Raw genomic sequence first — 72,089 nt, 5'->3', positions numbered from 1 at the left:
CTGAGACAAATTTAAACATGACAGGACACAGTTTGAGCCTCGAACAAATTAATAAAAATGTTTTGCATTAGAACAACTTTTAAGTCAACCAGCATCACTGAACTAACTGTGTTTGACTTTGGACGTTTGACCTGTAACTGTACTGCAACTGTTAGTATGTACTGTATACTTTTATTTTTGTAGTAGTATGTCTTCTTTGTGTGGTAGATCTCAAATTAGTCAAATGAGACTCACACAAACAATCTTTTTCTTTTTGAGAAAAAAAGAATCTGCTTTTTACACATAATACAGAGTAGACCATTGACTTTTACTGTATATCGTTTTACTGATAAAACAGAGAACATTCAGAGGAAATCTGTACAAATGCCATTGCGGCTTCTCCCTGAAACAATATTCTGTGCAGCACTGTACTTATGAGTGCAACCTAGCAACCACATTTGTAGTTTATGCCTTCGCATCATGAGTAGCACCTACTGTGAAGCAGACAAAACTGAACATGATGCAATTCTGCCCTAACTCAATCTGTGCCATAGTATGTGGAGCAGTCGTAAAAGTAAGCCATTTAAGATTGTCAATTTCTTTCTGATCTGCTTCCCTATTGTTTTTGAGTACAGGGATCTAAGCATCATTTCTTCCTAATGGGCAGAATTATGCTTGCTTTTCCACTGCACAGCACTTATTTGCCTCTACTCCCTGTTGTTTGAGTACCAAAAATAGTAGAGCAGGTAACTGTGAAACCCATGTTGCATTGAACACATCAGTCAAAGCGATGTGTTTGAGCTGAACGGATAACAGTAATGGAGGAAAATGGCAGTCCCATATACTGTACTTCTGGAAATCCAGGTGTTTGCCCTGGTATGGAGACCTGAGATGCAACTGAGGGCAGCAAGAAAATAAGAAAGAAAGAAAGAAATTGGCATAGTCGAGACTGTGGAGTATAATACTGTCGCACCTAGAGCAGGGATGGGCAATTTAAATGATGGCGGGGACCACAATTTTTCACCAGTGCTTCCAGCAGACCACAGACCGCGTACTTCCTAACCAGATGGATGACAAAAATGACATTTTAAATATGGAAAAAGTATGTGCACGTCTGGTTTTTGTTTTTGTTATTTTTATACATCCATCCATTTTCTGAGCCGCTTCTCCTCACTAGGGTCGCGAGCCTATCCCAGCTATCATCGGGCAGGAGGCGGGGTACACCCTGAACTGGTTGCCAGCCAATCGCAGGGCACATACAAATAACCATTCGCACTCACATTCACACCTACGGGCAATTTAGTTGCCAATTAACCTACCAAGCATGTTTTTGGGATGTGGGAGGAAACCGGAGTGCCCGGAGAAAACCCACGCAGGCACTGAGAGAACGTGCAAACTCCACACAGGCGGGGCCGGGGATTGAACCCCGGTCAACATATCGAGATTTTTTTTTCCCCCTGCGGAAAGGGCTCACATGCTTAAAATAACCATTGAAAGATTGCACAAAAGAACTTATTTTGTGCATTTTTTTCCCACCATAATCACCTCACTTAAAGATTGTAATATTATTTATACTATGTCGCCGCATGTTATTCAAAATTCCCAAATTTAAAAGGTAAACTCACTCACCTGTATGTTATACTGAATATGTCTTAATCAACTGTTGGGTTACATTTATGTTGCGCGTTGTTAAAATTAGATGACTTGACTTAACGTGCGATAAAGTAACATCCTGGTCAGTATCGTCGACTGCTAAGCTAAAGTAAGCATTATCTGGCATCTCACCAGAATATGTTAGCATGTAGAATATTATGCGATAAAGTCTCCCTCTTTTCCAGGTTGTAAAAGTCTCCTTTTACTGAAGAGACTCATCAGCGCTATAAAATCATTAATGGATGACCGCTTGCTATATTCTTCTTCTCTAATGAAGAACCGGTGGAAGCACTACAAAGCGATGTCTGCCATCTCGCGGTGAAGGGTATCATTACAACTTAAAACTGTGTATTGTAGAGAAAGCATTTTTATTACCGTATGTTTAAAAAATAAATCGAGGGTTCACTCCGTGTTTGGGTGCGGGCCGCTAGTTCCCCGTCACTGATCTAGAAGAGACAGCAACAGAGTAAGTTAACATTAGCATGTGTGGTCATTTTTTAAATATATGTATTTATTTATTTTTACCAAATACCACCACTGGGTGTTCAAATTAATAATTGGGCCCATACACTACTGACTCAGTCACAAGTCTTTGCTTATAGCCAGTCACTGTGACTTCACTGCCCATGCAAAAGCCACATGAATTGGTCAGCTTGACATACAAATTAAACCAAAATTAATAAATGCTTATGACGCCTAAATTATAGAGATAAGTATATTTTCCAAACAATTAATGACCGTGGGGCTGTCTGTACAGGCTGAGGCTGATACCTCCCTGTCTCCCTGTGCCGACCCAACCAAAACACATAGTTGCGGAAAACCTTTTTTAATTAACGTGCTCCTGTCACATGGTAGGCACCGACCTCGTGCGTGCAAGCCTCACATACACATTGAACGGGCGAGTCGACTGCACAATGAGTTGTGTGAAGTGAATTTTGGCTTGCGGCCAGACCACTACTACAATCTCATCAGATCTCGGAAAGGGCTGTAACCGTTTGGGGATCACAAAGAGGCGGCTGGCGGGCAGCAATTGACAGGAGAGCGTGTCGACAGTTAAACAGAAACACAAGGCCAGCGCAATGAAGAATACATGCAGATTGAGAAAATTAAATCGGGGATTATTTTTTAATTCAGGTCACTAAATGTAGGTCCCAGATTTGGCGATCTGGCGAAAAGAGGGCGTTTGGTCACCCTTTTAGATTCAAACATTTCACAATACCAACTCAAAAAAGCTTTTGCATGAGCAAATTATTCCCATGACCAGAAAATGAACTAATGGTTAAACTAAACTCAAGCCATTCGGTATATTGTACAAGAGCAAATCCAAAGTCATCTATCCGAAGTCTGTTGGAAAGATGAGAAAAAGCGTACTCTCTCATCTTTCTCCCCCGAGATGCTCTTTGTTTTAGCACGTTCAAACACACACAGACCATACTCACTCTCTGTCACACACATTCACACACTGAAGATTCTATTAAGATTAACCTGTATGAAATTGTACAAATTGAAAAACTGAGACAAATAAAGTACACTAAGCTAGAGGTTCACCTTTTATCAGTTTGTAGAAAGAAAGTCCTTGATTCTCTATCTTTAACACACACCTGCAAACACACAACAACTAATACACACATTCATGCAAACATTGCAAACAACGCTTAAACACCTTAAGCCTCATTGCTGCTTGGATTATGTTTACATTACAGAGTCAGTAGTTCACTTTTGTGTTCAACTGCCAGGACGGGACTAATTATGGCCCACACATTAGAGCAGTAATGCCCTCTATAATACAGTGGAACTAACAAGTCAAAAGCCCCACAGGTCGTTCAACCAAGACTTCCTGGAAAATCTGTCAAAACTACAAAAACTGGTGTTCAAACCATTATCATGTGTAGCATTTAAGCATAAATCTCATACCTCAACTAAATGGATTGATTCAGCAATTGAGTTTTGCTTTCTGCATTGCCTGCCGACAGACATCTATCCATTTTCTTTTCCACTAGTTCTTATTAGGGTCACTGCTGAGCCAGAGCCTATGCTGACTTTTCCCAAGATGCAGGATACAGCCTGGATTGGTTGCTTGCCACTCGTCAGGCACATACTGTATATTTAAAAAACAAAACAAAATAAAAAACATTTACTCACTTTCACATCTGTGGTCAAGGTCACATGCATGTTTTTGGATTGTGGGAGGAAGCTGGAGAACCCAGAGCGAACCTAAGCCAGCATGGGCAGAACATACAAACACAATAGAGGACCGCCGAGACTATGCTCTGCTGCCCTGTCAACAATTAATTCAAGCAAAACATAAAAACTGCGATGTGACACTTGATTTTCTGTTGATACTTTCAGCATTTTGGCAGTGGTGGGCCGGTCATGGAAAGCAGGGCCTTCTCAGCTGGCCTAAACACAACCTAAATTGTAAAAAGTGTTCCATGAAATGGTATTAATTTATCCCCAGAAGTCTATTCTCTTCATTTTGAAGTGTTTGCCTTCAGAATCAGTAGTGCTAGTCAAAACTATTGTAGCAATGGGCCTGTATCTTTAACCAATCAGATTAAAAAATTGGTCCCCGCAAAGCTAGAGCACTGGCCATCAATGACACCTGGGTTTTCCTACCCTGTCATTGGTTGGTCAAAGCAAAACTTGTTAGAGCCAACTTCAAATAACAAAACACGTGTATAGCGATCTGCACACAATGTAGTTGATAATCATGCACGTTACGAAATGTTTTGTTTTTGTTATGTTATTCAATAAATATTTATTCTAAACTGCTTCAGATGATGTGCACTGCACATTTGTATACTGATATACTTGAAATTTGTATAGTATTGATGGTTTCTATAATTGGATTGTGATAGTGGTGGAATTAAGAAGTTGATTAAGTTGGGTCAGTCCCTCCTGAAGGTCCAGGTACCAAATGCACAACCCGCCACTGCTCATGTCCATCCATCCATCCATTTTCTACCGCTTATCCGAGGTCGGGTCGCGGGGGCAGTAGGTTTAGCAGGGACGGCCAGACTTCCCGCTCCTCAGACACTTCATCCAGCTCTTCCGCGGGGATCTCGAGGTGTTCCCGGGGCAGCCGAGAGACGTAGTCTCTTCAGCGTGTCCTGGGTCATCCCCGGGGTCTCCTCCCTGTGGGACGTGCCCGGAACACCTCACCAGGGAGGCGTCCAGGAGGCATCCGAATCAGATGCCCCAGCCACCTCATCTGGCTCCTCTCAATGTGGAGGAGCAGCAGCTCTACTCTGAGCTCCTCACCTTATCCTAAGGGAGAGCCCGGACACCCTGCGGAGTAAACTCATTTCGGCCGCTCATTTCATGAGTACTGCTCATTTCATGAGTACTGCTCATTTCATTTACAATTTATAAATGATGAATTTATGATGGCAACAGTTTCAACCAGGAAGGAGGGAAGTAATTTACATTATATCCTATGCGAAAAATAACAAATTATCAACTTGCATTACGAAATTAACTCTGCTTAGGTTTAGAGATTTCACTGTATAGAAGATATATAATTTATAACATAAACCCTTAAGGGTGTATGTACCATATCTTATTTAGTGTTTGTTTACTTCACTCTGTCCTCTGCAGAGAAGCCACTCCTGGTAGTACAATTGAAACCCCTGATTCTTGAATAGGAATTTGCTCCCAGTTGAACGTAGAAAATCGTTCCACACAAGGTTTTTTCTCTTTGAGTCAGAAATATACTGATACAATTTTTGTTTTTCTCGAATGTGTATGCTACAGTGAACTCACAATCTCACCAATATCTTTTTAAACCATGGTAACTCTGACATCTGTCATGTTTCTTGCATCCCAGGATAATTGTCAGCCAGTAATGGAACATAACAACAGGAGTGATGTGATAAAGAAAGATGGCTGCCAAGTTGATACATTTACCATTTGCTATTCACAGCACAATGCCGTATTGTCCTAGATATGACAGAACATTTTTAACTTGTAGATGGGCCATCAACAAAACCACACGTCATCAACATCTCAACCACACATCACTTCAATAATGCATTCATTTTCTTGAGAGCAATTATATGTTTTTGGAAACTTTCCTTTACATATTTTACACACTTGAATCTGTTCGAAAAGTTTCTTAATAAAAATCTAAATAATATAAATGAAACATTATTGAATAGCACAATTGTCTCGTAAAGACGTTTCCCATTACAATTTCCCAAAAGTATTTCCTAGTTAGCAATGGTAAACACACATAATCACGAGATTGGACAAACGCCTCATCGGAAGGCCATATAGGCACGGCACAGGCGCTTCCCTTAGAGACTAAGATCCCCAGAGTTTTTAAAAACAATGGCGCACCGGAGTTAGGGTTAGGACTCACATTCGTCTATGAGGGCTCTCAGTTCAGGTGCTGGTAGTGACTGTCTGATGCATTGCATTTCTACGGTTTTAGGAATGTAATGTTATGGACCATGTGTACCAGTGATTTGCAAACTAGTATCCAGTTACTTTCCTGCTCTGTTCACAATAGCGGGAGAATGGACAAACACAAAAACAAGAGCACTTCAACTGCCAGAAAAAAACAAGTAAATATAATGTGAGGGATATCTTTCAGTTCCATAAAACAGTGTTGGGTGGCTCAAATGAGCAATGCGATGTGCCACTTTGCACCGGATCAAGTCACTATAAGAGGGAAATGCGTTCTTTGCACGTAACGTCGTGAGGTCCAAATAAATGTAACAACTCTGTATAGGCTCGCAGAGTAATGAGGTGAGTCTGAGCCTTAAAAAGAATCTGTCCTAAAGCAAAACAAATAATACCAACAATATTGTGTTCAAATGTACACATGGACATACAAATTCTGACTGATGAGTATTTGTCGTGATAAGTTCACTGTCGATATGCTGATTAATGTGTGATTTTCTTGAAGTAATAAGCATTTCATCCTTTTTCTGGGAGAATTCTGATACACAGTGCCATTAAATGTGAACAAAAACAGCATACAATGTTTTTCATTGTTTTATTATCATGAATTGTTAAATGGCATATTGTATAAAGTTCATAAATAAATCAATCAAACATTTCTTTCTCTACTGGGGTTTTATTTAAAAAAATAAAACTTCAGACATTGTGCTCTGCGTGTGTCGTTTCTCTAACATACAAATGATCTGGCACAAAGTGGCACACAGCAATGCTCATTTGAGCCACCCAACGTTATCCGGAACTTAACAGTACCCCTCACAATACATTTATTATTTTGAATAGCAGTTGAAACGCTCGTGTGTTTGTGTTCAATTCATTCAATTGTGTTCATCAATTGTCCCCCCCCCCCCCCCCCCCCCCCCCGATTGTGGTAGGCTTTAGGTGCTGAATCCACACAAAAATAGTTTCAACTAGAAATCCCTGAGTTGCTGAGTCCAGAAAGACTTAACCACAACATAACTGGGAATTTACCTGACTGTAAATTGGCCATTGAGGTAAATGTGAGTATGGAGGGTTGTTTGTCTGTATGGCACCTGTTATCGACTGTCAAATAGTCCAGGGTGTACCCCGTCTCTCGCTCAGTTAGCTGTGCCTCTTCCCCCCCCCCAAAAAAACAATGAGTATTACAACTACTGTCTGTAAAATTGTATCCCTTCTTATCATTGCCAGTGTCTAAATATGCATATCCCATTGGCCTCACTGATGGAGAATGTGATGCACATCCCTGATAGATGGATGGCTACACACTGCAGTTTAATGCAATCAGAGCCTAAAGCAGGGGTGTCAAACTCTTTTTTGTCTCGGGTTGCATTGTATTAATGATTTCCCTCAGAGGGCCGTTAGAACAGTGAAACCATATAAATGTTTAATCACCAAAACATATTATTACCATTACACAACAAATTGAGTGATAGCTAGTTTTGAAATCAGAAGACAAGGATAATAGTTTGTTCAAGTATTGTTTAAGTTACTGTAGAAGAAGGGTTTGGTAACAGAAACATGCAATATCTTAACATTATTGTTTATTATTATGACAATTTGGAATTTGGGTACAGTTTAGCAAAAATCACGGAAGTTGACTAAGCGTGAGTTGCTTTCGCGGGCCACATAAAATGATGTGACGGGCCGCATCTGGCACCCAGGCCTTGAGTTTGACACATATGGCTTGCAGTATTTCCCAGAAACCATTGGTGGTTTCTTTGCACACACGGAAGACCTTACCCTGGTTATGGCCCCACTTTCTTGGGACTATACTCTTAAGGTCCTGATTTTACTAAGATTTAAAATAGCGGTTGCTAGATGGTTTGGTAGATGTGTGCCCAGTTAATAGATCAGCTTCCACATCTGTCTGTGTGAGCATTCAAGTTTGCTCCCGTTTTTGCAAACTTTTAGTAAACCTATTTGTTTGGTTCTTGTCAATCAAATTCTCAACCATCCGTTCCTTATTTAGTCACACTACACCCAATGCTATCTCAAGATTCTAGTCAAAAATGTGCACAGCCCCACAAAATGTGGTAATACCAAAATGCTTCATAATGGCTACAAAAGAGCTTAGGGCTGGGGCTTTTCTCACAAAAATGTTTTTTTTTTAAAAATACAGACCACAGTTGGTTCGTTAGGTGGGATCCATCAATGACACGCTGATGTTAGTCTCAAACAAACTGAACTGAACTGACATCCAAAGGAGCTCTGACACAGAAAGATTATTGTGGTACTGTCAGCTTTTTGCCCACAGGTATAACAAACAACTTATTAGGTACATACTGCTTTGTATCATTGCAGCTCATGTTATGCTGACATCTTTTTGAGCTCATTAAAGCATCTAAAATTTCCTGTTCGATAGGCGAACGGCACACCTATAGCAGGTTTCATTATTTTAATACATTCAAGCATATTCCAATTGGTTGGCTGTCGTTTTGTTGTACAGCATTCATTTTACCTCTTTTGTGTGTGCTATAGCCTCAAAAGGCGACTATACTTTGAATTAGTTGCCAGTCAACTGCAGTGCACATATAAAGACAGACAACCTTTTCATATTGTCATTGAATATGAAGTGAAGACAAACTGCCTGCACAAGTCATCTGAGTGAACAACTACACTGTGATAATTTAGAAGGTAGAAGGTACATTTGGGTGTCACGGTGGACGACTGGTTAGAGCGTCAGCCTCACAGTTCTGAGGACCCGGGTTCAATCCCCGGTCCCGCCTGTGTGGAGTTTGCATGTTCTCCCCGTGCCTGTGTGGGTTTTCTCCGGACACGCCGGTTTCCTCCCACACCCCAAAAACATGCATGAATTGGAGACTCTAAATTGCCCGTAGGCATGACTGTGAGTGCGAATGGTTGTTTGTTCCTATGTGCCCTGCGATTGGCTGGCAACCAGTTCAGGGTGTACCCCGCCTCCTGCCCGATGACAGCTGGGATAGGCTCCAGCACGCCCGCGACCCTAGTGAGGAGAAGCGGCTCAGAAAATGGATGGATGGATGGAAGGTACATTTGGATGTGTGCACAATTGCACGCCACCTTTATATTCACCCTTGAAGATGTTGTAGTGCTTCTACTAAGTCGGCATGGCGGTGCCGATGCATTCCTTTGCTTTACAGGGGTATCAAATTGCCACATTGCACTTGTGTTGCCCTCATGGGGCCGGTCATAATGATGCAGCCGCGTAAATGTCCTTTAAAATGAAAGATCAACAGCTTCATTTTTTTCTTTTGAGTGAAGTGCGACATCAATTGTTTGTCTTCTTTTTTGAAAACAAAAAATGTAGACAAATCAAACAGTAACAGCTTGAACAGTCTAAATTGTGCTATAAAAACACGAATAATAGCATTTGTTATTGCTTTGGCTTCATATGAAGAGCCCGGGAGAAGCAGTTTTAAATTGTTTGTATTTTGTCTTTGTATTTTTTAAATTTTTATACATATGTGGAGCCATGACATCTGCTAGCCAGAAGCTGAGCTGCACTATGTTTGTTTATGGACTAAGTGTGTGGCTAGAGTGAGAGGCAATTACACTTCAATGTCACTTAGTATTGCATGTTTCATGTGGGAATTATTATTATTATTATTTTTTTATGACTAGCTTTTGGCAAAACTGTGGCAATCTTTCACGTGCCACACAAAATGACACGAAGGGCCAGATTTGGCCCACAGGCCTTGAGTTTGACACCAGTGCTTTAAAACGTACAAATAGGATTGTAGCCTTTGCCTCTTTGTACAAACATTTAATAAATTTCAGTTTCAAACAGATTGTCACAGACCTTTAACAGCAAGCCAATGAAAAAATAGAACGTGTTGACTTACAGCATCTTCTACAAACGCATTAATACTATGTGTGCAATTTCATGACAATGTGAGAATAGAGTGAGATTTGATTTTACAAATCTGTCATGACAGGTTTCGAACTGATACACTGGTGGCCTGTAAAAACATATGACGGAACAAATCAGTGTCTTCTGAGGACATAGGAGCAGCAGTTAAGCTTGGTTTACAGTGGCCTGGGAGAGAAATTATAACCATAATTACAGTGGTGAACAGAATTTCTAGGAACAGCCAAGGCTTTTGTGGGGTCAGGTTTGGTGACCTCAGTATTACTTTTCTGCTTTTTGCAGACGATGTCGTTGTGTTGGCTGCATCAAGCCGTGATCTCCAACTTTCACCGGAGCGGTTCGCAGCCAAGTGCGCAGCAGTTGGGATGCGAATAAGCACTTCCAAATCTCCAAAAGGAGTTCAAGTATCTTGGGGTCTTGTTCACAAGTGACGGAAAATTCAGTGGGAGATCGACAGCTGCAGCGTCTGCAGTTTAGACTCTGTATCAATCTGTTGTGGTGAAGAAGGAGTTGAGCCGGAAGACGATTTACCGGTCGAGCTACGTTCCTACCCTCACCTATGGTCACAAGAATTGGGTCACAGTGCTCCTTCGCATTGAGAGGAGCCAGATGAGGTGACTCGGGCATCTGTTTAGTATGCCTCCTGGACGCCTCCCTGGGCATACTTGAGGGCCTGTGTCCCCCGGCTGACCTGGGAACACCTCAGGATCGGATCGGAAGAGCTGGATGAAGTGCCTGGGGAGGAGGAAGTCTAGGCTTCCATGCTAAAGCTGCTGCCCCCGTGACCCGACTCCAGATAAGTGGAAGGAAATAGATTGACGAATGGATGAATAACAGTGGTTACCACAGAAGCGGTTTTAAAATAAGGGTTCATTTTAATTAAAGAAATAACTAAAACGCATCAAATGAAGGCTCTTGTCAGTGAAAAATATGGTTTTACATACAGGCCTAAGCACCTCACATCCTAACTAGTTGTCAATTTACCAGAGGTAGTGTTTTGATTGAGTATAGATATTAATTTGACTATGGACATTGGGGCTTTTTTGTGTTGGAAAAGTGGAATCTGTTTCCAGACAAAGCGTGTGCACATTTCTTATTGCAGCTCAAATTTTGGTACATTTAAAAGCCTGACTGAAGACAGTGTTTATTGTCAACTTACCCCAAGCTATGTCATTAAACTCTCAGGAATTATCACATTGCATGTCAAGGCTGAGGGTGGCAGTAGCTTATCTGTAACGAGTTTGGAACCTGAGGGTTACAGTTCAAGTCCCACTGCAGAAAATAAAAAATGGGCAGTAGTTGTTGGAGAGAAGCGTGTACGCTTCATGACTTCTGTTGAGGTGCCCTTTAGCAAGGCATTCACCTCCAAGCCCAGCTCAAGAACAGCAGTTCAATTCTGACATCTATTCTTGCATACCTACATGTGCGATCTACTTCTGTAGGTTGTGCAACAAAAAGATAGAGACTGCAGGGTGTACTGTATGTTAACTTTCGCCAGAATCAAAAACAAATATCCATTCATCCATCAATCCATTTTCTGTTCATCTATCGTTCTATCCATCCATCGCTCATCCTCATTAGGGTGACGGGTGAACTAGAGCCTATTCTGGTTGACTTAAGCCAAGAGGCGTGATACACCCTGGACAAGCAGACAAAAAAAACATTCAACTCACAATCATACATATAGATAATTTAGAGATTTCAATGAACATAACATGCATGTTTTTAAAATGTGGGAGGAAGCTTGAGTAGCCAGAGAAAACAAGCACGGGGAGAACTCCATACAGGAACGCTGTAGCTCGGATTCAAACTCCTAACTATCGATTATCCTATAGATATTTTGTCGAGTACTCAAGTAAGCGCCGCCCCCCTAAAAGAAAAGGAAAAACAAAAGTCTTTTTTTTTCAACGACTAACATGCATTTTATTCTCATTTATGAGGGCTGGACTTCTATCCTTAAACTGCATATGTTGGTACTGAGTGTATTGTATAAACTCTACAGAATTTGAGACAGCATAATCAGCTTTTGCTAAATGGTTATCATTCGCAATTAGCATTAGCACGCTAGCATTTACTGTTTTACAGTTTTGGGAAAGTTCATTTTCTACACGAACTAGTTCAAAGTTTAAGTCCACCGTTCCAAAAATTAACGAGTTCATAGCTCTTTTTTTTCCCATCAATATGTTGCTGATGGGCTATTACCCACAAAATACTGTCATTTCATTTTCTCATTGTTGCCACCCATTCATCCATCCATCCATCCATCCATTTTCTGAGCCGCTTCTCCTCACTAGGGTCGCGGGCGTGCTGGAGCCTATCCCAGCTGTCATCGGGCAGGAGGCGGGGTACACCCTGAACTGGTTGCCAGCCAATCGCAGGGCACATAGGAACAAACAACCATTCGCACTCACAGTCATGCCTACGGGCAATTTAGAGTCTCCAATTCATGCATGTTTTTGCGATGTGGGAGGAAACCGGAGTACCCGGAGAAAACCCACGCAGGCACGGGGAGAACATGCAAACTCCACACAGGCGGGGCCGGGGATTGAACCCGGGTCCTCAGAACTGTGAGGCTGACGCTCTAACCAGTCGGCCACCGTGCCGCGCCACCCATTCAGTCCACACTAATAGCCAGCTGCAGTATGACAGTGAAAGGACATTGATAACTTTGGATTCCTCACAGCTCTGGCTGACTATATTAACAAAATAATTGATTTACTGTATTCTTATATCACAAAACAAAAATTCCATATTATGACAGTGTGATCGCTCAGTGTTTTAACTAAAGAATTCTGATACAAATAATAATTTTCCTAGTAACCAATTTTTACAGTGATGTACTGCATTAAAAAATAAACCAAAGAACACATCCACTCCCATTTAGGCAGTGTACCTGAACGCACACAGGCTGCTGCGACGTGCCTGCCGAATGAAAACATAAATGGCGGTTGCCAAATACAGCGTTCATCTGCTGACATATGAAGCCTCATATACAGTGTATAGTGTGTCCAGACGGGTTGTCCTGGAAGTCCCTAGCAAAACCTGGCACTCTTGAATGAAAATGAACTCCCATTCGAAAACCGTCCTTTGACGCCAGAATGAGAGCGTTCTCAATAACGTTCATCAGGCAGAAATTAACTCGTTCAGCTACAACACTGCGATTTTAGGCAAAACAAAACAAAAAAACAACTACCATCATACAGCCCACTCATCCATCATGTTATATGTACATTACACATCTAATAGTGTCTTAAAAATCACTTGCAGACACTCCTCTTAAGTTTTTGGCAAAGTTTGCCTTTGGTCCAACACTGTGTCTGTCTGCAATAAAGTGGCGCAATCATAGTTCCGGGTGGAACTTTTTTTTCCTTTCTTTTTTGGTCCTGGCGGCGCTTCAAGCCAGAAATTCTGCATCGACCTATTTTTGAAGTTGACTCAGCCAAGATATTCGATTTACTTTTATTTATTTATTGTTTTCCTTTCCTTTCCCAGCCCTACCCCCAACCTCACAAATGTGAGGCGGATGTGCTAAGCCAGTGTTTTTCAACCTTTACTGAGCCAAGGCACCCATTTTACACTATCAAACAAAAATGTCACAAAAAGTATGAATGTTAAAATAATTATGATCTTGTCTCAATTTACTAGCAAATGGACTTAGTGTGAAATCTGGTCCTGTTTAATTGAACACAAAGCTGATAACCCGCAGGAAGCCATAACTTGTTCTGTTAGATAAGGCTGAATTTTACACTCTTCCATCTAATAGAATTGTTTTGCCCGTCACTATATATTGCTGTCATAAATAGACGAACAAAGATACAGTGGTAATTTATAAATAGTAATTTTCTACCAAATTAAGTGAAACTGGATAATTTCCCATGCCATGACTGGTGATATCTTACGGCATACCATGGCATATTAGGGTGCCACAGCACCCTGGTAAGGAATCACTGTGCTAACCACTTGCTCCCCACGCTGCCTGGTATTTAGACAATATAATAGGCTAAATTAAATATCTTTCAAAAGACTTTACTGAAAGTCAATGTAGAAACAAACTCTTCCAACAGACACTGTTTATATTTTGTTATAGATTGTGTCTAAATTTTCTGCATGGGTCCAGATACAATCAAACTTCAGCTCTGTGGAGATCCTGGCCAAATTCTCTGAGATTCTTGTAGAGTCCTGGCAAGCTAACTAACACGTACAACAGGCCAGCATCAACAGACAGCGGGGAATGAGCTAGCTCCTGCTAAGCTGTGGCATGCAAAGCGCCGCTGATGCCCGTGGTGCACTGGTGAAGTGTATGCCCCCGACACCAATTTGTCAATGGTGGGGGGGGCATTGATATACTGGCACCATTGGTGCCCCCGAAAGTAGATCGTATGCCCCCTAAAGCCTATCATCAATGGGGGAGGGGTTGGAGTGTGCGTTGGAGTCCCCCTCCAGCCAGTTGTTGTGCTCATTTTAAAATGTCCTCAGTTCCTCACAATGCGCGTGCCAAACACAAAATATTACTGATTTGGTGCTGTATTTTTGGGGAATGAACAATCAATTAAAAATATAAGTGGGAGATCAACATAACTGACGACAGATGACAATGGTGACATCAAAGTTCATTTAATGTTGATTTCCAAGCCCAGCAATATGCAGCTGTCCACGTATAGGGCACCACCGTTATAGATGGGTGCATATAAGTGGTGCACTGCATGAGCACTGTATATATTAAAAGTGTAAAAGTGTCAGTATCCTTTGTCGATTTGCCACTTTTTTTTTTTTTTTTTTTTGGACCACAGCAGTAGACGAGGCTCGAGAAGTGTGTTGTCGTTCACGAACAACTCATTCAAACGAACTAACAAATCCGCTGAGTAAACGTATGGCTTGCAACTACTTCATGAACTGATTGGTTCCTTTCTCAGCTTATTAGAGCTCAGCTACGAAACTGTGGCGCACAAGAATCTTCTCTGCAAACATCGCCACTTGTGAGGCGGCAACAGTGCCTGAGTCCCCAGGTAACACCGACAAGGTTGTCTTGCTGCACAACAGATACGACGTGCCATCAAAATACCTGTATGTCTTTAGATGAAACCAGACTGTAAAAAATATTCCGGAATGCTGCCCGAGAGACCTGTGCCAAATCCGATGATTTCGCGGTCCCGTGCTAACAGTAAGGGTGTACTGTACCATCCGCTGGGTGGTTGACAGCCAGTGGCGGTGCCAGCTTGAATAGCGTCCTGTGCGAGGCCCCTCGATGGCGCCACCCCGACCCTCCACCTTCATCATTTTCCTCCTCAGTGTGGGCTGGCACAACCACTGTCCTTCCTCTTTTGGCACAAATTAGAAATAAATAACATGAAAAAAATATATATATATAAACTAAAATAAAATCTATTTGTTAGTATAGTGGGAGCTTGATAAAATGGACCCCGATATAACATACTGTATATTGGCTAAAACGGACCGTCCAGACAGAACAATGTGTTTCCATTTATCACTTACACTGCCGTTGACAAAGTCTGTTAGCTTCAGAATTGGTCGCTGTTGTTTACTGGCGATGTGGCACCATGCAGGCAGAAAATGGGACTGATGTATTTCCTGGTCACAGATATACACTATGAGTCGACATGTCTCCCGTGCCTACGTAGCGGCCATGTTGAACGTGGGGCATTGACGTGACATAGTTATGATGGTTGTATCTATTGTCTATTGTGTCATAGAGCAAAGTGCAGAGCGAGAGAGAGAGAGAGAGAGAGAGAGAGAGAGAGAGAGAGAGAGAGAGAGCCGTGGTGGCAGTGTTAACTATGAGGAATGCGAAACACAAGTCACTGGAGTCTGGAACATGCTATTTTTGGTGCCGTAACCTTTTTTTGTCCAGCCGTTCGGCTTTGGCAACGAATTTGGAACCAGGAAGCCCACTAATTCCTCGCGGCTCGTGAAAGCGACTCGCCTATGATTAATACTGTATGTAAAAAATGCCACCATGACCAAGCACACTGGCATGGTAAGTTTGGATAAAATGTGAAACTTTCAAAAATGTTCAAGCTTTGTACTGTACAGTATTATGGGTGCATTTGGCCTAAAAAAAAAAAAGGTGCTTAAATGTAACGGACAATCGGATATATCGGAAAACTCCGTGCCCCTATTAGTCCGTTCTGTCGAGGTTCCACTGGATTGATATACAGTATGCAAGGTATGGAAAACTAAACAATGTGTCTAAATTTATGTCTTATTACTACATGTATGTTTGTAGAGGCTGCTTACAAGCTCAGACTAAGACTAAGAAAACAAAAACAAAGCACATGCAATATGTCATAAAAGTAAAACAAAATGTTTATAAGGTCATATATGAACAAGCACCAAGCAACAAACTCTGGTGCTCATTTGAGAACCAGACCCAAAGTTTTATGTGCACTTCTGGTTATACATGTTGACCCTTTTTTTTTTAAGTAGAGAGAATTCCAGTTCCATCTTTCATCAACTTTTGTTGCTATCAGGAGTTAAATCATCTGGCCAAGAAATTATAATAGACTCTTTTTGGGTGGGGCTGCTGAGCGAGGCTGTGTGTGCGTGTGCAAATGATTAACAGCCTATTCAGTCACGCCTCAAGTCTCTATAGTCTCCGATTGGCTATTCTTGTCGTGCCTTGCCCAGTTGTAAAATTAAGTTAGAAGCATTATGTGGTGCCAGAGAGGGATGATTTTTCAAAAGGTCATTTTAATAATATTCCACTGTCAGGTCATACAGACAGTTTTAACATATGCCAAAACAGTTTTATTTATTTATTTATTTTAAACTGGAAAATCTCCCTAATGTGAAGTCATTTCTGAGTATATGTTGGTGGGGAACAGTATTTAGTAACGAAATCAATCCTCACAAACACTCCATGTTCCACGCATCTGCTCTTATGCACTGCATTCAGCAATTCTCAGCAGCAATAATTACGCAACGTGAGCCAGGCTCAAGATTGCGGTGTACATCCACTCATTCCGTAATAATTAAAATCCTCCTGCATATGTCCCCCTTACAACGTAAGCACGATTGGGTTTGGGGAGCGGCTTGATGACTGAACGAACAACACATCTCATATCCCCCCCCATACGCGCCTGCAGCTGTTCAACAATGCGTTGAGAGCGTTCACGTTCACTGTCTCGCGTCCCCCCTCCCGCACGCGTCCCCCACGCGTGCGGGCGGGCACACGCATCTGGGTAGGCTGAGCGCGCGCCCCTGCAAATCCCTCACACTGTTGACGTGCGCTTGCATGGGGCACCTGCTTGGGGAAGGAGACTGCGCCTTTCCCCCCCAACTCCCCCTCCCCACTTTCGAAACCTACTGATTTTTTTGCGCGCGTTCTAAAATCCAAGTTTCAAAGCGGAAGATCAATTTGCAAGTTGCGCTTTGATGGCACGTTTTCTATTACGTTTGGCAAGTTACGCAGCGTCAGAGCGCACTGGAACAAACTTTAAACGCTTAACCAGAAGATTTTTACTCAATATTTATTTTTTATTTTTATTTTTAGTAGAAATCAATGAAGGTGAGTCACCGCTCGCCTGAGGGGTTCTGCCTGTTTTGAGGGTCTGGATTGGAAAAGCGACACAAGGGAGGTCGTGATCAGTGCTGAAGGATTGCACTATTGGATATCAAGACGGAGCGGGCGCGCGGATGAGCCAACATGGGTGAGTGAAGTGAGGGCAGGAATACGCGTAGCAAATGGAGTTAGGTGCTTGTCGCGCTCCTCTCGATAACAATGTGGGCTGTTAGTCAATTGTGAATGTGCTCCTGCTCTAACAAAGCCTCCGGCGGTTAAACAGCACTTTCAGCTGCACTCTCGACAAAACGCTTCATCTGAAAAGCAGCAACGGGGATGCTTTCGTTCACGAAACAAATGTATGCTCAACCAGGGGAGATTATATTGTCACATTTGAATGTTTTATAGAACCGAGTCGCGCGTAATATGGTCGAAGGGTAATTGCGCAGTGCACTAATGTGGAATAAATGCGACACGTCACTCAGCACTTAATTGAGAAGCATCACAAAATGGCCTTAAAAAAGGATGAGGTTCGTAAAAATGGCAACGCAGGGATCAATCCGCACTTTCCCACAGCATTGCAAGCGGTGGCAGATTTGAGTCATTCCTCTAACTTCTGCCGCCCCCCATCCCCAAACAGCACCTCCAATCTCATCCCACACGCCTCCTCCATTTTAGTACTCAGAAGGTACAGCTCGCAGGAGCCACAAACCCACACTTCCCTTGCCTTCTGCAGCTTCAATCAATCTTCATTTTACTGTGTGAGGTTGGGTGGTGAAAACACACCGCTGTTGTGTCTTTGAAGGAATTTTGGATTCAAAAATCATTTTTGCAAGCCAGTGGTGTTGGATATACAGTGAGGGACTCATTTCCATGTCTGCTTGCACACACAGTGGTGGTGAGATCCATTTGTTTGTTTATGAAACGTTCCATGCATCCATATCTTTTAACCCCCCCCCCCAATATACATTGCCCTTTCGCGGGTAAGGATAAAATATGATCCATTACAAGAGCTGTATCAATAATTTTGCATTTACAAAGATAATGCTCAGTTTGTAGAGATAGTTCATGAGCAGTTTCTTATGCTTGTTGTTAGCAGTGATCAAGAACAAAGCTGCATAATGCCAAGGTGTGCTTCTGTTGTCATTAAATTTATATTAAAGCTGGAAAAACATATTTTCTCCACAGGAGAAACAAACTATGAGAAACAAACAGAATGCTACACTTGCAAAGCACAACCACAACAATATTTTAAAAAAGATAACTGTTTGACAGTGTCAGTCAAAACTGAGCATTATGATTTTTGTGGAGACAGAATATTTGGTAGATCTCATTATATTGTAACATATGTTGTGAGTCCTCATGACCCAGGCAGAGGGCCTTCCACACTGCCCACACACACATAAATAAACACTGGCAGATTTTTAATAAGCAGCTTAGTGCAACTAATTTGCACCCACAATTAAGCTTTTCATTATTTAACTATAGTTATTCAACAAAATCATGCATTTGTCAGAAAAGTCAACTGTAACTGAAGTTCACGCAGCAAGATCTCCTATCACAACCCATCACCTAGTTTTCCAAACAAATTGTGCCTCTTGGGAGCAAGAAGTTGAAATTGTGTTACTTTAACCATTCATGCGTGTATAAAATCCGACCAGATCGTTTGTACGCCCAGTGACATCTTCCAAAAATAAGCTTTAGTATGCCTGCCTTAAGCTTGTGCTGGTCTGCATCACTCTTTTTCCTTTTCAGTATAAACTGAGGGATGCTGCTCTAAACGAGGTTAGAGCAACATAACGAGTGAGTGTGACAATGTAATAGGGCATGCACTTTGGCTGTCCTGGAGATGAGTAAATTACCACACACAGGAATACTTTGGGCAGCATTGTGCGTAGTGGTGAGAACATCTGCCTCACAGTCAAGAGGCTCTGGGTTCAAATCTCAACTCTTCTTTACAAATATCTCTTGAATTTGGCTGTCACTAGACTGTACAGGTGTATCAAATGTTCTGCCGAGTAAATGTCTCTTGATAACAATCAACAGCTGTAGTTCGTAGTGAATTTCCATGTTATTTTACGTGTGCTGTCTTGCCTCAGGTAGCAACACAACTGTTCAAATTTACAATCGAGCAGCATTTCTGTTTTGGAAAACATAATGAAAGGGACAATAAAAGAGTCAATTGATTCCTAATACACATTCTTCTCATTCAGATTGTAATTGGTCCTCAGAGGAGGAGTCATTATTTTGGAAAGGTACAAATTTGGGCGGCACGGTGGCCGACTGGTTAGAGCGTCTGCCTCACAGTTCTGAGGACCGGGGTTCAATCCCCAGCCCCGCCTGTGTGGAGTTTGCAAGTTCACCCCGTGCCTGCGTGGGTTTTCTCCGGGAACTCCGGTTTCCTCCCACATCCCAAAAACATGCATGGTAGGTTAATTGAAGTCTCTAAATTGCCCCTAGGTGTGAATGTGAGTGCGAATGGTTGTTTGTTTATGTGTGCTCTGCGATTGGCTGGCGAGCAGTTCAGGGTATACCCCGCCTCCTGCCCGATGATAGGCTCCCGCGACCCTTGTGAGTATAAGCGGCTCAGGAAATGGATGGAGGGTACAAATTTATGTGGACAGAAAAAGTACAAACGTTTTAAGGAACATGAATGGTTTATAGATAGTAAGTATGTACAAACAACACTTTGAGGGAAAAAAACATATCTCAAATATATTAAATACTGTAAAAATACTAATTTTAAAAATCCCGTTGTTCCATTTTGTACTTTTGTCATTTTAAATTGACCGTGAAAGCATAAAATAACAAAGCTGTGTATTTAGAACAAGGTCCATAAATAAACAGCATAGAAACACAGATTCTTTATTATCACCGTAACAAAGCGTATATAGACGGTATTGGATGAATAACATTTGGTTTGTGTTAGCACCTTTTAACAAAGCAATAGAAAGGATTACCAGTTTTTAACCTTACAAGTTATTCCCTCCAAATAATAGCTTACTTATCACAATACGTACTTCAACAAGTGAAACTTTTGTTGTGTTCACACGTGCAGTTGGTAAATCTAGTTTGGACCAAAACACTTTTGCAATTGTGATGCCTATGCCAATCTATTGCTGCTACATATTTAAGTTTGATATGCTTTATGCTGCTTTTAATACTGGTCTTAAAGCTGAGGTAAACTTGGCAAGCGGACTGACTCCACCTCTTCAAGCAGTCTCAATCCACTTGCTTGGTGCGCTGCAGCGTTTGGATCCAAGTGTTCACACTTGACCAAAGGACAGCTCGATTAAAGTAATCGCACTACAGTGTATGTGTAATCACGTACTGTTTTTCCACAGTCATACAAGACCCTCAATTTCATCTCAATTACTTCAAGGCACGATTACCAACAATTAATTCCACACAATCAATAGATTTAACAATCGATTAATCAACTAATTGATTATTGGACTCATTCCAAATACCCAGAACTATGAGATGACAAGTTACAGAACGTAAAACCATACAAACAAACACAAAAACTGGTGGCAATGAAAACATAACCTTCTTTGCACAGGTAATTAAACCACCCAGGGAGAGAATGACACAGATCAACTCCACACACGCAAGAGAGAATAGAGATGAAGCAGCATGTCTCACAGGGGTAAAATTCATATCCGTGACCTCTTGAAATGATTGTGGGAGCCAGGAGGAAACAAGCACCAGCTGTGGAATACCAATGGTTCACTAGCAAGAGGATACGGGCAGAGACCGAAAATACAGACAGCTACAGTTTGGACCGTGGTGGTTCCATGACAAATTACAAGTATAGCAACTAACTATTAATATGGTCTGGGCAACAAGAACCAGCTTCAGATTAATACACGTTAGACCAAGGAATTGTTAGTGGACTTCCTCCAAACCAAGACTCCCTGGCAATCTGTCGGTAACGAGGGTCATACCTTGGACTAGAGCTGGACAATAAACTTTAATGGTCAGCCAAAACTGCCGTAATTTATAGCAAGGGACAGTGTCCGCTTTACTTCATGAGGCTTCTGGCTGCCTTCGACCCCTGAAGGAAAGGTGTTCGTTCTGTCAGTCAGTTCTAGCTGTCTGTCTGTCTATCTTCTGTCTTGACAGTATATCATAGAAACAAGAATACAGTCATTATGGGCCTCATTAAAGAGTTCACACAATATGAAAGCAGAAGACGTTGGTAGTATAGTATATATAATAGTAACATTATAAAATGGTGAAATGATTTTGATTAGTGATTCCTGGCACAAAGTGAACCATTGTGAATAAAGCCTTGCATTAATCATGGCTGCATTAGCCAGGAAGAGCAAAATCAGATTGCTGCCAGAATTACTTAGCTGAAAAATGTAGTTCTGGTTATTTTTGTAAAATTAAATGATGAAATTATTAAAAACAGTTATGTTAAGTTATAATAAATGTGTTTTTTGTCCTAAGTGTGCCTGGTTGATTGTCCAGTCATATTGCTCTGTCATCGCTATACTGCTCACAGCTAATAGGCGTATGGCACCTGATGATCACACACACACACACACACACACACACACACACACACCCACACACACACACAGATGTTTGTGTACTGTATGTGAATGGACAAAAGGGAACAAACTAATGTGATGTCGTCATACCAGTAAAGGGAAAAAAAAACATCTTTCATACAATATTGATGTCAGTTACTAAACTAAACTGGCTGACCCAGGACTTCCTAAACCACAGTAGTAAGCAAAAAAAGTTAAAAAGTAAGTACAGTAACTCTTATTAAATACCTTCAATTAACTTATGGATAAACATTGACATGAGCCTTGGTGTTGCAAAAGCATAATATAAGCTTGTGGGAAAAGTTTAAATGAATAAGTGATCCAAATGAAAGTTAATCAGTGGTTCCACACCTTTGTTTACACTGATTACCTACCATTGTTTGTCAAAAGTAGTTTTTTTTTTTTTTTTTTTAAACCTCACTCATAAATACCAGATATCATAAGATTCAATGTCTGGAGAGGATTTTATGAAGGGGAAAAATGTCGACATTTGTCAATTTATATTTGAGTGTAGGTATTGTAGATCTCTGCTGAAGATTGCTATGATGTTGTGATGTATTAACAAAACCTCCTCATTCATGTCTTTCTCTTGTATTCTTGTGCCATTTCTGAGGGAACTGCTATTTCTAGTTGCAGTTGTGATATCTGCATGAATCAGCATATCCAACAAAGTCTCATTTTAATTTGGTTCAGTCCAAGGGAAGGCTGCAGGCAGTATACAGAGAAGAAATATAACCAAAAGTCAGAGATTTCAGTGTGACAGGAAGAGAAACAATCACAGAGCACTAATGAGTCTGGGTGCGTGACAAGATACAGTGTGTATGTTACAAAGATACAGATGTCTCTACTCGCAACTAGATTTGGATCGTGTTATGCAGCAGAATCCTGTACAGTCTAGTTTTTATTTTGATTGCCTAAATTTGAATACATATTTCCAAGTGAATACATTATAGCCAAGAACTATATTCCATGACACTTCAATTACAAACAAGATATTAAATGTGCTTAGTAATGTCAGAAACAGTTGCTTTTTCCAAGTCTAGATCAGGAAATTGCTATAACTTCCAAGTGCAATACACATGCTAAGAGACAAGAGCCACAGACAGGCCTGCTCACTTTCTCAGCCATCAGCTAATAAACTCCATCGCATATTATTTGCTGAGCTGAGGCACTCACCTCATCTTAAAATTGCTGTATATGCCTTTTGAATTCATCCTCAGTGTGTGTTTCATACTTGCTGCGATAAATAGGAGGATAGTATTACTATGTATCACGTAACAAAAAAAAAAAAAAGCTAATGCAAAAATGCTTACACATATCAATCCTGCTAAACCAGACTAAGCAAAACTAAAACAACTAAACTGAGCATTAGAAATTCAGAAATTGTCTTGAGCTATTCACTCTTTATTGTTTTCTTATAAGTAAGCTATGGCGTAGTAGTAACAATTTGCTCTTTGGAGACATGGGAAAATATTTGATAAGTTTATATATTTAATTTAATAGAAAACGTAAAAACAAGCCAGCATCTGTTCATCTAGGCTCATGAATAGTCAAATTTTATGCATTTTACACTTGACATATTATTGTGGAACATACAGGATATATATATATACATTTATATATTTAATATATTTAAATTTCAACATAACCACTGCTTAACTTAAACATAAGCATATTCTACATTTGAATAGATTAACTAAAAAATAAATTAAAAAAAACATGAAAAATAATTTCAATAAATAATACATACAAATTATACTTTTAAAGTGCAACATAACAATTAAAGTTCAATACAGTTATTTTTTTTACTGTCAGTGTTGGTGGGAACAGCATTTTTTCTCCACGTGTGGCTTTACACTTTTGAACTTATTGATGCAACTGGAGTTTCGTTTCGTTTTTTACTGATTTTGAAGAATACAGTGTTCCCTCGTTAGTGGGGACCAGGACCCCCTGCGAAAGGTGAAAACCAACGAAGTAGGATTTGCCTCCCCCCCCCCTACGAATTTTCGTGGGTGTGTATGTGGGTACCAGAATGTTTAAAATATGTAAAGAGTATTTATACTTTACATTTGGTCGATGTCGTGCCGGGAACCAATCACGCGCCTTGTATGAGGGCCCGTACAGTACAGGCATGTACAAAGCCTCTGAGTCAACTCTTCTCTTTGTTTGGCATGCAGGGAAACCTTCTCTCACGCACATCAACATGAAACCGTGTCTCCGCAATATGGCTGCCGATATGGCTGTATTTTTTTTTTTTTTATAAATATTTTGGAAAAACCTGCGAAGCACTGAAGCCGCAAAACGTGAAGCGCGAAGTGGCGAGGGAACACACTATATATGCCGGAGAGTATTGTTACTGTATATGGTTATACAGCATTTGTGTACCATTATTCATTATTTTGAAAGAGATTAGTGTCACGAGTTCAATGCTAATTTTCGTTAGCTCGTCAATGGTGTTTTTTATTCATTGTGTGTTAGGTTTGAGCTAGCGATTTTTGTGACCAAAAATGAAGAAACGAAGGCTGTGATGTATTTGAACATTCAATCATTATTTTGTTGTGTGAGTTAAGTGTTCAGTGAACTTAAACTGGAGTGCCAATAAACGAGTTGAAGCAAGCAACATTCACTCTTACACCTTGCAACTATGTTAACACCTTAGCAAACTGTTGTGATCACGTGGGATCTGCATGCTGGAGCAAAGTATGGAATGGACTCCTTATTTAAGAGTAGTAAAATCGGAGATTTTAGATCCATAAAAAGTACAAACGTTTTAAGGAACATGAATGATTTATAGATAGTAAGTATGTACAAACAACACTTGGAGGGAAAAAACATAAAAAACAGATTTTAGATCCAGTCTGATCCGATCGAGCTAGCGAGCAAGTGGCTATCACACGCTTGCTGTCTAAGAACTGCGGCAAGTGATTGGCTGACATAAGATTTGGACTCTACCAACCAATCGCCAAAAAAAAAATATATATTGATGATTTCATCATATTTTCCTCCATGTAAAAAAAAAAACTAATTGTTTAAGCCTGCAGCTCTGAAGCTGCGGCTGATGGTTAGCTGATGTAGATAACACGCCGCTCCTCTAAAAGTCACTAATCATCGCCTTCATGGCGGTGAATATGCTACACTTCTGACAAGTATCGTTATCACGAAAGGAGGACGAGGAATAAATATCAGTAGAAGACGGCTAAGCCATACTAAACCGGTTCTAAGCTTTTGTTAAATGTAGGCGCGACGCAAACACCGGAATAAGAGGGAAGAAAACGTAAAACAATTTCAGTTTAAAGTTAGAATTTTTTCATCTTGCATTCATAGCATTTCTTGTAAGTATAAAATACCCTGTAGGGCATTAATTACAAAAGGCCTAAGGAGCTTGGTGTGCAACTTCATTCATCTTCCGTACCGCTTATCCTCACTAGTGTCGTGGGTGTGCTGGCGCCCATATCAGCTGATTCTGGGCGAGAGGTCACAAACAAACAAACATTCGCTATCACATTCACACCTACGAGCAATTTATAGTCTCCAATTAACCGACCACGCATGTTTTTGGGATGTGGGAGGAAACTGGAGTACCCGGAGAAAACCCACGCAGGCACAGGGAGAACATGCAAACGCCACACAGGCAAGGCAGGATTTGAACCCAGGTCCTGAGAACTGTGAGGCAGACATGCTAACCAGTCGGTCACCGTGCCGCCTTTGTGCAACTTCACTTGGATCATTTCAGGATGTGACCATAATAATACAGTAGGTTCATGGCTTTGCATTTATTAGCTTAGACCAGACTAACTAAACTAAAATGAAGACGAAAATGAAGACACCTCGATAGGAAACACATACAGTATTGCCTTAATATATTTTTTTCACAAACTTTGCCACTTGCAATCGTTTTTTTCCCACCTACAGTACTTGACTCAAAATGGAGCCACTTGCAGAAACGATGTAAGTACACTGGCCATAATGTACAACTACAGTGTGCGTGACTATAACATGACACAACATATTCAGGGTGCTTGTTCAGCAGTGTTAGAGGTGTCTCAGCTTGACAATGAACTCTTTTCTTCCATTAACATGCAACTACTGAATTTACCAATAGTATTGTAATGCCCTTGGAAGTGGTCAAGGAGGAAGGGAGTGTCCAATTCACTTTCAGTCGCTTTATTGACCTCACGGCAACACAAGAACATCACCAACGTACGCTCTGCTGTCAGCCACAACTCATGTCAACGGCGTCTTATCCCAGACTCTTTTCCTTACTTACTGTACATCACACGACTCACCACCGCCCGCCCTCTTAAAGGTGTACACACATACTGTAATTACAGATAAAGTATCAAACTCAGTCAAACTAGGAGGCCCAGCAGTGAATAAGTTAAGTAAGTGCATCCCCGAGGCAGAGAAAATTCCTTGGGCATTTTTTTATTCGAAGTACTCAAAACATTGGAGTATTTGTGGCAGCCTAACATACAGTATTTTGTAGCCAATGCATTCCGAGAGTGCTGAGTTTGATTTTGACTTTTGAGATCTGCACAATCAATGTTCTCAGAATTGCATTATATCTTATTTATTATTATTATTATTATTATATTAATGTAGCTTTTTTACAATCTGATAGTTCTTAAAAAATGTGTCAGTCTGTAAATAACAGACTATCACTGCATTATTGTATATTTAGCAATTTAGTGCCAAAGATAGCTTTTTGAATAAACCAAAACTGAAACAAGAAATAAGCTATCAATATTTCGGCAGTCAAAACGATTTAAAGAAAGAAAATATAGTACAAATATAAAGACAATATCAAATTGTTCAGAGTTTTTCTGGTGGCGTGTGTTTGTTTTGGCTCAGATGCAAATGTTCTTGACAAAATCAGAACGAACTTGACAAAACATCCAGAATGTTCCTGAGAGGCGATAATAGGGGTTGGCATCTCTGCAGGGAGAACATGCATACTTCACACGGGGAAGCCGAGATTAAATTTTGGAGCCTTTTGACTGTGAGGCAGATGTGCTATACACTCATTCACTATGCTGCCCTGAACCAGCCTCGTTGAACTCAAAATTTGGTCATGTTCAGAATAATTTTCAACTCAACGTTGAGTCTTGCTTGAAAGATTAGAAGCTGTATGGAATTGTGAAACATGCAATCAGTGTCCACATAGTACAGTAAATGACCATGATAAACACTGCAATCAATAGACAACCACCACTGCAGCACAACATTTACTGTGTGTGAGAACTTGACGTACAGTATGTTAAAGCCAGTTCATCAAGTGGGTTAATTGGAGCTCTACACACTATTGTGTATATTCACATTGATGTAGAATATTAATGGATGACGTTTTTTTTAAGGTAGCAATAGGGCTTGAAGAGTTAATAATTTAAATCTTTTCTTCTTTTCTGATAAAAGAATAAAAGAGCAGCTAAAGCACAGAACTTCATTTATCCACTTTTATACTTTAGGAGGTCAATGCACTCATGCGACCTCGAATATAACATCCCCCACTAAGGCTGTCAGCATAAGTTAGCTCACAAAATTGACTGTTCATCGCATCAGCTTGTAATGTAGATTGTCCAATTGCCATTACTCATTGCTATTTACCCACTCTCTTTTCCTCCATATACAGTATTGTGTTGTTGTTCTTGTGCATTTAAGGAAGATTTCTCCTTTCTACTTGGTTTACTATGAGAGGCTCCTGGTGTTTTAGCATAAATCAGCCACTTTAAACGACTACCTGCTTTTGCTCTAAGTTCGTAGTACATATGACTTCCAAATGTTAAATGATTGCCTCTGAAATAACAGGTTTTAGTTTTCTCAAATCATAGTTAATTTCAATATTGTTATGCCAATGTGTCCAGTGAATCACCGCTGCATAAGATGGTCCCCATGACTTATATTATGTCACATACTTTAAGCCCTGGAAGTGCTTTTCATTTTATGTGCCCTAAATCTAAGAGCGCACGGTCAGTTATGTCGTAAATCACAATACTAAAGTGCCCATCTCAGATTCTGCTTGCCTAAGCTCAGTCACACATCATACTCTTTCAAACTAGCAGCTTCTATCACTGGGCAAGAGATCGAATGAAGCGGAACTTTCTAATAATTCTGTTTTGATTCACCAAGAAAAATGTATCAACATATTTGACAAATCATCTTTAACTTTTCTGATACTGTATTGCCTTATTTTACATTGAGTTACTTGAGTGTGGCAACATACTACAATGCAGTGCAGCTTTACACCACCCTGTTATGATAATTTTTGAATCTCCACAAAACTCTGAGGTTACAGATTTATTGTTTTAATTACCTTTTTCACTGCAGTCATTTTAACAATGTAATAGTAACTAGTATAACAGAAGTAGTGACCTTTTTTAGGAGTCCCTTCCTTTTTGGTTTTGCTGCAACTTCACTTAATTAAACAAAATACTCCCATAAAGCATTCTTTACTGCATACAAGCTTGGTCAAATAAAAACACAAAGGGGAAATGGCTGTTAACATAATGGAAGGAGTTGATTGTACAACAGTATTGTGCCTGTTTCTAATCCCAAGATGTCTCTGCAATGAAACGCAAACTATACTATAATGTTCATAAACTGTTGCATAGTTGAACATTTAATAATAAATAGTGGATATAGTTCATTTTCTGGCTCTCTTTTCATTTGTTTGAAGTGCTTCAGAATTTGACCTGCACACTGCTGGCCAATTCACTCAGGCACTCTGGCTAATAGCCTTTGCATCGGTGCTTCGAGCATTGTGCATTCAAATGAAATATCAAGCCATCGCAACATGACAGCTGACACTTTGGGAACTGGCACAGCCTTCGATCCCGCAAGGCTGGAAGGTAGTCTCATTTTTAGGGGATTAAAAAAAAATTGCCATCAGAGCATAACCTCAGGTGACTTGAATATGAAAAGATGTGTTTACAGAATTTCTTGAGACACTGCTGCGTAGTGAATTTGCACACCAATTTCCACTGTAAATACTGTACATTCTAGTTAGATGTTGCACCAGCGGGAAAAGTGCTGCACATAGTCAAGTCTTTAAATCTATTGTGTGAAAATAACTAAACCAAGATGTACAGTGCTTCTCGCCCAAACCCAGCTGAGATAAGCTGCAGCTCACCCATCACCCTCATGAGTACAAAATGGACGGAGGGATATGTCTGACTATGCATCTCTACGAAATGCAAATGTTAATGATTAAAAAAAACAAAAAAACTATTTGTTGTGATCTCCTTTGCGTTCAGAAACAATTATCATGGATAAATAGCAATACTCAAGACTTGTGGGTGATACTGAATTGATTTATGTGTCTGTCCTCATTTGTGAATTAAAAAAATGCCGGTGGAATAAAAAAAATAGAATAAAAAATAGAACCGGAAAGTGTTGAAGTGCAGCGCCTATCTTACAATCAATGTGGCAAACATACCTCTACAGTATAGGACTGTTTGTTTGTTTGTTTGTTTGTTTGTTTGTTTTACACAATTCATATTGCAACATTGCTGGTGCAATGCTTAAGCTTTATTATCAATCAACAGTTCAAAACTTTGCATTAATTGTCATCACTTGGGTTATTATATTAGTAAACTAACAATAATCATCTCCATTTTTGTAGGTGTTGTGATTTATACCATCCATCCGTCCATTTTCTGCGCCGCTTATCCTCACAAGGTTCACGGGCGTGCTGTAGCCTATCCCAGCTATCTTCGGGCGAGAGAGAGTTCAAGGTGTACCCCGCACCTTGAACTAGTTGCCAGCCAACCACAGGGCACACAACCAAAGACAAACAACCAATCACACTCACATTCACACCTACGGGAAATTTAGAGTCTTAACCTACCGTGCATGTTTTGGGAATGGTAGGAGGGAAGAGGAGTACCCGGAGAAAACCCACACAGGCAGGGGGAGAACATGTAAACTCCACACAGGCGAGGCGGGATTTGAACCCGGGTCCACAGAACTGTGTGGCGGATGTGCTAACCAGTCGTACACCATGCTACTGATTTATACCTATTAGTCCAAATTAAATGAACAGAGCAGCAATTGGCCACACAGCATTTGCTGTTGTATAGATTATGTACTCTAAGCGATAACAATGCCATAAACTGTATTTCTACGTGATTATTTTGTCCCAAGTCTAAGAGAGATAACAATGCCATTATGTTGATGTGGTTATTTTGTACCACCCCTAGAGATTATATAGATTAAACTTTGTTGTTTGCATATTCATTCACGTTTCACTGTCATTTACTGCATGCTTAAATAAAGCAGCGGAAATTACAGACTTCACTTTCAGATATTAAAGGTTGTTTTTTTTTTTAAAGCGAGAACACTAACAGTTGTCAAGATTTTCAAGAGTTACTTTGTATAGAAAACCTCAGACGCCTCTGGCCACAATTGGTCAAGCTCAGTTTAGAAGAAAAAAAGTGAGAAAATCAGATATTCATGCAGCAGATTAGATTTAATCTCTTGGGTTGCTAGCCAAAACTATTTTGTCTTTTTCTGCTTTTTATTGCCTGTTTTTTTTTCCTGTTTCATGAGCATCCCCACAGAGATGAAGCTTTTGATGAAGTATTTTACATAATTTTGCCTTTAAAATATTGATGATGAGTAACTGCCAACAAGAGTCACCCAAAATATGAGGTCTTAAGGTTTTCTAACACTTGTGACAGAAAAGACAAAGAACAAGACTACAGCACAGAATAATCGCTTAATCAAGCTATACTATACTCAAATTCATTCTCCACTCTGTTAAGCCTCACATGGGCCCTGATATAGACTTGTTTCTTAATCTTTCATCTATGCAGGGATCTATACTGAATCAATGGACATTAATTAAATATGCTGTCAAGCTGCGACGCCAAGAGAAAATGGCTCAATGCCATAGTTCTCATGCACATCAAATAGCCTAAGGTTTCAGGACATCGAAAATGGTTCGTCCCCTCTTTGGGCTCACAAAGACCCTTCTATCTGCTCCAATTAAAATATCATTTTAAGAAAACTAATGAATGGGTGCGGTGCATTGAACACTTAGCCACTTCACATAGCAGCTAATGGATAAGGTGGAAGCTGTGGTGCATTTCTGGCTTGGAGGAGTCAAGAGATTTATTAATAGAACACATTTTCACATGGCACGTTGTCCCTACTCTCATTTACTCACCATCAATTTACCTCATTTACATTCTCTATCACTGTTCTTATTCGTAGTCTACACTTGTGTGTAAATTTTTTAAATGTGTGCTTCTCAAAAGAAAGGGGAAATAATAAGCATACTATACAAAGGGTAAGAACATTAAAACATTTTATCCATCCAGAGATTATGTAGTAATTCTACCATAAAGAACTGCTGCATAATGTGTGGTCCTCTAATTTGTAATGTGGAGGATAACATCTCTGTCATTGCCATCGTAAAACCTTGTATCATCTACTTTAATGGTCTTTAATAGTGGTACAGTATATCTTGTATTGGTGGGTGCGGCAATGCAAAATTTCTTGTTTTGTGAAAAGTTTTTGTCCCAACTTAGTTGCAAAAAAAAATTAACCATTATTATTAATAAATAAAGAACTTTCATGTATTTTCATGTGCCAGAAAATAACTTGAAACAATAAGTCACAAGACATCAATTATCAAATAATAAATGTGATTGTTTCTTCACAGTTGATGCTTTTGTCGTCAACTTTACTTGTTTACTTTATTCCAATCTGCGAGTAAGTAGTAATTGATAGTATGTTCTTATATTAGTTTAGTAATGACAAATTCAAATGCTTATCCAAATTTAGTACCATCTTTAATGAGTGGTCTGCTTCCTGATTCATTTTATGTGACTTTAATGAAATTGCAGTCAGTAAAATTTATTTTCTTCCCTTCTAGGTCATATGCTGAATGATGGACGAGTGACACACCTCCTCTTTCCACTCCTCCTCCTTTTGCGAGTTCCCTTGTTGTTCAGCTTTGGTGAGCGCATATGCCCAAATAGCTGTCGATGTGAAGGGAAAACTGTTAATTGTGATTCATCTGGCTTCTTGGATGTCCCAGAAAACATTTCAGTTGGGTGCCAGGGCCTCTCCCTGCGCTATAATGAACTGCACAGCCTGTTACCATATCAGTTCGCTCACCTGGGTCAGCTTCTCTGGATATACCTGGATCACAATCAGATTTCAGCAGTCGACAGTCGGGCATTCCAGGGAGTTCGTAGACTAAAAGAGCTAATAATGAGCTCAAACAAGATCACTTCTCTGCACAATTCAACATTCCATGGAATTCCCAATCTTCGCAGTTTAGACCTGTCATACAACAAGTTGGAAATCCTGCAGCCGGGACAATTTCATGGTTTGCGAAAGTTGCAAAACCTACACCTGCGGTCAAATGGTCTCTCTAACATCCCCATACGAGCATTCCTTGAGTGCCGAAGTTTGGAGTTTCTGGATTTGGGCTACAATCGAATCAAGGCTCTCACACGCACTACCTTTTTAGGGTTACAGAAACTGATGGAGTTGCATCTTGAACACAACCAGTTCACCCGGATAAACTTTTTTCTGTTTCCTCGTCTTGCTAATCTTAGATCACTATATCTGCAGTGGAACCGCATCAAGGTCGTCAATCAAGGACTTCCATGGACATGGTATACACTGCAGAAACTTGACCTGTCTGGAAATGAAATCCAGACCCTGGATCCAGCTGTGTTCCACTGTTTGCCCAACCTTCAAGTTCTCAACCTGGAATCCAACAAACTGTCCAATGTGTCACAGGAGGCAGTGTCCGCATGGATCTCACTGACTTCCATCAGCCTTGCTGGAAACATATGGGATTGTGCCACTGGCATATGTCCACTGGTGGCTTGGTTAAGAAATTTCCGTGGCACCAAAGACACCACTATGATTTGCAGCAGCCCAAAGTATCTCCAAGGAGAAAAGATTATGGAAGTTACAAGAAACCATGGCATTTGTGAGGAAACCGATTACGTTCTGACTGAGACGCCCTCACCAATGTCAGAGCTTTTTTCTGAAGCCACCAATGAGCCAACATTTGCCCCCACAAGTGGGTCTCCACTCGCGCCGCGCCACTTTGGACCACACCCACCTTTTAGACCTCAACCTATTCCTCATCCTACATTCCCAGGGCATATGAGCAAAGATCCAAGAGACTCAATCGCACGTAGTCGGCCAACTCACATACTCCCCCCAGAGATGGAACATATGACTCTACACAAAGTGGTTGTGGGCAGTGTGGCACTCTTCTTCAGCATGTCTCTAATTTTGACCGTTATCTACGTATTGTGGCGGCGCTACCCAGGTGCAACCAGATTGCTCCACCAGCGATCCATGGTGGGGCGAAAATGTCGCAAAAAGAGTCCAGAGCCGGAGCAGGACCTCAGCACCCAGCTGCAAGAGTATTACATGAGCTACAACCCTGCTGCCACTCCGGAGGCATTGGAAGTGCTTGGCAACGGCACTGGCTCCTGCACTTGCACAATGTCTAGCTCCAGGGAGTGTGAGGTATGATCCATCGCATCGGCCTAAAACTAGAAATCTAATTCAAAATACAAAGACTCGTCAGAAAGGTAAATATTTTAGTATGCCCTCTAAAAATACTAATTAACCTTGACTCTCATTTTGATTTTCCACATTGTTTAATGCCTTCAATTGTTCAAGTGATAACACATTGCATGACACAGAATTTTAGTAAATATGGATGTTTTTACAACAAGTTTGCTACTTTTTTTTTTGAAAAGGTTTGAAGGAAATGACTTTGTGCTCATACAGCATATGAAGCAAAAAAGGCAATATAACCCCTTGGTAAACATGCCATGCTTTATTGAGGTGGTTACCAGAGACTAACATCACAAGTTTTTATTCAAACAGCATTTGGATTGGAAATGTTTGCTCAAAATAATTAAGAAATAAACAAACAGTCCATCAGCTGTCATACATCTGTTTATATTGATATAGTAGCAGCCCCAGCTTGCACTGCATTTTGAATGTTTCTTCATTTTTCATGTTCCAAGGGATAGTGATTCCTTCTGACTAAACAGGCAATTGACTTTTTGGATGATGAGGGAGTTTCATGTGTAGGTGTTCTCTTTGAGGGTCTCTAAGAGGGTCATTTTAAAACAATGATAAGTCTTATGGGAATTAGGATTTTACTGATGCGGGATGAATTTGTTTTGTTGAAATGTAGCTATTCACTTATACACTTAGATACATAAATCTATGCTATCCATATGCTTAAACATCGGGTTTTCTCAAGATGTTGGGTGAATATACAATTACTTTACACACATTACATCACAAATAGTGTGACAAATGCCTTAAGTGTTTAATGTTTATTGATTGCACGGCTATAGCTCACAGCTTTAGTTTCATGAAAATAGTATCTTGCTAGTCAACAAAGCTGGACTGTCCTACTTCTATGTAGCTGAAATAGAAATTGATAAAGTTGATACTTTTCTGAGAAAAAAATATTATCTGTTTTCTTTGGATAGTATCTAAATATGCCCTAAAGGTGAGCCCTGTGGGACACAACGTAGAAAATTATGACTACAGGCATGATGATCATGCCAAACTGACTCATAATTAGCCATTATATTGATATTAAATAACAATGTGATACTGTGATGACACGGTGAGCTTTGTGGGCGCTTGTCATTTACCTTGTTACATATTGTTACAAAATGAGAAGAACAAACACATGTGAAAAGTATTGGTTCGTCATAGGATTCCATTTTTACTTACACACTAAATTCTCACCTGTACACTTCAGAAGTCTTAAAAAAATGCTTAAATGCTTAAATAATGTAAAACATGAAACATACACCTACAACATACAATGAGGGCCATGAAAATATACCTTTAAATTTGTGATGCTAATGATATGCTCTTAATAATATCGTGGTGTTGGGTATTTTTGTGAAATACGACACAGCTTTCATCAAACAAAGTCAAATTGCAGTTACCAAAGAAGTAAATGAAGAAACCTTTAGATGATGTAACAGTGTGAGACAAATGGCAGTCTAAAATAATTCTGTACAAGGTTGCTAACATTGTGGCTTTCAATTGTCAGGGTTGGAAAAGCACACATTTGTCTCTCTAGTTATTTCATTAAGCATTCCTTGTGTCTGAGATCCTGTGAGTGTAGCCTTTTCCCCTTTGAGGACGGAATGATGCCCCACAGCCAGCCACGGTGTTCACTTGGCATGTTTTCTGGCTAATTTCCCCTCTAGATCTGTTCCACTTGACAGGCATCCCTCCACAAACCATTTGGAAGAACACTTTCATTTTCCGCTCCCTGTCCCCTGTATGGCTTCAAGTTTTCAAGAAGGATTAGGAGCTGAGGTGGAAACAGGCGTGCAACTGCTGTAAAATATACTTACTTTGAAGTTGGTAATTTCATTGCTGACTTTTCCTATAATTTTCCATCCAAGTTAGGAATGTCTTTGTTCACAAAGTTTCAGCAAAATGTTGTTCCTGTGTGCCCATAGATAAACCCGTATCCATTGAGCCAGCTTTTTTTTGTGGCTTATCTTGTTCAGAATCATATCCATGTCAACAAAATGTGCTTGTTGTACTTTTCTGGTTCACAAAACTAACATCAAATTACAACTGCAAACAGATGCATGCACATAGTAAGAGCAGCTGTTTGAACCCTTGTTGAGAAGGATTCCCACTTACTCAGTGCAACAACCTCTTTATATAACCAAGGGGCAATTTCATGCCCTCTTCTCTCAATTGCTAGGTCATTCTCAAAATAAGTCCCTGCAGAGGATGAGCTGAATGATGATGCGTGCAGTAATATGTTGTAAATCACTGCTTTTCACCCAAGGCTGCTATTACACATGCAAAAGTACTGTCACACTGAAAACAAACCTCACTGAGTATATTATTGGCCAGATCTGGAAAGAACAACAGAAAGATGAGTTTCCTTTGAAAGTGTTAATTACAGTATGTGTGGGCAAACAGATCAGTGGCACAAAAGAGCCACCTCCTCTCGTGGCCTACATTGAATTTTATAATCCTTTACCTACCCCCATGTTCCTCTTGCCTTGAGTAGAGCCTTGGGTAGAATTGTGTTCTTCATCTTTAGATCACTGCGATTGGCTGGGGACCAGTTCAGGGTGTACCACGCCTCTCGCCCAAAGATAGCTGGGATAGGCTCCGGCACTCACCCAACCCTAGTGAGGATAAGCTGCACGGAAAATGAATGAATGAATGAATCTTTAGATCAAAGCATCAACCCACCCACCTTCATTGGTTAGGGACAGTAAGTCTAAACTCAAAACACATACAGTACACAATTATGATGCGGTATGAAATGATGTGTTGGGGAGTAATTTATTACATGTAACTAGATTATGTAATTGAATTACAAAATGTATGTCATTGTAATTTTTCCAAATATGATCTTGAAGTGCCACCTTGTGGTACATCTATTAGTTGGCTCAGAAAATAAATGGGTGGATGGATGGATGACTTTCGAAAAGTTTCATCTTTATACAGGTTGTCCTCGATTTACAAACGAGTTCCGATTTCCCCGTTAAAGTCGAAATTTACGGTGAAATACTTCTGTTACGTGTATTGTCCCACATGATTGTGACAGCAAGCTCAGTGTTTTTGGGCGTGTGCGTCGATGTGTGAGAGAGACGGGACTGTGAAGGAGGAAGGGGTGCGCGCAGGTGCGAGTGTGTACAGTGGCAAGTGTAGTGACGGCGACCGGGAAAGAGTAGCGATTAGCGGAGGACCCGTTGACGTTGAATGTGCAGAGGAGCTAATAAAGCCATTAAAGCAGCAAATCGGTGCTTTGTGCCTTTATTGTTGTCGCCACCCAGCTCAGCTGTGCAACGAGAGAAGGGCGTTAACCCCTGCGTCTCCACTGTCAGGTGACCGTAGCAGGAAAGGTGAACGCTTTGTATAAAAGTCAACATAAAATAGTGTATCTCACAGGGCTAATTAAAGAGAATTGGACAAAAACTCAATTTGCATGACACTTTGTGGAGGGATGGCACCTATACCAAGGAAGAACCCATTATACTGTATTTTTGTGTGACTCAAGTTAAAACTGCAGAGAAAGGAGTTCACTTCCTGTTTTTATTGTTTCAGTTATGGTAGTCAAATTAAATAGTGATATACTGATCATTCTTACATCATTTTCTGTGAACCAGAAAGTAGCGTAACAAATACAAACAAACATATTAATGTACATTTTTCTTCACTTTTATTAAAAAGTAAAAGTCTAACTGGTACAATCCCATAAGTTTAAGTTTTCCGATGTCACAGGAGTGACAGAAAAAAAGCTACTCTGCCTGTTCTCGGCTTTGTACCCATCAACAAACCGATCCTCACAGCATCGTACGAAGTTGCTTACCTGATCGCAAAGCAGGGCAAACCACACACCATTGGTGAAACACTCATAAAACCAACTGTGTTGAAGATGGCGAATATCATGCTGGGAAAAGCGGCTGAGTTATCCCAAATTCCTCTTTCAAATGACACCATAAGCGACAGAATAGAGGACATGAGCAAAGACATCATGGCTCAAGTAGTTGCTGATCTGATTTCAAGCCCGGCAAAATTCAGCCTCCAACTCGACGAGACCACAAACGTTTCCAATCTAAGCCAGTTTGCTGTATTCGTGCGTTCTGTGAAAGATGACATGATAAAGGAAGATTTTTTAATTTGTAAGCCTCTTGCAACAACGGCTAAGGCAGCCGATGTTAGGAAACTTATGGATGATCTTTCGTGGGATATGGGTTCTGCAGTTTGTTCAGATGGCGCTCCAGTCATGCTGGGAAGAAAGTCACCACACATCATTGTTACGCATTGTGTTCTGCACAGGCATACGTTGGCAACAAAAACCTTGCCTCCAAAAATGGCAGAAGTACTAAAAATTGTAGTGGAATGCGTGAACTATGTGCGAAATAGTGCTCTGAGGCACCGCATCTACAGTGAGCTGTGTTAGTTATGTCGTGGCCTGCATACTGCATTCAGCACAGGGTGTCTTGAATCTGTGCAAGGTGCACTGGAATCTCAAGACTGTCAGAGCAATCTAGAGCGGAATGTGCTGATCAGTGTCAGAAAGGTTTGCCACACAGCTAAAAATACCCGACAATGGACACAAGAGGGGCGGCACGGTGGCCGACTGGTTAGAGCGTCAGCCTCACAGTTCTGAGGTGCGGGGTTCAATCCCCGTCCCCACCTGTGTGGAGTTTGCATGTTCTCCCCGTGCCTGCGTGGGTTTTCTCCGGGCACTCCGGTTTCCTCCCACATCCCAAAAACATGCATTAATTGGAGACTCTAAATTGCCCGTAGGCATGACTGTGAGTGCGAATGGTTGTTTGTTTCGATGTGCCCTGCGATTGGCTGGCAACCAGTTCAGGGTGTACCCCGCCTCCTGCCCGATGACAGCTGGGATAGGCTCCAGCACGCCCGCGACCCTAGTGAGGAGAAGCGGCTCAGAAAATGGATGGATGGATGGACACAAGAGGTATTGGTGTGCCAGGAGTTAGGACACTGCTCTTTGGACACTGAGAAAAGTTGTGTCGCCTGAGAAAAACGAAAATGTGATTAAAGTAGCTATTTTTTGTTAATAATGTATACATACTGTACACAGAAATGGCTAATTTCTTTTCATTTTGTGGGGATAACATCTGGACCTTTTTTCAAACAAATTTGAAAATGATTGATCAGTGCGAAAGCATTCTGGAAAAGTTGATTGATTACGCAAATCAGCCTGTTTGTGAAAAGGTCAGCATGGTTTCAGAATTGAAGGTGTGGAAAACTGAATAACTTAGTATTTGCTGTCTGCCTGCTCATGCTGCTTTTCAATTCATCAGCACACATTGTCTTCTTATGGCATTTGCATGTCATTCATGAAGCTCTGGAAAAGGATGATGACAAATGTTTTGATAAAAAGAGTAACCATAAACTACTGGACACTTTGAACGCACACTGCTTTTTCTATAGGATCTCATCACACCACTAGGCGCACCGGTCAGGAATTAGGTAGAAGCCAAAATATATGTGCACATATTGTGAGTGATGAAATGCGGAATAATTTGAAGCGAAGAATTTGCAAGCAGAAATGTGTTTCATATCAATTTGGGATTAATATGATGAAAATTAAACATTGAGTAGTGACTACATTTTGGATTATACTGTCACACAGAGTGACGGTGACTAGAATATTAATGTGAAATTGAGATCACAGTACACCAACTATAGCTATGTGAATGATTATAATGCTCTTCTTCTTTTACTTTCTGCTTGTCCCGTTAGGGGTCGCCACAGCGTGTCATCCTTTTCCATGTAAGCCTATCTCCTGCATCCTCTCCTCGAACACCAACTGCCCTCATGTCATCCCTCACTACATCTATCAACCTTTTCTTGCATCTTCCTCAAGCTCTCTTGCCTGGCAGCTACATCCTCATCATCCTTCTACCAATATACTCACTATCTCTCCTTTGGACGTGTCCAAACTATCGAAGTCGGCTCTCTCTAACTTTGTCTCCAAAACATCTAACCTTGATTGTATCTCTGATGAGCTAATTTCTAATCCAATCCAACCTGGTCACTCCTAGAGAGAACCTCAACATCTTTTATTTCCGCCACCTCCAGCTTTGCTTCCTGTTGTCTCTTCAGTGCCACTGGCTGCAATCCGTACATCATGGCTGGCCTCACCACTGTCTTATAATCTTTGCCCTTCTTCCTAGTAGAGACTCTTCTGTCACATAGCACTCCTGACACCTTCCTCCACCCGTTCCAACCTGCTTGGACCCGTTTCTTCACTTCGTGACCACACTCACCATTGCTCTGGACGACTGACCCCAAGTATTTAAAGTCCTCCACCCTTGCTATCGCTTCTCCCTGTAGCCTCACTCTTCCCCCTCCACCCCTCTCATTTATCCACATATATTATGTCTTACTTCGGCTAATCTTCATTCCTATCCTTTCCAGAGCATGCTTCCATCTTTATAACTGTTCCTCCACCTGCTCCCTGCTTTCACTGCAGATCACAATGTCATCTGCAAACATCATGGTCCACGGGGATTCCAGTCTAATCTCATCTGTCAGCCTATCCATCACAACTACAAAGAGGAAGGGGCTCAGAGCTGCTTCCCGATGCAGTCCCACCTCCACCTTAAACTCCTCTGTCACACCTACAGCACACCTCACCACTGTTCTGCTGCCCTCATATATGTGCTGTATTATTGTCACATACTTCTCTGCCACTCCAGACTTCTGAATGCAGTACCACAGTTCCTGTCAAAGTACTCTGTCATAGGCTTTCTCTTGATCTAAAAAACACAATGTAGGTCCTTCTGATCTTCTCTTTACTTGTGGTACTCTTTCTAGGCATGAAACCAAACTGTTGCTCGCAAATACTCACTTCCCATCGCTATCACTCTGTCTGGCCAACCTCTAAAGATCTTTTTCTCCTTCTTTAGTGTCCAAAGTCAAAGTTGCAAAGTCTACCACCATCTGCCCCACATTCCTTTCCTGGATGCCAAACTTACCCATCACTTCTTCATTACCCGTTTCCTTCACCAACATATCCAGTACTATTTGCGCCAGTCACGACTCTCTCTTTGTCTGGGATGCTCAGAACTACTTGGTCTAGCTCCTTCCAGAATTTCTCTTTAACCTCTAGATCACATCCAACCTGTGGGACATAGCCAATAGTTACATTACACATAACACCCTCAATTTCAAGTTTCAGCTTCATCATTCGTTCTGATTCTCTTTTCACCTCCAAGACATTCTCAGCTAATGCTTCCATTGAAATAACCCCTACTCCATTTCTCCTCCCATCTACACCATGGTAAAATAATGAAGCCTGCCCCTAAACCTCTAGCCTTACTGCCTTTCCACATCCTCTCCTGAACACTCAATATATCAACCTTTCATCATCACGTCAATGAACTCCCGAGCTTTTCCTGTCATAGTCCCAATATTCAGTTCTCGGCTCTGTGCTTTCCTCTCCTCTTTCTGCCTCAGAACCCGCTCTCCAGCTCTCCTTCGTCTTCGACCCACAGTAGCTGAAAAATCAACCACAAATGTAAGTTTAAAAAAAAAAAAGCTGCTCGGAAGCTTTCAGTGTTCCCTTGCTAGTCATTGGTATTTTTTTTCAGTGAATAACGGTGGATGTGTAAAAATAAATAAATAAATAAAATAAAATACAAATACCCAACTGCAAATAGCAGGGTTCAACAAAAACAGTCCGAGATTCCTATTAAACCAATGGAAATGAAGGAAAAGGAAAACGTAAACCTATAAGCATGCTAAACATTATTTACTCTCACAGAACCACTTCTGCTCATTCATCCACATGGCTACTGGCAATCATCCCTATCATGACACTGAAACACTCAGTATTTTGACACTCCTGTCATCTTCACTTAAATGTGAGTCCACTTACATCACAGAGGGCGTGAGGAAGCCCAGTCATGATCTAACTGCTAACATTCAGAATGTTATATAGAGGGACAGTGTTGATCAGATTTGAGTTCTCTATAGTTACTTCGATCCCAGCAACATGGTGGAATAGTGGATAGCATACCTTCTTCACAGTCAGGAGATCCAAGTTCAAATTTCTGGGTGAACATCATCTCTGCGAAGTTTGCCTATTCTCCATTCCATCAGGTATAGGCTCCAAGTCCCACAATTTTGAACAGTATAAGTAGTATAGAAAATAGAATGATGGCTCGACATTATGGATAAGACTATTATAATTTAAAAACATAAGCTGTGTTTTGTATATGTCTTATTTGTATATGTATATTGCACGTGACACTGTACCTACGCCTCACCATTCCATCCAGTCGTTCTTTTAAAGACACTGTGGTAATAACTGTTAATATCTCTTCATAAAACCAATTTTAAATCACGCATGAGAGCTTGCTTCCCGCAAAGCGGTTCCGCTCCCCCTTTATCATTTCTGCACATCAGAGAGGATTCATTTACTTGGCATATTTATGTTTTCATAATGCCTGGCCTTTTGGCAGTATTTAACATCAGACACCTTCAAAATAAATTAAGGTGGTGTCATCTCACCTAAATCTTATTTACGTTGTATTCTTGAGCACACAAATCCATGAGCAGGCGTGGAGCTGCCGTCTGTGTTCACATTTATTGTCAGGCCTATAATAAGCATCCACACAGAAGTACCACTGAGGTTACACAATATGACTGTTTGTGGAAGCTGTTCCATAAATATAAAAAAGAATAGAAATAAAAAAGTCAAAAAGACACACACCAATTTATACATATCAGCTATGCAATTGCATCACTACTTTAATTGAAGTATACCAACAAATAGACTGGAATGAAAGAAAAATAGGGCCATCTGATTGAGCTGGTGGGGCTCTGCCTATAATACAGCTTCCATTGCTTAAATTACCAAATGTGTTCCCTTGCCATGTAAAGGGCTATAAAACATACTTCTTTAGAAATGAAACCAAAGCAATGAATACTGTATGTCAAAACGAATCTCAATACACACACACTAGCATATAAATATGATGCATGATCCAAAGACAGCAGCATGCAGTAGAAGCAAGAGAACATTTGTTCACTGTGAGGTAAAAGTGCGTTTACTGCATAGAGGTGGGAGCGATGGGAAGAGGGATGTTGTAGTAACAGTGATATTGTGTGTGTGGAGAGAGAGCCAGAGAAACCTGTATGAGCTTGTAAAAGAATGGAGGTTATCTGACATAAAACCTCAGTGGAGGAGGTCTTGTTCATATCCTGTTTTTGATGAAAGGGACAGTATTTCGTATTCTTGTCATAACCGTGACGAAATGAGAGCTGAAAATCTGTGAACTTTATGTCAGAATTATGCCCACAATAAAACCAACCAAAGGTTTATATCGCTTCTTTTTTAAACCAAATTAGTGCTTAACTTGACATATTGGTGTTTTTTTATGTTTATACATGTGTCTGTATCACCTGGACATAGATTTTTGTTGTTGTTGGTTTGCTAGTTTGCCGGTTTGCAGAATTAGAACAAAAAATATTCCCTGGGGAAGTTATTGTTGGGTTAGGGCGTGAGCCAGGCACTGATTAACTTTGGTGCAATTCCAGATAAAAGATGCAGAGATTTGTTATCATTCCAAGATAAAGGCATTTTCTCACATTTGACTTAATATCTCTATAAATGAAAACACATCTTGGGGTGCTTTTGAGTTTGCTGTTCAGTTGGTCAGGTGTGAATACAGCAAACAAAAGTCAGGTGTGTAGCAAATCATTTGGTCTGAGACCTCCTGTTTTCTTTCATTTTCCTAAATAGTTGAGATCAGGCATTTTCAGGTTAGTATGGCCGTAAGCTATGTATGCCCTAAATAGTCAAAGCGATTTACAGTGAATAACATTTTTGGATCATCAGCTGTCAAACTACGATCCGTCACCTGGTTGATTTTACATTTTTTTGCTTTTCCTTTTTATGCTTTGAAATTCTATCAGTTAACATTAAGGATATGGCTAATTCTGGCCATTTTTTGTGTATTCTTTGAATTACAGATTCTTCCAAAAGTTCAGACAACCTCTATGTCTATTAAGAAAAGCTACATTAATTAGAGTACCGCCACTAAGTTTATGGAGACCATTGCTGTGCCACAAACTGTGAATGCTGAGACAGTTGAACTTTTGGATAATTTCACCTGTAAAATCTCAAATGTCATGAATGCTGTTGCACCTATTAAAACTACGACAATCTTGAGACGACCTAGAACACCGTGGAGGAGCACAATGATGGTAAAGACCTCTAAATCAAAGTGTAGGAAAGCAGAACGTAAGTGAAGAAAAACTAAACTCCAAATTGACTATGACCTCTACAGACAAAGTATTTGTAATTTTAACCAAGAGTTAGTTAGTCAGGACTAGACAACAACACCTTTCTGAAATCATCAGTAAGAACTTCAACAATACTCACGCTCTGTTTGCTGTGGTTGACAAGCTCACAACCCCCCCGAATCAGATAGCTCCAGAACTCCTAACAGCAGATAAATGCAATGAATTTTTTTGTTATTTTAGTGAAAAAATACAGTCCATCAGGGTAAATATTAGCACAAATCAGCAAAATGATAAAATTAGACTACATCTGAAGCCACCCAGGAAAAAGTCTATTAGCATGTCAGAATTTGATACAGTTGACCAAATAACTGTAGAGAAAACGGTTCAGCAGCTGAAACCATCAACGAGCTGTCTTGACTCAATACCATCTGACTTTTTCCAAAGCAATTGCAAAGTCTGTGCTAGCTGATTTGCAGCAAATAATCAATTGCTCACTTCAGTCAGGCGAGTTTCCTAAAGCTCTTAAAGTAGCTGCCTTTAAGCCTCTGCTAAAAAATAGAACGCTGGACGATTCCATGTTAGCTAGCTATAGACCCATCTCAAATATTCCTTTCATAGCCAAGATTGTTGAGAAAGTTATTTTTAATCAACTCAGCAATTTCTTGAACTTAAATGGACTTTTTGACAAATTTCAATCAGGTTTCCGAACGCATCACAGTATACAAGCTCCTCTTCTCAAAGTGCTAAATGATATAAGGTTGAATACTGACTCGGGAAAGGTGTCAATTCTGGTCTTCTTGGACCTCAGTGCGGCTTTTGATACGGTAGATCATAATATACTGCTGAACAGGTTGGAAACGTGGGTAGGAATAAATGGAGCAGTCCTTAAATGGTTCTGGTCCTACCTGGAGGAAGGAGTTACTTTGTAACCATTGGAAGTGTTCAATCTTATCGAATGGCAATGACCTATGTGGTCCCTCAAGGGTCAGTTCTTGGACCCCTCCTGTTCAGCCAGTATATGCTACCCTTGGGTCAAATTCTTCAGAAATTTCTGAAGAATTTGACATTCTTCAGAAAATTTAATTTTGACTATCATAGCTATGCAGATAACACACAGTTATATCTAGCAGTGTCTCCAGATGACTACAGTTCAAATGAGGTGTTGTGTCACTCTCTAAAACAAATAAATTACTGGATGAGTCAAAATGTTCTTCAATTAAACAACAACAAAACTGAGATAATTGTTTTTGGTCCCGAGCTCATCTAAGATGGGCTGATGCAAAGTGTAAAAGTGTTCTGTGGGCCAACTAGTCCACATTTCAAATTGTTTTGGGAAATTGTGGATGTCGTGTCCTCCGGGCCAAAGAGGAAAAGAACCATCCGGACTGTTATGGACGCAAAGTTCAAAAGCCAGCATTTCTGATGGTATGGGGCTGTGTTCGTTCCAATGGCATGGGTAACTTACACATTTGTGAAGGCACCATTAATGCTGAAAGATACATAAAGGTTTTGGAGAAACATATGCTGCCATCCAAGCAACGTCTTTTTCATGGACGCCACTGCTTATTTCAGCAAGACAATGCCAAACACATTCTGCACGTGTTACAACAGCATGGCTTCGCAGTAAAAGAGTGCGGGTAATAGACTGCCCTGCCTGCAGTCCAGACCTGTCTCCCATTGAAAATTTGTGGCGCATTATAAAGCGTAAATAAAATATGACAACGGAGACCCTGGACTGTTGAACAGATGAAGTTGTACATCAAGCAGGAATGGGAAAGAATTCCACCAACAAAGACTCAACAATTAGTGTCCTCAGTTCCCAAATGTTTATTGAATGTAGTTAAAAGAAATGGTGGTAACACAGTGGTAAACATGACCCTGTCCCATCTTTTTTGGAATGTGTTCCAGCCATAAAATTCTAAGTTTATGAGTATTTCCTAAAAACATGTTTATCAGTTTGAACATTAAATATCTTGTTTTGTAGTGTATTCAATTAAATATAGGTCGAACATGATTTGTAAATCATTGTATTCTGTTTTTATTTATGTTTAACACAACGTCCCAACTTCATTGGAATTGGGGTTGTAGTAAGTCCATGTTAGAGAGTCACTCGATGGTCTAAATAGCCAAAATACAGGACCTTGAAGTTCAGTGTATGATGGTGGCCACGCCATGATTTTTTTCTCCCTTTATAACCATAGTAGCTAAGATTTTAATGGTGTTTTTTGCAGCATTGGATGGTGCAATTGTGTTGCAGAATTGGTATACTGTAGAAGCTCTCATGATTTTATAAGAAGGCAGGAAATGGTCAGTTAGAAACTTAACATACTTTGTTATTAAAAGGGGCCTACCTTCTTACGCATGATTACAGCCAAAATCATCGACACTGCTTTGCTGAAGTCGCAGCCATGTGGTGACATGGTGGCAATCGACCAACCAGCCAGACCTCCATCCATCTGGAAGCATTGGTCAGAGGTAGCCAAAATACAAGTTTATGCAAGACTGCAAGTGTGTGAAGGATACAGAATTGAGCGGTTCTTGGGACTCCAGATACACAAGCAGGCATCTTCTAATACCTGCTTGATGCTCATAAGTGGCTGTTTTTAACATCCATCCATCCATCCATTTTCTGAGCCGCTTCTCCTCACTAGGGTCGCGGGGGTGCCGGAGCCTATCCCAGCTGTCATCGGGCAGGAGGCGGTGTACACCCTGAACTGGTTGCCAGCCAATCGCAGGGCACATAGGAACAAACAACCATTCGCACTCACAGTCATGCCTACGGGCAATTTAGAGTCTCCAATTCATGCATGTTTTTGGGATGTGGGAGGAAACCGGAGTGCCCGGAGAAAACCCACGCAGGCACGGGGAGAACATGCAAATTCCACACAGGCGGGGACGGGGATTGAACCCCGCACCTCAGAACTGTGAGGCTGACGCTCTAACCAGTCGGCCACCGTGCCGCCTGTTTTTAACATATGCTCTTTTAACATGATGCAAATGCCTGACAGAAAATGTCTATAACATGCTTTTAGCATAATGAACCTGTTTGCTCTCACACACAAATTATTTTATTAAACTGTATGAAACATTTGAGATTAGGTTTTTGCTATATCTTATAGAACCTATAGCATAATATTTTGGAACACAGTAAACATGTGGCATGTCAACAGATTAGGCCGTAAACCGAATAGACACATCTTTTACTTAGCAGTAAATACTCACATAGATGTCGCATGACCTTCTAGAATGTCCAGATAATGTTAAGGTCATCAACAAAAAGCCTGTTTTGTTTCATTTCATGATTCGTTTTGCTTGCAAGTTCTTAAAGCAAATGTTGCTGTGTTTACATTCTTGTGACCAAGAAGAAAAGGGAGGGATAATTTTCTACTGTGTAAACATAAAACTAACTAAAGTGAGCCACAAAAGGATCTCAGTGATTGCTAATAGGAACAATTTATGATGACCGTAGAACTGGAAATGGAACCCTAAGTGGGAAAGCAGCATGTCTCTGTCCTGACTGCTCACCACAAAATGGCTTTATCGAGATTAATAGTAAAGCCTCCCGACTCCCTCCTAGGCTGTTACGTCATAATTCCCAAATGTGGGAAGACCGTACCCCGTTGCCGTCGTCATTGCGCTTTGACGCAGGGGTCTTTCACACTGAGCAAGTGGAGTGTCAAAAGGCTTTTAAGCAGTAATCATTTTTGTCACTAAAGACATTGTTTTTCAATGTTAAGGAAGTGAACACATTGTATTGTTTTTACATTTCATTATTAACTGCAGTTTGGTTTGTAGGAACGTTTACATTCCTTGTTACAGTAAATAATTATTTTCGGATGGCTAATAGTCAACTTCGGAAACAGAGTTTGTACCTCTTTTATTGTGTATGGAGAAAAATTCAAATCCAAAGAATCTGAGCTCAACCAGCGTCCTGAAAAGGATTGTGATTGATTTCAGAGGTTCCACTGTATTTCATCTTTGTTTTAACTGTGGGAATAATTTAATATTGCACGGAGTTGTGTTAAATACTACCCCAGAATATATAGTGACAGAGACTTATAGAGGGTTGGCATAGCTGTAGCTCCTAATGTGCTCATCCATCACCTGGATAAATCACAACCATCATAAATCACAATGCCAAAGTGCTGATAAAACATGCACATATTCACCCACGTTCTGTAAATAAGTGCATACACTACGAAACCTCCCCACGGACGTGCTGGCCTTGCTCTTATCCAAAGTCCATTGGAAATGATATCCTCTGGGAGATCTTGGAGCTGTGTACACACAAAACAAGGCTCGCTGTTCAGCTTTTTATGATATTTTGTTTAATACTACTCATGCTCACTGCTGCAATCCCCAAAATGTATACTACTACTTCATACTATATTATACTATATATACTATATATGAAGATGCACTTATGTCCACATCTGCCGCTATAGTAATCATATTATTTAAACAGTTTATTATTTATTCGTGTAGAGTTGCCTCTCCACTGCTGATAGCTGCTGGTGTTTATTTCATTCTCAACTTCTATAGACCATTTATTGATACAGTATGTGTATTTGATTTGATTAGATTTTTATTTTTTACAGCAAACAACATTGCCAACTCATGCTGCAGTTCATAGTCACTATGTAATGTCTCAATATCGATGTATTTTGCCAATCACATCTGAAATAACGCAATCCATACCGTAATATTTTTTTTTTTATGTAAAGTGTTCACACCAGGCAGCAGAGTGGTTAGCATGTCTCCTTCACAGTTCTGAGGTCTGCATGTTTGAATCTCGGCTCCGGCCTTTCTGTGAGGAATGTAGTGTTCTCCTCATGTTTGCATTGGTTTTCTCCCACATTCTAAAAACATGCATGTTAGGCTAATTGAAGATTCTAAATTACCAATAAGTGCGAAGGTGTGTGAATGTTTATTTATTTATTTATTTTTTTTAGATATTTTTTGTCTATATGGGCCCTGCAAATAACTGGCGACCAGTCCATGTGTACCCCACCTCTTGTCCAAAGTGAGCTGGGATAGACTCTTGCTCACCCGTGATCCTAAAGAGGACAAGTGGTAGAGAAAATGGATTGGTGGATGGATGGATGTTGCCACATTGCTGTGCTCGGTTTCATTGCTCAATGCTTTAAATAACATTAGAGGCTGCAAAGGTATACACACTCTGAACTCAAGTAAAAAAAAAAATAATAATAAAAAAAAAGATTGGTAAAAGTTGAAGCACTTATTCTACTCTTAATTAAATACTCTGTAAAATGAATTCAGAAACCATTTGATTCTAAATGCATTATTATGTACATGTTTGAAGATAATTTCTCGAAGTTTATGCAGTTATAAACAATACCTGTTTTTGATAAGTTGGCAAGCTGAGCGCACACCTTTATTAACATTAATGGTGCTCGCACTGAGAAGAAAAATTAAAACTAGCTAGTGTTGGCTCAGGCTTTTATGGCATCAAAATAACACTTTCCTATAGCTGTGCTAATGTAATGTTTTGAATTATCCATCCATTTTCTGTACCGCTTATCCTCGCAAGAGTCGCGGGTGTGCTGGAGCCTATCCCAGCTATCTTCGGGCGAGAGGCTGGGTACACCCTGAACTGGTTGCCAGCCAATCACAGGGAACAAACAACCATTCACACTCATAGTCACACCTACGGGCAATTTAGAGTCTTCAATGAACCTACCATGCATGTTTTTGGGATGTGGGAGGAAATCGGAGTGCCCGGAGAAAACTCACGCTGGCACAGGAAGAACATGCAAACTCCACACAGGCGAGGCCTGGATTTGAACCCCGGATTTGCTAACCAGTCTTCCACCGTGCCGCCTGTTTTGAATGAATAAAAATAAATAGAAACGTTTTTCAAGTTGTTTTGTCACTTTTCATTCCACTGCTTTTACTGACATTTTTTATTTTTGCCATGGTATCATTTCAGTACCGGTATTGTGATATGTTTGTTACATTATTGAAATGTGGGAAAACACAGCAGGTTATAAGCACATAACCACTGCTGTGTTTTTCCAAGTTTTTTTTTTACAAAAGACAGTTTCCCTGGAAACACAATTTGAAGCCACGTAATTAATAAGAGTGCCATTATCTTTTCTTTAATTTAGAACAAACGTTGTCGTCAAAAGGATTATTTAATTTCCTCCAAACCAAGTTATGCCGATGTGGCCTTGTTTACCCATTTATAATAGTATGTTAATGCATCTCACTCTCTATTAATCAGAGGATTGAATGTTTGGATGTCAGACAGAGAGCACTCAAGAGAAAATGCAAGTTACTGTGTACCATCCATCAAGAGCTTATATAAGCTTCCCTGATTTTCCTTATACAATTCTTGGGTTTCTTCAGCAAGAATAAGGCTTGTACTGGATCTTAAACCTACTGTCGTTTGTCTGTATGCAATGAGATTGAAGCTGTTCCCTCTTTTTATGTTTCGCAACAGTGAGACATGCAATATGCAAATACATGGTCTGATTAAGCACATGGAAGATTACAAATGAGATCCAATGCTCATTTTCCTACTTCTCCCAAGTGAGAGGAAACAAACAGATCTCAATAAAGATAAATATCCAGGTACTAGAGCAGACATGGGAAATTAGGAACCCCACCCTCAGTCAATGTGGCTTTGCTGGTCTTTTCTTTGTTTTGGGGTCACCACTTTATTACTGTACATTAAGGTCACACTGAAATAATTGAGCAACGTTATCTTCTATCCATCCACTAACACACAAGCATAGACACATGATGTCCAATGCTCTTTGAAAATGTGTCATTCATCCTTCATCATACGTTTGTATTTTGACTATAAATGCACACCACTTGTTTATAATACTAATGAACAGTAGGGCCCAACCAATACGGATTTTTTTAAGGCTGATGCCAATTCCGATATTTCACAGAAAACATTTTGATAACTGTTTCATCAGCCAATTAATTTAAAAAATATATGTTGTTCTTTAGTATTTGCTTAACTTTACAACAGAGATGAATTTAGTACAAAAAGTACCAAAAAAACAAATTAACTGATGAATTTATCTATTGATTTAGGCCATAAATGTATGCAATATATCAGCAACATAATGAGTGAAGTTACTGACATAACGCTTCTTTTTTTGTTTTTTTCTTGGGGGGGCAAAACATTTAATGCATGGTGCCCTTTAATGTTAATTCAAATTTTTTTCTTTGCCATAAGTAGCTGACTTCGAAATAAAAAGATATCAAAACTTCAATTTTAACAGCATTGCATTTTAAATAGTATATGATATTCAGAGAGGATCAAACTGAAATGGTACCCAATCTTCCATCCATCCATTTTCTGAGCCGCTTCTCCTCACTAGGGTCGCGGGCATGCTGGAGCCTATCCCAGCTATCATCGGGCAGGAGGCGGGGTACACCCTGAACTGGTCGCCAGCCAATCGCAGGACACATAAAAACAAACAACCATAAGTACTAAAACTCAAAAACAATGAAACATGTAGTGAAATCTACCTTCGACGTTTAACACTATCCACAAGTGGTTTGTTTAGTTCAGTGGTTGTCATATTTTGGGTTTTTTTTCAGCCCAAACATTTATTGTTCTGAAATGATTAAACTGATTGACCATTGTTTTGCAAAAGGATAAAATTTCATCATACCAACACAGGCAATGATGTTGCATTGATTTAAGCGTAGATATTCCATTATTCCGGCCTCGCCTGTGTGGAGTTTGCATGTTCTACCCGAGCCTGTGTGAGTTTTCTCCGGATACTCTGTGAATGTGAGTGCGAGTGGTTGTTTGTTTATATGTGCCCTGCGATTGGCTGGCGACCATTTCAGGGTGTACCCCGCCTCCTGCCCGAAGATAGCTGGGTTAGGCTCCAGCATGCCCACGACCCTTGTGAGGATAAGCGGTACAGAAAATGGATGGATGGATAGATATTTGGCCCAAAGATAAAAGAATGTTGGAAAAGAAAATGAGCTGTAAACACGCATTGACATGCTCTATCTGTGCCTTTGTGTCTATTCAAATAATCACATAAGATTATTATTATGAGATAGGACAGCAGACTCACATGAGTATATTGTTCTGTTTTGGTCTCACTTGCAAAAACTTACTTTAACCAATTGACCCACTGGTATTCCGATAAGGCCTGATTAGTACCGGAATGCCTTTTTATCACAAGTCGTCGAGATTGCACATTTTACTACGTATGATGTTTTTCTGTGGGTTGTATCGTATTATATTTATCAGCATCAGTGGTTACAGGCTTATCCAGGTTGGATGGCAACTGTCATATACAGTGTGTGAACATTTTTCATTTGCACTTTTTTGGTTTAAATAAAATTTTTAGTGATCTAATGGAAATGGAAATGCAGTGGGAATAAGTTGGCAATTTTCAACATCTCATTACATTTGTGGTAGATTTAGATGGTGATCGTTTATGCAAAGATGCTTCCAAAGATCACAAAATGCAATGTAATTTTCCACTCTGCCAATTCATCACAAACTGTGGATTCCCTCCCAAAAAATATTGTGAATTTCAGTTTTTGCCCTGAACTGTAGAAGTGCAAAACTGTTTGTTTTTTTGCCCCGTAAAATGTGAGGCTCGAGTTTGAAATTCAATATGTTTCGGTATTTTAATTATATTAGAATCACTAAGGTTGAAAACAGTGTTTTTCAGAATGCTAATTGGCCTATGATTTGTTTGGATTTCACAAGGATTTTTATTTTTTTTATGTTCTGTTTCGTGAATAAATTACAGTACTAAATATTCAGTACTAAGGTGGCCATCACAAAACATTTATTAAAGGTACAGGTAATATGGATTAAGAGTTTAACATGTGTACCTGTCATAAAACTGTCAGAAATTAGCCACATAACATTAAGATGCAAAAACAAGCCCTAAGATGTAACTTGATGACAGTCATGGCGAATGTGTCGGAGATGGGCCTCATCTCACTTTTCAGCTCAGCTGCAACACCCTTGTTAACCACTGTAAAATGTTAAAGATAAAAACAACACAAACATTGGTCACAATTGACAACAAATACAATGAGGCCAGAATCTCACTGCTTTGAACGTGAGTCTCCTACATGTAATTTTGAGTGTTTTCCTCGTCTTTCATTTAAAGTTGCAAAAAAGCCCCAAAAACAAAACGAAAAAGCAAATCACATACACAGAGTTAATCTTTTGCGTCCATATCTGGGGACCTATGAGGTATGCTGAGGTCTCATGTGAAATGACGCATGACAGCAGTTCAAATGCTGAACTTTATAGGCATATTTCCTCAAAATGTTTGGTCAATTCTGTATTGTATGGCTTTAGCGATATCCAGCTTAAGAGGTTTTAATGTAGCTATAAGACAGCAACTCTACAATAAAGCTCATTTTAAGAGTATAATGTTCATTAAGTGTTCAGTTTCATGGTTTATGTGGTCAACTGTAGTTTTGAGTAAAATTTATTTTGCGCATTTAACATTTAATGATTAAATCATTCTAGCCTTCATAGGTCATAAAAGAGACTGTTTTACACTCGAGGGCTAGCCCCACTCAGGATTTCACATTTGAGTGCTCACCGTGAAGATAATGTAGTTTCTCCTTTGGCAAGCTGCTTGAGAATTGAAAGTGTGACTTCATAAGCCAAGTCATCGCTGAGTATATAAGGCAAAACCGATACTGGTGGTTTAAAAATAGTCTAATTTGAAACCACCAGGATTTCTGCCAGCATTCTTTGTCTTTGCCTAACAACTCAAAGCCAAGACTTGGGGAAGAATGTCATATGAACATGGAGAAAAGGAAGTATTAGAGGGGCAGTGGAATGTCCTAGAGACTCAAATGTTTTTTCTATGTATCTTGTCAGCTATTGGCTTGTCTCCGGACATCATATTAATTTTTAAATGCCTTTCTGTGCTTCGAGGCAGAATATCCCTGACATGGCCTGTTAACATGGTTACTGAGATCATCAAGAGTATCAATCGCCAACCAACTGTCACCCTGCATTCGTGTAACTAAAGGGTTGATCTCAATCTGGCCTGCAGAGTTTCTTCTGGGCTCTTGCCAGCTTGGAATCTAAACTCGAAATGCAAAACTTGAGTGAACTACATCATCTACTTATGCAAAGATTGGAAAAGTCAATCTAATCTCTAGTGACGGATAAGAAAACGTCTGTAATGCTGGGCAGCCTTCCATGTCCTCATCAATGAAGTGAGTGCTTTTTTCTAGGCAGCAGGCTGATTATATCTAAAGGGGGCCAGAATATTATTCATATTTAATATTAGTTATTTTATTAATTAATTATAGGAAAGATGTCTTGAACTCATGGCTCAACATTGGTATTAAAGTCCATTATTATTATTATTTTTTAATTATTGTAGTTGACTACAATAATTACCACTGAACAAGGCAATGGAATACCAGCTTGGCAATGATGCATAAAAGCACATGTACAGTATAGCAAGGGAAAACAAGACAAAACAAGCCCGCTACACCACTAATGGCTTCATTACCAGTTGCAACGCAAGATACGTATACTATTGATTGTACCATGCAGAGGCAGTTACTAAAAGTAGGTACATCTACTAATGTAAATTAACTTCCTTGCTTGCATCCATCATCTGTATTTTAATTTCTCTCATTTCCATTGCAGGAGTAATTAGGTACAACAGGGACAATAAATACTCAACAACATTTGTCCGAAAATGTATTTCCAATTGGGGTGTTGACATGAGATTTTTAACAGATGTTAGTAACAACCCAAGTAATACACACATACAAAAAAAACATAACATGTCCATACATTATTACATTATGCAAATTAATATTGTCTGTCTAAATCCAAATTGATGGCCTACAGTATGAAAAGGTCTCTAATTACCGAAGTTTCACACAAGAAGCAATTTATAGAGCTCACTCAAGACCATTTGTATGCAAAGCATACCGATCGCAATAGTTACAGAAGTAATGGAAATAGGCTCAATGCGTGCTCACAGAACAAGACTCAAGCAAACATTTGGACAAATGTATATGGATTACTGTACTGGGGAAATATATTCCAAATTGAACTCATGGTTGATTTCATAGTACACGTAATGTATGACGGTGAACTAGCACAAAACACGGATGAATGGAAAAAAAGTGCAAGAACATTTTTACTTAGACTCCTCTGTCAAGATTTGAAGACAGTTTGTCATTTGTCAATTGGCCAAATTCACAGCTGATCAATGTGGGCCGTGAAGCTGTCATTACCAACAAAGGCTTTTCTATTTAATACATTTCAAAACATTCCAATTCATTGTGTGAATGGTGAAAGTATTATTCTAATTCAAAACTCTAAACATTCAATTTTTCCAAATATTCCTAAAATTTAGGACAGGTGAGGTATTATTTTAAACTTTCCAAAAATGGCCAGTTATCTGAAAATTCAAAAAATGTTCACCCCAAAACAATTTGTTGAAGTGAATGAGGCATTGAACATCAAAAATTCCTCATCATTCACATTCCAAATTCTCAGGAGAACAATTTTCTGCATTCCAAAAATTCCCACACTCCCCAAATTCAACATTTCTTCCCAGTAAAATTCACAATTTTTTTCCTGCATTTTTTGACCAATTCAAACCTTCAAAATGTTCAGCTGATTCAGGCCATCTTGGGATTTATCCCCATGCCTCAAATTCCCCCATTTTCAGAACAAAATTCCCAATTTATGAGACTTTGACATATTTACCTCCAGTTTCCAAATTTCTTGACCAATTCAAACCATTGCAACTTTAAAATGTTCAGCTCATACAAGGCCGCTTGGGATTTATTCCCATTCTCCAAATTAAAAAGAACATTGAATTCCAATTTAAGAGGTATTTTCCATTATTCCTTCCCCCTTTCATATTTCTTGACAGATCCAAACCATTCAAATGTTAAAATATTCAACTCATTCCGTTCCCAAAATTCCCAAATTTTCAACATAAGATTTGAAATATATTTCACATACAGTATTTACCCACTCCTCCACATTTCTCCACCAATTCAAGCCATTCTAAGACTCACATTCAACATTTCACTGAATTCCACAGCATTTCAGATCATTTTCTGGTTGCATATAATTTATGGAGATATACAGGATGTTTTGATTTCTTTGTATTTCTTTGTATGTATGGATAAGATCAGGTGAAAATAGAAAAAGCAGTATTTACTGAGCAAAGTCAAAATATTGTGTGCAAAACCTATTTTTCTCCTTGTATACTATATTTGTTAAGTGTATACGTGCCATTGTGCACCCTTGATATGCCTTTGTATTACTTGGTAATGTATATCAATGGACATATGGTAAAAAGCAAAAAGACAGATTGTAAAATTTGAGGAAAAAAAGAAGCAGGTAATGTTGCTTGAAGAACCTAAGATACAGAGAAGAGTGACTGGCAGTGCTGTTCTTTGCTCGTCTTTTCAATTAACAACATCCATCTTAATTTCTTCAAGGGCTACCATTTAAAAGCATGCAGTCCAAGTTACAGCAAAACTACTGAAAACCTGTTGCATTTATTTTCTCAAAGTTACCTGATTGGTTTCTCCCAAACATATCGTGTAAACCTTGAGTTGATAAGTTGTGACACTGCGTTATTACATGCATATGCCTATTTTTCTCTCCATGTGTACTTAGCTGTGATTTCTTTGACAATTCACACAGCGAGCTGTCTTAGCGAACTGCCTTCAAGGTAGATAAGGTAATATTGAAGACTTGTCAGTCTGATAAATCCAAATCAAAGTTCAGCTCAGAGCATTCCTTCTGAGCCCTTTTTGCTTCTTAGATCTGCTCCTCACTGACAATACTGCTGGTGGAGCAAAGAGCTGAAATGGGATCATTCTGAGCGGATACTAAAAGACTTTTAGCCTTTGTTTTATGAGTGAATGGTGGAATTACCTTCTTCCTAGTCCCAAATGGGCTTTTTTTAAAGGTTAGATCAAACTGCAGATGCTGTAAGAGTAGCTATTTTCAGCATCAAATTTTTATATGCAAGCTGAGTAAGCCTCTGTATGGAAGAGTTTGTCTCTCAAATGAAAGTGAAATGCCAAAACCCATCCAACAAGTCAATGTGAATTAAGCGTGGTTTATTTACATCCACAAAGCTATGCTGCTACGGTACTCCTCCACCTGGATGCATTTAATCTATACTGAAAATTAGAAGAAGGCTGTAGGCATAATAAGATGTAGCTTCCCCGCCCTACATCTTTTCGGTTAGTTTTATCCTTGGTTGTGTTTGTTAAATGACTGATTGATTGAAAGCTAATCAAATAAAGTTACAGTGTATTTAACCAAAATTCTAAATGTCGTTCATGATTCTGCCAAGTAGTATTTGGGAAAATAACAATTGATCTTTTAATTGATTGCACTAATTTCCAACCCCATAGTTGATCAATGCCCATAACGAGTATACAGGTGTCATTTTCATACAATTTGATCAATAACTGTCAAGACAATTGTTAAAAAAAAAAGGATAGTAAACTACGAACCCAAAATCACTGGATGATCGGAGAGTAATTCGAGCAATTGCTGGCGATGATATGCTGTGGATATATATATCTCAGAAATAACACCATTTATTTCGCTGTCTGCTAATGTGTGAATGCAAAATGTCTGGTTAATCCTCGCCGCACTTCAGGTCACAGATCCTTCCGGTGTATTGCAACAACATATTGAGGCTCCCTCCAGTGGCATTAACAGTAAAGACTTACGTAAGCTTACGTGTCAAAGACGGATCATTTGTAAAAGAACCAAAAAAACGGAACTCTGAAGTCACTAAGGTGCATTTGTGTTCGTTTTCATGGAAAAGGCCTATTAAGCAATAGAAGACAAATCCTACAATTTAAAAATCCAAAAACGTAATTAGCATCTTCATAACTCATGAAACTTCATTTGGGACACATAATGGTAGAGAAATTTTTGGCATTAAAAATGTTAAAAATATTACTTTAGAATATTATTTTTCTTAGAATAATTATTAACTTTGGAATGATAACACCTGTGAATAATTCAAATACTCATATCAGTAAAATGAATTCATTTCAAAAGGAAAATAAGTGTGGTATGTGTTGACCGTTATTGATCAAATTATATGAAAATGACCCACATGCAAACACATTTATTGAAGCATATGTTAAGCAACAGAGTCTTACATTGTTGAAAATGTACCGTATTCATATGTAATATAATGTTTATCTTAATTATGCAAATAATATGGGGCTTGGCAATGTTGCATATTTGTAAGCAAATATGCAGACCTTTTTTTTTTGGTTAATTGGCAATGAATTTTGATAAATTACTTTTACATACATATGTATGTATGTATGTATGCATTCCTATTAAATAACAATGTCCCAATGCACATTTCTGAATAACATTAAGAAGGACTTCCCAAAGAAATCAATGTGCCGTAATTAGTAGGAAGTTTTAGTACATTTGGACCTATGTACAGAGAGTATGTACTGTATGTATGTATGTAGAGTATGTATATAAATTGCGTGTCTTGCTTTGCTTTCACTGCTTTATAATGAAATCTCCAGTCACTGCAATTGGACACTTTGGCATCTACCTCTGAAACTGGCATTGAATGGCTGTTAAATGATCTTTTTGTCTGTTTCCTTGCAGAATGAGTACACGTGTCGACGCCCACTACCCAGTGCCTGGCTGGGCGATCTGCCTACCATCCATTAGAAGAAACTGCTTTGGATCGTGCTGGGAACAACATACTAATTCAACATACAATCTATAATTGCAGAGAGAATTACATAGAGAAGAGCATAAGGATCAAATTGAAATGATTCCCTAAAAAAAACTTACTGGAAAATTGCGTTGCAAGAAGAAATGGTTATGACACCGTCTACTTCTACTATTAGTTTCTGGTACTGATGGCCTAATATGGGAAAAAAAACAAAAAACTCACAATGAGTACTGGGAAATGACTGATCTCAACCACAATTGCTTATCGTCTCTATGAGGACAACGTGGTTGGTTTCGAGGATCAAGACTGTACATATGCAAAATTGCTTTAAAAGGTTTACTGATTAATATGCACTCATCATTGAGCTTTGACTCCTCCACTGACAGAGTGTGAGTAATTGAAGTGGATTTTTATACCATTCGAGCATTATGACAGACTTTTCTTTCTTCATGAAAAGACTCATTCAAGGCTTGGATGGTGTATACAGTATGTGCCTCACAGGATCTGTTTTTGCACCTGTTGTTAAAGATTAATTAGGTTGCAGGTGGTAAGAAGAGAAAAGTCAAAAGAGAGAAGAATAGCCAGAACTGAGACTATCCCAAGCCAATGACTTTTGTTGTTGTGCATTTGTAATTTATTATTATGATTATTTGTACATTTTATTTTTAATGTGGTTTCGAATGCCGATCAGACCCTGTCTCTCTGGCTTGATATAATTGAAAGAAAATGCAATCAGAAGTATAAGTAGTGGAAAAAAGAAAACACTCATCATGAATGAATTGTACTTTTCTAAGAGTATAATGTTATTAATGATGTACTTTAAGGCTATTTGTTTCTGCCGCTTTTAACCTTAAACACCAAATGCACTGCTTTTGATGTTGGCACTCCTAGTCATGGCTCCATCTTTTTCTGAAATAACTTTGAAATCTTAATGAAGCAATCTCTTCTCGTGTTTTGTTTATGTTTTGTTCATTTGCCATCATACAACATGTCAGAAACATCCCATAAACGTGACGTAGAATTAATGGTTTCTTCATCTTACCTTCTAAGTGCATTCCATTCTTTTTCAGTGCCACATTGATGATAATGTGTTGGCCTAAAATGAGACTTGGACTCATTGGTATTGATTTCTGTGGGGACATAATCATTTAAAATGGGAATGAGAAAAGCTAAACATGTGCAGACATGACATACTTAATTTTCATAAAGTTGCAGTTCTGTGCCAATAGAGTTAATGTGCCATGCTATGAGAGAGGCTGTTCTCACAAGAATTTAGTAGAATTTTGTATGAAAATGTAAAAACCTCCAAAGCTAATATGCCTTTTGGGGTTCCTTGTAGTTTTTGTGCCTCATCCGCATAACTCCAAACAACTATGAATTAATGTAATTATATAAATATTTTTTCCCCCTAATTGTTGCTCCAAAACATAGCAGAGTATGCCCACCGCATGTTTGTGCATTATTGAGTCTACTATGTGGATTTGAGCAGGTAGCTTGTTAGACTGTTCATTGTGGTATGATTCACAAAGTAACTCACAATGCAATATTATCATAATATGGTATGATATTAACAGTACAATAATAACATTTTAGTGTTTTACAGTCAAAAACAAGCATGATGCATCCTTGCTTCCTTTGAGGAAGGAAAAGAAATCACACGACCAGTCTTAACCTGTATAGTTTTTACAAACTGTAAGATCCTTGTCAAAAATAACTGGCCACCTACTTCTACTATTAGTTTCTGGTACTGATGGCCAGTGCATTTGGTGTGAAGGACAGGATGAAGACTATTGTCAATATTGGAATGCAACGCACACCACGCCAAGATCTTCCTCCCATCCCCCTCGCCTGAAACCACCGTCCACTAAGATGCGAAGGGCCCCTCCTCCACCCATGAAGAACCTTATCTGCAAATCTGACTCATAGCTGCGGGGTCTTTTCCAGAATAAGTCAGACCCCTATGGAGATCAGGCATTTTTGATCCCTGTAATTACAAGGGACAGAAAGTTGGTCAAAGAAATATGGCACAAAAAAAGTAGAACTACAAATTTAGTGAGGATAAAATGTGAATCTATCACACCATTGTCCTCAGTTATCTCTTCGAGACTAGTTCTTTTCAATATCAGGTCACTGGGTAATTAATTAATGTTGATTAATGACAACCTATGATCTGGACTTTTTGTTACTAAATGAAACGTGGTTAACAGAAAGTATCTGTAAAACCATTTTAAATGAGGCAACACCACCAAATGTTTATTTTATGAACAAGTGTCGAATAGGGAAAAAAGGCGGTGGTATTGCTGTTATTTTTAAGGCATTATTTCAGTGTAAAGAAATTATACTTGGTGATTTTAGCTCTTTTGAATATCTCTGTTTTTTTAGTTAAAGGTGACCCAAAGGTTATTGTTTTAATAATTTATAGGCCTCCAAGAAAGAATTGAAAATGTATGGAGGACTTTTCCTTAACTGCTGTCAGTTATTTTATTTTGTCATAATGGGAGACTTTAACATTCATGTTGACAATAACATGGAAAAAGAATCTAAAGAACTCTCTGCTATACTAGACACATTTGACCTCTCTTAACATATTAAGAGTCCAACCCACACTCAAGGTCACATCACTGACCTGGTCATCTCCAAGGATGTTGAAATTCTATCAATTGACATTAAGGATATGACTATTTCTGACCATTTTTGTGTATTTTTGAATTACAGATTCTTCCAAATTTTCAGACAACCTCTATGTCTATTAAGAAAAGCTACCTAAATGAGAGTACTGCCACTAAGTTTATGGAGACCATTGCTGTGCCACAAACTGTGAATGCTGAGACAGTTGATGAACTTTTGGATAATTTCACCTGTAAAATCTCAAATGTCATGAATGTTGTCGCTCCTATTAAAACTAAGACAATCTCTAGGTGACCTAGAACACCGTGGAGGAGCACAATGATGGTAAAGACCTCTAAATCAAAGTGTAGGAAAGCAGAACGTAAGTGGAGAAAAACTAAACTCTAAATTGACTATGACCTATACAGACAAAGTCTTTGTAATTTTAACCAAGAGTTAGTCAAGGCTAGACAGCAACACTTTTCTGAAATCATCAGTAAGAACTTCAACAATACTCACGCTCTGTTTGCTGTGGTTGACAAGCTCACAACCCCCCGAATCAGATAGCTCCAGAACTCCTAACAGCAGATAAATGCAATGAATTTGCTTGTTATTTTAGTGAAAAAATACAATCCATCAGGTTAAATATTTGCACAAATCAGCAAAATGATAAATGATACTACATCTGAAGCCACCCAGGAAAAACTCCATTACCATGTCAGAATTTGATACAGTTGACCAAAAAACAGTTGAGAAAACGGTTCAGCAGTTGAAACCATCAACGAGCTGTCTTGACTCAATACCTTCTGACTTTTTCCAAAGCTATTGCGAAGTCTGTGCTAGCTGATTTGCAGCAAATAATCAATTGCTCACTTCAGTCAGACGAGTTTCCTAAAGCTCTTAAAGTAGCTGCTATTAAGCCTCTGGTAAAAAATAGAACGCTGGACGCTTCCATGTTAGCAAGCTATAGACCCATCTTAAATCTTCCTTTCATAGCCAAGATTATTGAAAGTTATTTTTAATCAACTCAGTAATTTCTTGAACTTTAATGGACTTTTTTACAAATTTCAATCAGGTTTCCAAACTCATCACAGTACAGAATCTGCTCTTATCAAAGTGCTAAATGATATAAGGTTGAATACTGACTCAGGAAAGGTGTCAATTGTGGTCTTCTTGGACCTCAGTGCGGCCTTTGATACGGTAGATCATAATTTACTGCTGAACAGGTTGGAAACGTGGGTAGGACTGCCTCACAGTTCTAAGGACCGGGGTTCAATCCCCCACCCCGCCTGTGTGGCGTTTGCATGTTCTCTCCGTGCCTTGGTGGGTTTTCTCCGGGCACTCCGGTTTCCTCCCACATTCCAAAAAACAGGCACGGTAGGTTAATTGAAGACTCTAAATTGTCCGTAGGTGTGAATGTGAATGGTTGTTTGTTTCTATGTGCCCTGCGATTGGTTGGCGACCAGCTCAGGGTGTACCCCGCCTCCTGCCCGAAGATAGCTGGGATAGGCTCCAGCAACCTGCAACCCTAGTGAGGATAAGCGGTAAAGAAAATGGATGGATGGATGAGATGGAAGTATTCAATCTCATCAAATGGCAATGACCTATGGGGTTCCTCAAGGGTCAGTTCTTTGACCCCTCCAGTTCAGCCTGTATATGCTACCCTTGGGTCAAATTCTTCAGAACTTTAATTTTGACTATCATAGCTATGCAGATGACACACAGTTATATCTAGCAGTGTCTCCAGAAGACTACTGTTCAATTAAGGTGTTGTGTCACTGTCTAAAACAGATAAATAATTGGATGAGCCAACATTTTCTTCAATTAAACCACAATAAAACTGAGATAATTGTTTTTGGCAATAAAGAAAAGAGGATTGGTGTTAGTAAATACCTAGAGTCACTCTCTTTAAAATCCAAAGACCAAGTCCGAAACCTTGGTGTTCTGATAGATTCCGACCTGACTTTCAACAGTCATATCAAATCAATTACGAAAACTGCCTTCTCCCATCTGAAGAACATGTCCAGAGTGAAGATTTCCATTTGTCAAGCAGACCAGGAGAAGCTCATCTATGCTTTTATCTCATGTAGACTTGACTATTGTAATGGTCTTCTGACTGGACTCCCTAAAAAGAGCATTAAACAGCTGCAGCTCATTTCGAATGCTGCAGCTCGGGTCTGACCAGAACAAAGAGGTCAGCGCATATTACTCCATATTACTCAAATTCTTTACACTGGCTTCCAGTCAGCTTTAGAATACATTTTAAAGTTCTGCTACTGGTCTATAAATCACTAAACGGTTTAGGTCCTGAATACATGAATGAAATGCTAATGGTATATAAACCCAGTAGGGCTCTGAGATAGACAGACTCAGGTCAAATAGTGGAGCAAAGAGTCCATAGCAAACATGATGAAGCAGCATTTAGCTATTATGCTGCACACAAATGGAATAACTTATTTTTTCCCATGCATTTCCACTTTTAAATTATATTTCTTGCACTGTACGCTGTTTTAATTGTATTTTTATTTTGTTTTAAATGTTTAGAAGCTTTTTTCCCCTTTGTTTTGAATTTTTTTTAATCATGTAAAGCACATTCAGTTACCTTGTATATGAAATGCGCTTTATAAATAAATTTGCTTTGCTTTGCTATAATACCAAGTGGGCCCAAACTTAAGATTTGAAAATTGACAATGAGTCATATCTTGCATAGCAGTTTACCAATTACCTCTCTGTTTGTTTCCTTCTACTTTTACCTTCTTTTCACATTTGTTCTAAACTTGACACTCCACTAAAATCTTTTGAGAACAGATTGTCCCATAGCACGCCACAAGAAGCTTCTATTTATCTCATACTGTATGTAAAAGTGCTCTGTTGTGAATCAGCTTTTTCGTTTTCATACGTGCAATGTGCGTGGCTTTGTGAATCTTGCAGCGATGGTATTTACTCGGACCCGTCCTGAAAAGATAACTGAGCACTTTTCACATCAAATGACTTGTTTCACCGCGACCCTTGTGAGGATAAGCGGCTCAGAAAATGGATGGATGGATGTATGACTTGTTTCACTTTCCCTAAACTAGCCACCCCACTCTCCCTTCTGGAGACGGACATCTCTGCACGCTGTTCTTTGTGTCCTTGTATTTCATCTTAAGGTACTGTTTACTGAGTTGTGACATGCTTCTCAAAACCCTTAAATGTAACCCTTTCTATGCTGAAAATTTTTCATTTTCTATTGTACATTTCTGCTTTCCTCACTGTTGATGCTTATTAAGCGGCTGTATGTTTTTGTTCACTTTCAAATGTGTTTTTTTAATGAAAATATTGACTTGATTGGTCAGCAATATGAATTGATCAAATAAAATATGACTTAGCCATATCTTGTTCCTATGCCATAATGCTCAAGGCTTTTCAGCATTGTACATGTGTGCACACTCCGTGAACGCCAGCCTTTTCCCCATGGATCACCAGTGCCGAAGCTGTCACATCATCATTAGGCTCATTAATTTAGAGAGGAAGAACATTGATCTCTCCTCAAGTGTTCTTGTTCACAGTCGCACCCGCTGTTAGCTGCAACAGCCCTAATTATGCTTCTTGTGAAATGCACTGTATAACTCAAGAGGGACTCGTAATTATTGATCCCTCCCCATGTTCACTGTACTCAGAACATGTCAGGTTGTAAGCCCAGAAGTCTCGATGGTTTATATTCATAAAGTACCATATGGGATTTTTTCGATAATCCCCCCTGAGGACATGATCACTTCTACCTCCCTATCTACTGCATTTCTCTTTACTTTGTCACTTACTTCTGGCCCCCCGTTTATTAGAATTTCCAGGTCCTTACCCATAAATAATTCTAGTGCTAAAAGCCTTGTGATGTGCTTCTCAAAAGCCCCGCCCACAATTCTAGGAGTTGATTTAAGTAATGATAAAAGCTATTCATAAAACATTTTAATTCTTCAAAAGTGCTACACTAAGATATGAAGAGTCAGGAGTGGAGAGGACTTTTAAGAGGCGAGAGTATTCTTAAATAGGTGTAAAAATGCTCCACATACTGCATAACAATGACAATGCAAAGATATCATTAACTATCATTTATAACAGTGGTTATTAAGCTTGTTGAACGTACTGAACTCTGCAAGTTTCATATGTGCATTCACCAAATCCTTTGTAATTGGAAAAATAAAAATGTGATGGTTTTTTTCCCCCAAATTCAAAACACAGTTTTATTAGTACAACAAAATCAACCATGCATCAGTTGCACACAAAATCACAGTGTTAAAAAAATAAGACCACCAAAACATGAATTGAAATGAAACTTTTCTGACTTGCCATGATGTTGTATGCCGGGGTTTCTAAACCTTTTCACATACAGAAAAATCAAAGGACGCGTGGGCCATTTGGAAATTAATTCATTCATTCATCTTCTGTTCTGCTTCTCCTCACTAGGGTCGCGGGCGTGCTGGAGCCTATCCCAGCTATCTCCGGGCGAGAGGCGGGGTACACCCTGAACTGGTCGCAAGCCAATCGCAGGGCACATATAAACAAAAAAACATTCACACCTGGAGAAAACCCACGCAGGCAACGGGGTAAACATGCAAACTCCACACAGACGGGGCTGGGATTTGAAACCCGGGGTTGGAGCAGGGCCTGGGGAAGGGACTGAAATAAAGCTATATTCAAATCTTGCTAGCAGTTTGAAAACTGCATATTTGACCTTTAATACGAATAGTACATTTATATGGGAAATGGTATCTTTATGGGAGCTTGGCTCTCATGTAACTGAACCCTGCTGCCAACCAATCAATGCACTGCAACACTTCCACAGTGAAGTTTAACTGATGTTGTTTCAATTAACATACTGTATAAAAAAATATTTGTGTAAAATTCACAACTTTTGTTAATGGAAAAGAAAAAAAAACTAATGTTGAAATCTGCCGCTTGGGGGAAGGAGTGTTACACAGAGCCTGCGCTATTCACTTACAGTCTTTGGCATTTACAAACCCAGAAAATGTATCCGCACAAAAGGAAAAGCAAAGTAAATTAAAGGTAACTAGAATTTCAATTTCATGGCTGGCAAACAAAAGTGGCATCTGGACCGGCCACCCTCCAGAGCAAACCTGCATCCAGTCCAACCACCACACAGGCCGATTCTGGCAGTCATATTCTCGCTGGCCTGAATTCAATGTGGCTTCATCTGATCTTGCCACATCTGAATGAAACATCATTTTAAACCTTTTCCTTTTGACATTTTCTGTCATACATTTCATATATCCCTGTGCTTAGTACTGCCTCTGCACCCTTTCATTTTTTTTGTGTCACTGTCTGATCGGTTGCTGTTCACACTGATCTCCATAACTCAGTCACCATCAGTGGCATGTGAAGTGGCAGAGCAGACAGTGCTGTATGCCTCACAGCAGATACAATGCATTATTCATGGTGCTTCCGCTCCCCGGCGAATAACAGTTGCCGCTCTGAAGCCCTTCACCAGAGACTCTCCTGAAAGAGGATGTTAAACTATAAGCTAAATGGTGACGTTAAATTTAGCACAGTAAAATGTTGGAGGACCGTGACAATTTGGAGGCAGGGACTCTCCATCAACCAAATGATAGAAAAGGGCATAGAGAAGATGCAGTCAACTAAAATTAATAACTGAAAACATGCATACTACTCAAAAAAGTAACTTACTGCTTAGAATAATATTTTCTAAATGGAAATGGAAGTGATTATCGGATTGTAAAAAAAAAAAATAAAAAACACGCCAATATTCCAAGGGAAGGACTGTGGGAGAAACAGATCATTGCAAAGCAAAATAACATTTGACGTCGTATGTTCCTTTTCCTGCTTCTGGGCTTTGCTTCAAATTTGCATCAAATTGCCTAACTGAAGAGGTGATTCACCAGCAACTTTTTTTTTAAACAGAAAGCAACTTAATTTGATGTAACACCTAAATGTGTCATGGGTGTGTGTTCTGGTTGTTGTTTTCCCCCTGTTCGTTGGGCCCTTCCCCATCACAAAGGTCATCAACCCTGTCACCATGAAGCTTAGGTTCCCAAGGTCGATGCGGGTCCACCCTGCATTTCACGTCAGCCTGCTCAAGCCCGCCCGGGAGTCCCCTCTTGTCCCGCCTTCCAGTTGTCCAGTCTTCAGTTGAGCAACTGGCTGCGTCGAGTGTTTGTACAAGTATAACATGTCATTCACCACAATAAAGATGACAGGGTGATCAGTTTTCAACCCCTAAAGTAGTCACCAGAAAGTTGTTGGCCTTGTTTCTTGTATTTCTTCTTTTACTACTCTTTCTTTTTCTTTCCATTTTCAAGCAGCTTTGATGCCCTGTATGTAAGTAAGTACGTAAGTAAGTACATTTGTATTTATATAGTACTTTTTACAGAGAGGACTCACTAAGTGCTTCCTTCACATAGTCATAGAATACAGTCATACATAGATATATATTATATATATATATATATAATGTAGAATCCTAATTTTATATTTTAAAAAAGCTACAAGAAAAAACATAAATCCAAACAAAATAAATACAACAATCTCGTCTTACTGGACTGCCTTTTGATTAGAATCTTTATTGTCATTGCACAGTGGTAATTAATCGTAAAAGGGATAGAGTACAAGCAGAACAGGGATAGAGTACAAGGACGACAGAACAAGAGTGATGTAGCTGTACCTATGGGATCGAGCTAAAAGCCTAGGAATTCGAAACTAATTGGAGGCGGTGTAATTCAGTTTTGCCCTGTGACACCATGCTACCTCTTACGGGTCAGGCTTGGTACTATGTTAGAGATCTGCTTCGGGAGCAGAGGCTTTTTCCAACGATATCGTCATATACATGGTGTGCTGCGTTCGTCATCTTGACCACATTACACACGTAAGAGCAGTAAACAAACACATGCGGATATTTCTCTGGCCATGTGTTTTGATCGCTCACATTTTTAAAATGTGGTTACAATGGTAAAAATGTGTGTGTGTGTGTGTGTGTGTGTGCTCCGATTTAGCCAGTCTGCAAAAGCAGCATATGAGCAGGTTTTGTTTTTTTTCAAATAAGTGATGTAACTTCTTTGCAACCCACAGAAGGAGTATCATCTGCTTTCCCCATATGATCCCAACAGGATTCTAATTGAGAGTCTCAACACTAACTCCTACTTTTGTGCTTTCTCCTTTTTTTAATATAGTATGTACTGTTTATCATATTTCTTTTCTGGAATATTTTTAATAGTTTTTTTCTCCAATTAATTAAACCATTTTTTGTTTTTTGTTTTAATCCGAAATACCCTATAGACATTGGGACTGGAAGCTGTAAAAAACAAACAAAAAAAAACAAAAACAAAAGTTTAGAGGTCTGTACTGGAACAATTTCGACTTGTCGATTGCAGTGTTGGGGGTGGGGCGGTGGCAGCATGAAAAGTGTGGGTGTTGAAAGCTTTAATATGGAAAAGAGTGGAGGAATTGCAATATCTAGATCCTCCAGGGGTGGAACACCGCTGCTGCTAGAGCCTAGTCAAGTTTAATGTTTAACTGGCTTAATATTTTTCGTAATCCTACTGGACATCTGGATCAAAAGGTAACAGTGGAGCAAGCACAAAAAGCACACATAAAAAACTGGGGAGCTTACCTTAAATCCGGTCAGGAGTTGCTCTGATGGTCTCTCTGCGAAGATTGCTGACCATCCTAAATCCATACCTGCTCCCTAAATATCCAGACTGTGTTACCTCACTGGCAAGTTTCATTTAGCCAAACTAAGTTGCTGATCCAGCAGCTGACCGCTATTCTGCTCCAGTTACTACAGTATAGGCCCAAAGCTTGAGACCCATAGTGCAAGTCATCTCCATATCATCACATTCAGCGCATATAATCACTCAAACAGTACATACTGTCCCAACAAATCAACCATAAATACACCTTAGAGATCACTGGTGGTGATACGTATATGATAATCGTTGACCTCTTTGGACATTCAAGGAGTTCTAGGTACAACTATGAAATGAAAACATATTTAGCTTAAGGTTACAGATGCCCAATTGAGACAAAAGCAGTGCCTGTGGATAAGAGCAGCATAGAAGGACATACAGAGGGCCGAAATTACTTTTACAAAATGCCACTATCACAAAAACAAAAACAACAAAAAAGTACATAACCCATTAAAAACAAAGACATGAAACATCTATTCATACATGCTCTTTGTTGTAAGAAGCTCAAAATGGGTTTACAACAGAACACGACAACTACAACAATAAATTGTACAGTTATGTTAATTCCTTTCTGACATTCTTAATTAGAACTATACAATTATTGAATGTGTAATAATAATTGTGTCTGAAGAACCAGCATCATTTTTGAATTGCTCATTTACTGTAAAATGTCAAGCTGCAAAATATAATAATTCCCTCGCTTGACTAACAAACAACACACAATGACTGTACTGACAAGGCCTTGCTTGCAGCAAAGCTTCTGTTCATCAGCAGCATGTCCCTGCAGCTTCTCCATGTCGTAAAAATTACTCCAGGTAGGCCTAGCACATGATGGGACACCATGCCTGGTGATTCATAAGTGCATTATGAATGCCATTCTGAATTCTTTCGCAAACAGCTCACTGGCCAGGTTACTGCACTCATCTGAGTGTATGTTTTGAAGAAATTGGACATTACACCGATTTTAGAGACCGCATTGGCTCCCTGAGGTGTTTCAAGATCCATTTTTTTTTTTAAACTGATTTATCAAAAGCTCCATGGTCTTGGCTTATCTTATCTCGCAGAGCTTCTTTTCCTATATTAATACTAGCAGAGTCTCATGTCCTTTAGTCGTGGTATTTTAGTATCACCCAGAGTCAGATCGAAGACCCACTGCAAGGTGTCGTTCAAAGTCATCGCTGGAAGAGCCTACCAGAGGATCTTCGGGACGTAGAGAGGGTTGATATTATTAAATGAGGCTCAAGACCCAGCAGCCTTGAAGAAAAAACAGCAACTTGTGAGTCACGTCGGTGTAATAATCATTTCTCACTACAGTCAAGCAGACTTTGGCAAAAAAAAAAATCATGAAACAAAGACTCAACAGCAGCGGACACCACAAACTGCCAATCCCCCAGATGGCAGATTACTGCATGGATGCTGTAAACTGGGGATGGTGTGTACCGTAAGAAGAAACCTCCAAGCAGTACTGAGTCCCTAAAATAACCCCTACCGCTCAAGAGAGAAAGGGGGGAAGTATATACAGTATTTTGTAAATTACTTGTGATGTATTTAAAAATCTCTGATTCATGTGAATCATTACTCCAGAGACGCTGGAACAAAATGAGCCAACAAGCAGCAAATGGTGCAATAACTAACCTAACACGTGTACAGTAGAGAGATGTCTGGTTCTGGCTTCGATTCAGCGTGGATTGGTATAAATGAAACCAGAGAGAAAAGGCGCTTGATTCAGTGCAAAGCAGAGATAACAAAAGACAAATCTCTACACGTAGCCTCAGTAGAAAATCGAAATCCTTTTGATCAACTGTGCAATCAAGTGATAGCGATTAACCCACAGTCTGTGGGACATTATCATTGTATGACTGGCCTCTTCCATCCTGTTCTCATTCGTTCATTGTTGTTGTTCATTGATGTTTACTTTGGGTACAAGTGCACATGTGTGGCTCTGCTCCAAGCAGCTTTCATGGCTCTGTGGAAGACAATGCAAAGCACGTCCGAGCCACTACCAGCAAATTTTTTATTCATGGTTCATGAAATGAAAAGCTGGTACAAGGCAAATGTGTCTAATTGATTTGTGTGAGTATTTCCGGGCCAAATGTTTTCTTAAAATTTTAATGAGCAAATGGGGATTTTTAAACTATCAAAAAAATAATTCTTAGTGGGGTGTAGTAAAACTGTGTGAACACAAGAAAATGTGACCACGCACAGTAATAGGCTGAAACAAAACTTAGAGGGAGTCCATATTGGGAGAGGAAGCATATATATATATATATATATATATATATATATATATATCTCCCTTACATTTCACAGTCCTTCCAAGTTTCAAGGCAAGCTAAGCTGTATGGTAGCTGTTTTGTCATGGCAAATAACAGCATGTGATGGTTTATGGGCCTGGCGCGATATGTCGTGTTGTGTTGTATTATGGTCTGACACAGCATGCGCTCTGGGAGCGAGTATAAAGCCGGGCCCAGCAAGGGAGCTTCTTTTTAATCTACCGTAGCCACAAAAGTGCTCCAAAGCTGCCGTTTCATCTGTAGAAAGCCTTGATTGAATGTGAAAAATATGTCAGACCTTGATCAGAAGGTTACAAACTTGAGGGACCCCGTCAGAAGGTGACAGGCTGAAAGGGAATATACAGGCATCAGTGCTGGATCATGAGCAAAACTCGAGTGTGCCTTTGAGCCTCCGGGACTCAGCAGCCCCTTCCTTTCCATAACCTGTCATGGAGACGGTGATAGACCATGAGAAAACTTTGCAGGACTTGAATACAGAGGGAAAAAAAATTAACAAAATCTCATGTCACACTCCGCATTGGGCAAATGGGGCTGCTGAGGCCACTGGTATCATAATGTAAATGCATTTAATTTCAGTTCACTCATTTTTCAATCACACAGTCATTGCACATATCTTTTTAAACTGGTATAAAAAATTTGGTGCATCACTGTACTGTTATATTTACTGTTTATATTGTGTTTTTCAGTTGTCAAATTGTGAACAAAAAAATTAATTGCTTTTTATCTATAACCCATTAACAGACAAGACGGATCCTTTGAATCATTACATTCTTAAATGACTGTAGTCAAGTACTGCTACAATAAAGTCAATTGGTGTTATATGATAAGGGGAAAGAGAACAATTTCTTTTGGCTTTGAAGAAACGAGACTGCCCTTGCTCGTGGAGAATTTTCAAGAAAAAAATGGCATTGCAGTTTGCTAGTATTTGCAAAGTGTAACAGCATCTGTTGGGAAACACAGATGGAATGGACATTTTCCTGGCTAATTCTTAGTCCATTTT

The 72,089-nt window shown here is 39.6% G+C and overlaps 1 protein-coding gene across 2 annotated transcripts; it reads left to right on the top strand.

The window, feature by feature from the left end:
* Window positions 1-17,219: 17,219 nt before the first annotated feature.
* LOC133465095 (leucine-rich repeat transmembrane neuronal protein 4-like) lies at window positions 17,220-64,471 on the top strand. 2 transcript variants are annotated; one of them, XR_009784544.1, is made up of 3 exons: window positions 17,220-17,589; window positions 31,875-33,564; window positions 58,419-64,471. XR_009784544.1 is itself a non-coding variant. In XM_061747540.1 (3 exons), the coding sequence occupies exons 1-3, from the start codon at window positions 17,586-17,588 to the stop codon at window positions 58,482-58,484; spliced, it is 1,695 nt and encodes a 564-aa protein (XP_061603524.1). In that variant the 5' UTR covers window positions 17,220-17,585; the 3' UTR covers window positions 58,485-64,471. The 2 variants fall into 2 exon arrangements, 1 of the variants encoding a protein (XP_061603524.1); XM_061747540.1 differs by having other exon boundaries at window positions 31,875-33,499.
* Window positions 64,472-72,089: the final 7,618 nt, after the last annotated feature.

This window comes from Phyllopteryx taeniolatus, chromosome 15 (assembly GCF_024500385.1).
Source record: "Phyllopteryx taeniolatus isolate TA_2022b chromosome 15, UOR_Ptae_1.2, whole genome shotgun sequence".
In the NCBI taxonomy this organism is placed as follows: domain Eukaryota; kingdom Metazoa; phylum Chordata; class Actinopteri; order Syngnathiformes; family Syngnathidae; genus Phyllopteryx; species Phyllopteryx taeniolatus.
This window is presented reverse-complemented; position numbering and strand designations above follow the sequence as displayed.

Coding starts and splice junctions, on each gene's coding strand:
- LOC133465095 (XM_061747540.1), top strand. Junction 33,500..58,418: donor CTAGCTCCAGGGAGTGTGAG/GTATGATCCATC, acceptor GTTTCCTTGCAG/AATGAGTACACGTGTCGACG.